General features: G+C 31.3%; 6 protein-coding genes across 7 annotated transcripts; 4 read left to right on the forward strand and 2 right to left on the reverse strand.

Moving 5' to 3' along the window:
• The first annotated feature begins 3,750 nt into the window (after positions 1-3,750).
• Positions 3,751-4,574, forward strand: LOC107949352 (pollen allergen Sal k 5.0101). The gene is made up of 2 exons (XM_016884050.2): positions 3,751-3,974; positions 4,099-4,574. Exons 1-2 carry the CDS (start codon positions 3,809-3,811, stop codon positions 4,494-4,496), a joined length of 564 nt encoding a protein of 187 aa, XP_016739539.1. The 5' UTR covers positions 3,751-3,808; the 3' UTR covers positions 4,497-4,574.
• Positions 4,575-14,761: 10,187 nt separating this feature from the next.
• LOC121227939 (anther-specific protein LAT52) lies at positions 14,762-16,972 on the forward strand. 2 transcript variants are annotated; one of them, XM_041110905.1, is made up of 3 exons: positions 15,080-15,350; positions 15,643-16,298; positions 16,420-16,972. In XM_041110905.1, exons 2-3 carry the CDS (start codon positions 16,127-16,129, stop codon positions 16,785-16,787), a joined length of 540 nt encoding a protein of 179 aa, XP_040966839.1. In that variant the 5' UTR covers positions 15,080-15,350; positions 15,643-16,126; the 3' UTR covers positions 16,788-16,972. The 2 variants fall into 2 exon arrangements, with proteins under 2 accessions (XP_040966838.1, XP_040966839.1); XM_041110904.1 differs by having other exon boundaries at positions 14,762-16,298.
• A 9,931-nt stretch (positions 16,973-26,903) lies between these two features.
• Positions 26,904-27,658, forward strand: LOC121227940 (anther-specific protein LAT52). The gene is made up of 2 exons (XM_041110906.1): positions 26,904-27,157; positions 27,266-27,658. Exons 1-2 carry the CDS (start codon positions 26,986-26,988, stop codon positions 27,619-27,621), a joined length of 528 nt encoding a protein of 175 aa, XP_040966840.1. The 5' UTR covers positions 26,904-26,985; the 3' UTR covers positions 27,622-27,658.
• Positions 27,659-37,075: 9,417 nt separating this feature from the next.
• Positions 37,076-37,879, forward strand: LOC121227941 (anther-specific protein LAT52). The gene is made up of 2 exons (XM_041110907.1): positions 37,076-37,283; positions 37,391-37,879. The coding sequence occupies exons 1-2, from the start codon at positions 37,112-37,114 to the stop codon at positions 37,744-37,746; spliced, it is 528 nt and encodes a 175-aa protein (XP_040966841.1). The 5' UTR covers positions 37,076-37,111; the 3' UTR covers positions 37,747-37,879.
• A 12,231-nt stretch (positions 37,880-50,110) lies between these two features.
• On the reverse strand, positions 50,111-50,917 carry LOC107898323 (anther-specific protein LAT52). Its single transcript, XM_016823838.2, has 2 exons — positions 50,707-50,917; positions 50,111-50,577 (listed from the first exon to the last, which is right to left on the reverse strand). Exons 1-2 carry the CDS (start codon positions 50,786-50,788, stop codon positions 50,183-50,185), a joined length of 477 nt encoding a protein of 158 aa, XP_016679327.1. The 5' UTR covers positions 50,789-50,917; the 3' UTR covers positions 50,111-50,182.
• A 15,200-nt stretch (positions 50,918-66,117) lies between these two features.
• LOC107898324 (anther-specific protein LAT52) lies at positions 66,118-66,871 on the reverse strand. The gene is made up of 2 exons (XM_016823840.2): positions 66,655-66,871; positions 66,118-66,569 (listed from the first exon to the last, which is right to left on the reverse strand). The coding sequence occupies exons 1-2, from the start codon at positions 66,821-66,823 to the stop codon at positions 66,196-66,198; spliced, it is 543 nt and encodes a 180-aa protein (XP_016679329.1). The 5' UTR covers positions 66,824-66,871; the 3' UTR covers positions 66,118-66,195.
• Between the last annotated feature and the right edge of the window lie 5,218 nt (positions 66,872-72,089).

The following is a 72,089-nucleotide window of genomic DNA, read 5'->3' on the forward strand; positions in this document are numbered from 1 at the left end:
AGTTACTTTACAACGTTTGGTACACACCAGAAAATATTGATTAAAATCGCCATAAAGTTATATTATTACATTTGGTTCACTAAGTAATTCCTAAGAATGCAATGATAATTTATGGATTTACCATTATTAAATAAATAATTATTCATGTATTTAAATTTTTTTTGAAAGAAAAAACATATTCATTATAAATCGAAAAGATTGAAAAGACAAAACGAAGTGAAAACAAACAAGGGCACAACTCTACCCACGTGGATAGAATTAATTTTTATAATAAATTTTATTCTTAACAAAAAAATTGATTAAATATTTAATAAAAAAAATTAATTGATTTTTAATTTTTTATTTATAGTTAATTGAAAGTAAAATAATTTCAAATTTATCTTACATATATTTTGTAAATAAAATAATACACATATAAAATCATGTATATATAAAACTTGTTTTTGAACAGTGGCGGAGCCACTAAGAGATCCAGGGGCCATGACCCTCCCAAAGTCTAATATTTTTTAATTTTCCCCTTTACATACATACTTTGGCCTTCCCAAATATAGAAGTAGGCCTCTCTAATATTTTTATAGTATTAAAAATAATATTAAAAAACTATTCTTAATAAAAATAAAGGAAAAATCTTCTTAGAGAAGCCAAATTTTGGGAGTAAAATTTGGAATATGAAAAGAATCGTCCCCACTCTTTGCACTCATACTACTTTCCTCGTCTCTTCTCCTTGTCCCACTTGCAAGACATGGAAATTATATATTTGGAAATATAACGTGAAACAAAATTTTGATCTAATTTTTTGTAGTATAATTAACATAGTAAATATATGTTATAGGAACAAAAACAATTTTACGTAGCATGTCCAATTTTAGGTTGACCTTCCAAAGGTTAACATATTGGCTCTGCCGTAGTTTTTGAATAAATTAAAAATAATATTATGCATATATAATACTTGTGAAGAATTTATTGAAATAATATAGAAAATCAAGTAGTAGCGCAAAGGAAGTAGGCAATAGCTTCTTCTTTGCTCTTTTTATTATTATTTATGTTTATTAATAGACTAATACATTAAACCAATATAAAATAAGGATAATTTTATCTTAATATATATTTTTTTAACTTTCCAACCTACATGGAAAAGTAATTTTCCCACTTTTTATTATGGGAATTACATTGTCATGTTCATAGAAAAATAACTTCGAATGGAAAGTTAGATTCCAAGAAAAATAAAAAATTTTGACATACCAAACATTAGCATCACTTTTTAACTGATTAAATTCTTAAAAAAGTGACTATTTTTTATCATACCAAACGTTACCTAATATTCAAAAGAGTCACATTCCAATAATTTAAGTAAGTAACTTCCAAAAGAAAGTTACATTTCAAGGAAAGTTGATAGACTTTGATATATCGAGTGCATGATTTATTTTCTCACCAATTAAATTGGTTTGAATATGTTAGAAGTCCCTATAATCTAGTGAAATTTAAAATTTAATTTTTATATTTTGGCTTTGAGTTATTTTATTTTTTTATCTGAAAATTTTGATGCTCTCACCCAATTTTGCAATTATAAAAAAGATAGAATAACATTTTTAGTCCTCAACATTGATAATTTTTGATAATTTAGTCATTACTTTTTAAAAATAAATAAAACTTTTAATTTTTAAATAATTTATATGTACTTTTAAAGAGTAAAGATCCAATTGATAAAAATTGCAAATGTTGAGCGTCAAAAATGTTATTCTATCTTTTTTATAATTACAAAATTAGACACAGGATCAAGATTTCTAAATAAAAAAAGTACATTGACTCGATGCCTTAAAATTAAATACATAGACTAAGATTTAAGTTTCAAAAGAGTATAGAGATTTCTGATCTATTTAAACCAATTAAAGTTTGCTTAGTAGAGTAAAAAGAAAATTGGAAAGATTCAAAGTTGAAACGGTAGAGTTGAAAATTAAAAATAAAAACAAAACATTTAAAAAATGTACAATACACTTATATTTCATTTTCTCTTTTCATATCATTCTAATTTAGCCGAATTGTTTTTTTATGCATTACAATAAAAAATAATTATCATTATCAAGAATACTTTTCTACTTTTCTACTCGACCAAATAACACTAAACTCATCTCTGCCAAACAAATTTTTTTTTTAAAGTTTCTAATAATAATTTTATTCATTCTTAATTTAGGTGCCTTCAAATTCACTGTAATTATGATGTGGTGGAATCTTTTATCTGATAACTACAGTAATTAATTTTACTGTCACCCAATAAATGCATCACATATCCAAACTAAGGCTTCCATATTCAGACAATTTCTTAACATTTTATTTGACTTAATTTTTATTAGTTATTGTTATATATTTATTTAATTTTCCTTCTTTACACACACTGCTACTTTAATCAAATCCATTTATCAGTGTTGTTTGCTTCATCCTCTTATCATTTCATTTCTGTTTTTCCATTCACTGGCTACAAAAACTAGGCTTCTATCGTATCTGTATTTCTTCTTATGTTTTTTTTTTTAACTCAATTTTTATGCTCAAATGTGCCTTGGCGGCTTATCTTCACTTTTCATTTTGTTTTGGCTTAATATAACGAAAACCACCTAAAAATAGTTCAATAATCAATTAAGTCTTTAATGGGAAACAACATACAATTTAACTCTTAATTGAATATAAGTACCTGACAGTACTTAATTGAATACAAGCTCCTGATGGCTTAGCTTCACTTCTTGCAATAATTCGGGCCATCAGCTGCTCCTCCAAGGAAGCATTGTTGTCTTGGGCACACCGAGGGTGTCAGCCGGTAGATCATCCGGCTGGCGCCGATCATTATATCTATGAAAGGTGAACCGAGTAGAGTCCTCTGGGTGGAGGGAATCGTTTCTTCTGGAGCTGAGCGGAGCTCTTCAACCAATTGCTGGTTTTGAGCATTTTTCAAGTCAAGCAGGCATTGGCACTCTTCTTGTTCCTGTAAACGGTGCTGTTGCTCAGAGAGTTGCTCCTCCATGTGCCTCATTTTCTCTTCCATCTCAGAAACTTTGATGCTAAGAGCCAGAGGGCTGCTGATGAGAAGCTTGGTCCAAAGGAGTAGCTATGGTAGTGGCTTTGAGACGGTGGAGCCAGCAAGTAAGAGGAGAAGGCATGCTGCAGGTACCATGCAAGGAACTCCCTAGGGTCAGAGGGAGATGCACCGGAGGCTGGCTGGAACTGGGAGGAGACAGGCTGAGCAGAATCGTGGGCTGATGGCAGTGGGAGTGATGCAAGTAGCTGAGAAAGTGATGGGATAGACTGGAAGAATAGTGTAGGAGTGATGGGATAAGTAACATATTAAGTAATATACAAACAATTTTTTAATTTTATATAAATTTAATACATACGTTATATTATATTTTTATATATAATTATGTTCACGTTCCATGGGTTTAAAACTAGTATAAAAAATGAATAAAAACTGGTGACTTTTTTAAGTTTCTACACGTATAAAAAATGTAAATTCTCCGGATAGGATTTGCTATAGGCTTTGGCTTTAATCTATGGAAAGGATTAAGTTTAGTATGAAAAGTTGTTATTATTTTTAGTGGTTTCTCCTTATTTTTAGATAATTAGTTGTGTTGTATTGCTTGAAATAGTTAGAAAAAGAGAATGATGAGTACGAGTCTCCCTCTCCCTCAACTAATCAAACCCTTAAAATAAATTACTTGAATCCCAAAATAATTCAACCCCTCTCTATAAATCTACCAATTGTTACCAGCTTTTATATTCAGGAAAGAGCAGTAAACAAATAAGAGTTAGAACGAAAGAAATGGCAAATATTCCCATAATCGCTATTTTCTGCTTCACCATTTTTGTTTCGTCCTCACTCAATTTCGTCTATGGGGCTGAAAATATGACCTACATTGTTGTAGGCCATGTTTACTGTGACACTTGTCGTGTTGAGTTTGAGACCAAACTCAGTGAACCCATCGGTGGTATATAATCAAATTACCACTTATTCACTCTTTCTTTTTTCTGTATTTTAAATATACGAACACGAAATAAAAATAATTGATACATAAAAGTTGGGTTGACAAATTAATGTTTTTGATATTGCAGGAGCAGTAGTGAAATTGGAATGCAGGAATCGTACAGACAATCAGCTTACCTTCCAGAGCCAAGAAATAGTGACTGACGAACATGGAGACTATCACATTGCAGTGGAAGGCGATTATGAGGAATCAGACTGCGACGTCGCCTTGGTGAGGAGTCCCAACCCGGATTGCAATGATCCCTCAGAAATATGGAGGATATCTAGGGTAGTTCTCACCACACTTGACGGCGTTAGCGGTGAGCTTCGGTTTGCCAACAATCTTGGGTTTAAGAAGAAGGTTGCTCTTCCTCAATGTACTCAAGTTCTTCAAGAGATAGGCTATTATGAGCTTAACCAAGAAGCTGGAGGCTATAATGAGCTTAGCCAAGAAGCTGAAGACATTTCCCCTTCGTCAGAACTATAATATGTATTTTCACTTCCAACTTTTTCTGAAAGCTCGGCATTAGCCTATATTAAAAATTGAATCATTATTATTCTACTATATGTTTATCATTTTAATTTCCTTGCCACTGAGTCAAAGTGTTAAATAAAACAACGTAAAACATAAACAACAATTACAATAACGTTAAACCCAACTTTTGGCGCACTAGCTATCGACTCATAGGAATTTAAAGAGAACTTTAAGCAGAAACCAAAAACAAACAAGAAAGCAGCAGTCGAGGATGTAACGAACTCAGGTAAAATTCATATACTACTCAATAGATCAAATAAGAAGAAAGAGTTTCTGTATTTAGACTATATCTTATATTCACGTACATTACAGATGTAGTATTTATAGAGTACATATGTGACTGCTATGAATGGCTTAACAATGTAACAAACTTAGTAACAAACTAACAACTCAACAGCTCAGAGAGCTAACAGCTCTAGTTACCAGAGTATTCTATACTCTTAACAGATCAGGAAATCATGGCTTTACCCCTAGTTGGCTTTTGTCTCTTGCATGATTTCATGCGTTGTAGAAAATAGTTTCTCTCATTCCTATTACAAAGGTCAATACTACTCCCCCAGCTGATGCACTGGATCAAAGACGTCCTCTAATAAGATGAAGTAAATTTAGGTGAAGTCTTATCAGTTGTTCCAAAGAATGTGCTGCATCAACCTTCAGTGTTTGTTGTGATTTGATCAGCTTCATCGGCTTTTGAATGGGGTTTTGCGTTGGGAATGAATGGCAAAAACATCTACCACTGAAACACAACTTTATTTCGGAGGTGTTTGGAATACCTCCGGGGGAGTGTTGTAAACGCATTGCCCAATTATTTTTTTAATGGAGTTTAGACCTCCAGTAAATGAACTGGAGTGAAATAATTACTACAACCTTTTTTTTATTCATTTATCATTTTTTGTTATTGTTGTTAAATTTATTTTTTAGTTTAAATATAATTTTAATATGTATTATCATTTAATTATATATCTAATATAATTTTTAATAATTTATTTCCAATATATAATCTTAATTATAACATAATTTTAATGTATATTATTATTTAAAACGAATGAAATTTTAATAAAATTTAAAATTAGAATCGACCCAATAAATTTTAATTATATTTTTTATTTAATTTAAAAATAAATTTTAATGACTTATTATATATACTTTAATTTAATATATCACTTCACTATATTTTAATGACCTCACTTCAGCTTCGTTTATTTGTTGAAATATGTTTTAGTTGTATTAAAATTGGTTACAATATTTTTAACATAACGATAATATTTTAGTTACAAATAATAATATATTGGTTACAAAATGAAATTTGTAACATTGTAAATTTATATCCTAAAACTTTTACATAATAGTATTATAATAGTTGTTAAACAGTGGCGAATTTAGGAGGGGGCTAGTATGGGTCCGGTTCCCCTAAAATAATTTTTTTTTTGTTTAGGCTCTCTAATTTTTTTTAAATTTTAAATTAGTAAAGAAAAAATTATACTTAGACCCCCTAAGATTATAAAAATTCAATTTAATCCTTTAAAAATTATAAAGATATATACTATAAAACTTAAAATTTCATTTGACCTCCCTAAGAAATTATTTTGGCTTCGCCCCTATTGCCAAATACTAGTTCAAGAGTATAAAGTTTCCAAGTTGCTTAGATTCATATACGACTGAAGCAAGTTTCCCATTATGGAACCAATGATTTGATCAAACAACCAAAACTTTTAGATTTGATCAAAATGTTGATGAATCTTGTGCTTATAATTGTATAACTAATAAAAATGTGGTCCTCCTCATTCTATATGTTGATAATATGTTACTCATTGAGAATGATGTAAGAAAACTATCATCGGCTAAACTATGGTTAACATAATAGTTTGACCTAAAGAACATAAGTGAAGCCAATTATGTTCTAGGCATTCGATCCATAGTGATTGAAAGAACAAAATGATAACTTTATCACAAGATTCATACATAAATAAATTCACATTCATAATATACATAAGAGAGAGAAAACTAGAGTAGTGTAAAATGTTGGAAAATTAGCTTTGGAAAACACAATGAAAAAAATAGGCTTAAGGAAAAACTATTTTTTTTCCAAAACAATAACTTGGGTGTGTTATCTAAATTCATATACACTTAATCAAAACTCCTACCATTTGATCCATCTAGGATAAACGCTTCGACCGAGTAGTCTTCTCCGCTATCCTTAAGCTCACGTCTGCTGAATTTGGACTCGCTTCGAATCAAAAAAATTCTTCTCAAAATTACTAGTGAGGAAACTTCGTAATTTCTCTAAACTCTAGGGGTCAAATTGTAAATATAAAAAAATCTCTAGAAATTTTTTTAGAATAATTTCTTCAGAGAATTTTCTCTATATGACCTTTTTTTGTATTCGAGTGCATGAAAATAATGATCCAGACTCTATTTATATAGAGAGAGTTTAATTCTCTCAAAAATTACTAAGATTTTCCAAATTAAATTTTCAAGAAAATTCTTTAATTAAATTCTCTAGTTGAACAATTCTCACGACCATCTAATTCAATTACACATCGAATAAACCAACTCAATTAAATATTTCCAAAGTCGTAGAATTTTCTTCTGATTCAATTACACATCGAATAAAATTCTTTTCTTCCAATTAATGTTTTAAATAATATGCCATAGCATGTATGTATGTTTAAATTTTTGGTTTTATGAATGTTTCGTGTATCGTATGTAAAAAAATGTTTTTTATCATTGAATGTTATTTTGATGATTTTGCTAGAAGAGCATGATTTTAAGGCTTGACTGTTTAATTTCATATATTTGTTGATGATTAAACATGCACCCATATAATGTGAATGGTGGCTTTTGTGATGTGTTTTGATGTCAATAAGAAGAGTCACGTAAGTGATTAATGTGACGTTCCAGATTCGGGTTGGACCCTCTCGACTAGGTTTGGGGTGCCACACAATGCAATAACTATCAGCCCATCAAAAGCCCAAAAAACTAAAGACTAGCTGGCGTAATAACAATGGAAACCCAGTCAAGCCCAACCCTACAACACAAAGACTTACGCACCAAAACTTCCATCGACAACCACCAGGCATTGCAGAGAGTTGTAGTTAGAAAGAAAGCAGCACCACATCTCGCCAAAAAGTCGACCCACCCCATGTTGCATAAACAATCGAAACATGACAACCAACAACATCCAAAAACAGAGATTCACTCACATTCGACAAAGTCAAAGCATGAATAGAGACCAAAGCCATAGAGCAACCTTCAGCCATCCATGAACAAACCAATGCATTTGATCCCCAAGAACCCACTTCCCGGTAGCCAGTCATGCAATCTAGAAAGGCAACCAGTCTACAACTACTAAAAAAATAAGGATTAAAAGAGACAGAGAGAATGGGAAAAGATAGGAAAACTATTAGACTTAAGGTGTTTAAAACTGGACGGGTAATATTATGCCAAAGAACTATTGATAATTTGACTTTAAATTGTTAATATTTTATAAACATTATATATGAAATACCAGAACATGAAGTATTAGCTCAGTTTAAAGATGAGGAACATTTTGGAAAAAGTTGTAGACCCACATCTGTCTTCATTGGAAATAATGTCCATGTTAATTGAACTAAAACTCAACCGATATGGCCGATGATGTTTTTAATTTTAACTATTTGCATGATTCTGAATGTACTGCAAAAGTAATTCAATTGCAAAAGTCATGAAGATTCAGTTCATCCAAATGCTCTTAATTCATCTAATGTGATTTTTGATTGGCTTACAAACATTTTTTATTGAATGAATTATAGGTGTCAAAAGCGAAGAGGTAAGCATAAATCGAGAGAATTGATATCTTAATGTAGTAATAAAAGGCGAGTGAAGCTGAGATGGTGTTACCAATCTTCCTATAGCTCTAAATTAATGTTGTTAGATTTTAAATTAATTGCATTTCATATAGATTGTATATTTAAGTTGCATTACAAGTTTACGTTTCTTGCATGTTTTTGTTTCAAGTCTTTTTATTTGTGTAGGACCGAGTAGCAGTAGTCAACGAAAGCTCCAAGGCTAAAATAGACAAGATGGAGGTCGGAAAGGCGAAAAACCCATGAGTCTCCAAAACCACGTCAGGGTACACCCATAGCCAAGTACCGCAACGTCCAGGCTTTCTGCTTTTCATGACATAAGTACTCCCTGATTTCTCTGGATTATTTTACGTCCAAAACTTGAGTTAAAAGGCTATTCTTTTTTAACTTACGATGATTATATTATGTTAATTTACCCTAGACCTATCCTATTAAGATTTTATAATTTTACTCCACTTACCATTCTCTAATCTTCTTTGAGTTTCAAAGTTTTAATAAGAAATCATGGGAGCAACTTTGGTGACTTCCTTCTAACTCATTCTTTATCTATTTTTCTCATTATTTTTTTGTGATTCTTGAACATGTCGAAAAACGTTCTGGTTACCAAACCTCCTTCTAAAAGAGACACCATTCTAGTCGTTTCTTTATTGCTAAACGATTTAGTGGTCTTATAGCAATTAATATAGGGGCAAAGTTAGAAATTCTTTTTAGAGGAATTGGAATTAAACTATATGTTTTTATGATAGTAAAAATACAATTTTGTTATTTTAATATATTATATTTTTATAATTTTTAAAGATTAAATTAAATTTTTATCATTTTTAAAGAATTAAAGTACAATTTTACTATTATTAATTTAAAATTTTATAAACTATAGAAAATAAAAATTCCATTTTAGGGATCTATACCTTACCAGTACCTAGATACACCCCTAAAGTAATAGTTCATGATTATTGCGCTTAAAAAAGAAACCACAACCCAAATATGAAATAACATTCTGCAAGAACTCCGTTGGTGTTATAGCAAAATAAAACTAAAAGATAGAAGAAAAGCTTAAAATTAAATGAAGGAATTAATGATAAAAAATCAATTCAAGCATATTATGTTCCCTTAATAAATAAAATATAAAATGAATCAACTTTATAATTTTTTATTTTATATAAAATTTAGTACTTATATTATATTATATTATATTTATTAAAATATTTATGTTTAGGGGCAGATCTAATGGCTAGTAGGGTTTGGTCTCCCTTTTAAATTTTCATTTAATCCTTTTAAAATTTTAAAATTTTAAATTAATAATAATAAAATTACAATTTGACCACTAAAAAATGATAAAAAAAATTTTTATTTAATCTTCTAAAAGTTATAAAGATATAAATTATTAAAATTGTAACACCCCAAACCTAGCCTAAACGTTATGGCCGAATCCGAAAGGATCACATGAAATGGGTTGATAAACCGTTATCGTTAAGATAAAACCTATTCAATTCATTAACCTTTATCGTTACTATTAATTTCAAAGCTCTCTTTCTTTCAATCATTTAGTGATAAAACGTATTTGTAGTAGAAGCTTAAAAACAAATTCGTTGTGTTCAGAAAATCGTCATAGTTATAAGTAAATAAAACCAAAAACCCAAAACCCAAAACCAAGCCAAACAGTTTAAAACAGTCCAAAGAGTCCTAGGAAATACAAACTCCCAAACCTTATCGCCAAACTTAAATAAAAACTAAAACAAACAAAACAATTTTAGAGAGTGGTAATCGTTGAGTCCTTCGCTGCACCAATCCGCCTAAGTTTGAGGGTTACCTGTACAGACAAACAGAAAAGGGGTGAGTTTACATAAACTCAGTGTGTAACCCAACAGAGTTAAGCATGTACACATACAGAATATCACAAATCAGACAGATTCACAATCGGGTCTGAGCCCGGGTCAGATACAGATACAGTTACAGATATGAAAATCAGATAACAGAATCCTACCCCCATCCTCTACACACCATCTCCAACCATCCCTACACACCATGTGGGGTTTAAAACACTCACCTAGCCCTACACGCCATGCTGTACCGATGCGGCACATATCAGATATAATGCAGCTGTGCTACCAGATATTAGGCATAATCTGCCTTTCAAAACACTTCTTCCAATATATATATCATCCCACCCCAATCACAGTAACAATACATGCTTACAGAATTAAAAAATAAAACATACTTTCGTAAACAGATAACAGATTAAAAACATAGGCACGCTCATAACTGTTCATCAGTCTAACAGAACACATAGTTTTAGGGTTTAGTAAGCCTTTACCGACCCCACGGTAGGCCCACAGTCTATTAGGATGACCCGTGTGACTCTACAAAAAATTTCAGTACAATGGGCCCACATACCCGTGCGGCCTGCTCGTATGGGCCCACACGCCCAGATTGGACTTGCCCGTGTGGATCACAAAGCCTGGCCCAAATATCACACGCCTGTGTGGGCCCACACACCCAATCTGGCGTAGCCCGTGTGGCCCATACGGCCACACCCTGGCCATTACACGGTCGTGTCCTGCGCACGGCTTGGCCTTCGTGGATCACACAGTCGTGTCATCGCACACGGCTTACCATACGAATGAGCAGCCCAGCACCTAAGATTGACCCACAAAGCATTTGATTAGTCGCTTAAAACCGAACTAAAATCAAACCTGAAATAGTGCAAGTAACTTACCGAAGAACGGACCGACCCTAGCACGATAAAGGCTATCCAAACATGACTTCACTGTTCACCACTTCCTCCTAATCCACAAAAATACAAAAATCAATCCCCCCATTACTCACCCAACGCCAAAACCAAAGAAAAATATATTCTCAATTCGCATAAAGACAACGCCCATCAGAAAATGTCATAGAGTCACTTACTAGAGTCGCATAACGAGTACCGAAATTTTGAGAAAAATGGTACAAAAGCAGTAAAGAAGAAAATAAAACTGAAGAAAAGAGGGGAAAGGGAAACAGCAGGGAAATAGAAGCTAACATCAGTTGATTGGAAGAAAGAATAAAAATTTGGAAAAAGAATGAAAATAAAATAAAATCCTGGATATACCACTCATCCCTTGATTTTCTCCCACTAATCCACTATCTCAACCTCTTCAGACTTACAGTACAACCGAAAATCTATCAGATAACCGAACAAAAATATAACACTAGCACGGATTCAAACATAGGACCTCCAACACACCAATTCCCTTACCACTTAAACCAGCAAATTCATTCTGATATGAATCTACAGACAATTAAATATAAGCCCGCTGAACAAAGATAGGGCTTTATTCCAAAAAAAACAAAATTTGCCCAAGGTAAGCCTTAAACCCAAAACCTCTCACACACTCCCAGAACACTTAACCATTGAAACAAATACATATTTGTGTCACATTTTCACAAAAGCAGAAATAAGAGACTTGAGGCATTACAAAAACGGTGGAATTATATTTTTACTATCGTAGAAATATACAATTTAATTTCGACCCCAAATTTTTTTCTTACTTTGACCCAGTTATGCTCATGTGCCACAAGTTTAAAACTAATACTTCATACCATCAAAATTTACCTAAGTAAATTTTTATTAATAAACAAATTAATTAAAGGACCACTATTTGGTATATTTGCAATATAATTTTTTTTAATTTCAAAAACAGTTTTAAAAAAGTATCATATTTTTCTTTTTTGAAAATATTTATTTTTTAATATTTTACTATATCCTATAAGATACTTGTCAACCACAGATTGCTTATAAAGTTTAAAAACTCCACTTACAATATATTATATATTTTTCTTTAATTAAATTCATGACAAATGGTGACTTTTTTTAGGTTCTACATGTATAAAAAATATAAATTGTCCACACATGAATTGGCTTTAATGTAGATTTATATCAATTTATGGAAAGAATTAACTTTAGTATGAAAAATTGTTATCGTTCTAAGATAAATATTTTTTTTGAATAATCTTATTTTTAGATAATTAGTGTCGAAACCACCCTTCGATTAAATTTTTTATTTTTATTTTTAAAGATCGACTTTTTGGGAAAATAGAAATATGGGAGTCGCCACCGATCTTTTTGTTTTGGGTTTGATCGGATCACCTAAGAATTTGGTTATTTTAATAAAACATTTGCGATTTACTAAAACAACGACTCTGGTCTACGAAAATTTTAGAAAACGGGCTCGGGAGTCGGTTACGTATGAGGAAGGATTAGCACCCTCACTACGCCCAAAATTGGTACCAAATCAATTAAATACTGTCCTTATGTCAAGAAAATGTTTTTGGAATGTGGCTCTTTTTAATAAAAGTTGAATAACCCGAGTTGATTGTCAAAAATCTTTTTGTTTCGACGTCCGAAAGTTTATAATTTGAAATTAACAAAAGGATGCCCAGTTATTTGGTCCAACGAAAAACCGAAACCCAGCACGGTAGGGCACGATTCCTCGAATTTCCGAACATCGAACATTGCCTCACCTTAGAAAATACGAGTGAAATTTCGAAGGGATCTTCGATTGTTTTGAGCAAATGAAAAAGTGCAACCCAGCACGATAGGGCTCGATTCTCAAACCGCCAAACATCGGACATCGCCTTCGTTTTGAAAGGTTTTTAATAAACATGAATGAAAACCTAAAGGAATATTCAATTGTTTTGAACAAACGAGAAATCACAACCCAGCACGATAGGGCATGATTCTCGAATTATCAAACACCGAGTATTGCCTTCGTTTTAAAGGATTTTTGGAAGACATGTGTGAAATTTTGAAGGGATATTTGATTATTTTAAGCAAACGGGAAATTGCAACCCAGCACGTTAGGGCACGATTCCGCGAATTACCAAATATCGCATATCGCTTTTGTTTAAGGGATTTTTAATAATTTTGAAACTAGCTTAAAACACATTAATTCGATTTGAAATAATACGGAATTGATCACAAAATTTGGGATTTATAAAACCACATTTCAGAAATCAAGTGGAGAACGATGAATGGGGTAATATGTGTATACATAAAAATACGACAATGGAAAAATGAAGATAATACAATCTTATTTAACCAATCTAATCAAACAAACAACTAATTTAAAACAACAAAGTTTACAAGCGTGGGTAAACCACGATTGATATACTAATACATAAGGAGGTGAACTAATGATGTGCAACGAATATACACGAAATAATATGAAACAATTTCCACATAATGTACCAAACAAAATAAAACCAATATGATACAAAACAATTGAAGAGATGATGAATCGATGAACGAATACTACATGCTCGAATTTGAAATAATTTACATGGATAAAAATACTATATCAATAATTATTAAAAATGATTTTGAATCAAATAGCATGCAAAATAATACATCTATTTTATATCGACAATATGCATACAAAATTAAGTTAGCTTATAAATCATATAAATACCATTGTACTTAAAAGACACTTAAAAGAAATACTAAATAATAATATAATATAGAGAAACTCTTAAAAATAATGATTTTATAAGAAAAAAAATGAAGTTCCCAAAATAGTGTCATATATATAAAAATGTTTAGTGAATCGTGAATCAAGAAATATTTTAAACAGAAAATCCTATTAAAATAATTTATGTATTAATATATAAAAATGTTTAAACAAAACTTTATAAAAGTATTAAAATGGTTTAATATAAAAAAGAGTTTTAAAATGATGATTTTATAAATGAGATAAAGTTTTTGAGAGAACTCAATGCATATGTACATATATGTAAAAATGTTAGGAACTTTTAAAAAGCAAATAACACAAGTCGAGAACTCAATTAAAATAACTCAATATAATGAAGCACTAATTTTATAAGTACAAAAATGAAGTTTTTGAATAATTCTACACATATATATATATAAACATTAGATGAATCTTAAAACAAGAAGTATTTTAATAATATAAAAAAATTCTATTAAAATAACATATGTACGAATATACACAAAAATATTTAAATGTGGCGTTATACAAAATGTGTAAATAGTATAATAAAAAGAATTTCAAAATAACTACACAAATGAAAACAAATTAAAATAGATTAACATTTATAAGAATATTAGATGAATTTTAAAATGGCAAATTGCACAAACAAAAAACTTGACTAAAATACTATATATGTACAAGTATATGAATAAAACGAAATAATATATAAATTTTTTTGTAAAACAATATGATAAAAGAAAACTATAAAATAGAGACTTTATAAAAACAGGGGGTAATATTATCATGTTAATTAAAAAAAGTATATATATACATGTATAGAAAGTATTAAGTTGATAAGAAAATGATAGACCATGTAAATCAAATGGACTCAATTAAAATAACATTAAAATGAATGGGCTAATTTATAAATAAAATAATCAAAAGAGGGCCAACGTGTGATGCACATCAATGTAAAAGGGCTAGAACTGGAAATAACCCAAGTTCTAAAACGCAGAGCAGAGACACGGACCAAAGCGCAAACACGCGCAAATTACAGGGCTAATTTTAAAACACAAGGTAGACAAATTGGACGCAAATTGAAGGCTGTGCGCAAGGGGAAGGATTTGTTGCATAAATAGACCATTTTAGGCACAAAAGGCTCCCCCACCCTTCTTACACGGTACCGTTTTGCTTAATATTTGAGACTAAAAGCCATTGAATGGCAGCTTACTATTCCCCTTTTTTCGCCAGAAGCAGCAGACCCAATTCTTAGGGTTTCAACACAACAAATTTTGGGGTTTTCCCATCCCCCCATTTGACCATTCGACTGCCCCATTCCACCATTGAAATTGATGGACGGTGGCTCCCCATGGAGTCGTTTCATTCTCCTATTCTAAGCCTCACCTCGAAAGGTAAGATTTTTAGCCCGAAAACCTCTCTCAAGCTTCGATCTCAACGAAGAAGAGATGGTCTCCAATGGCTCATATGCGCAGGTAGATCCTTTCCTCTTTACTTTATTCGCTTTCAAAGTAAAATAAAAAAAAGGGAATAATCGCAAAGAAAGAAGGCCCGGAGATTTAGATCGGAAAATCACCTTCTGATATTGTTTGCTTTTTGTATTGCTGGTATATCTTGCCTAAAAACGTGTAGGCATTCGTCCTCTTTCTTTTTTTTTTACAAGGATCAAAAGCTTGGCTTTTTATAGCCGAAAAGAAAGAAAAATAAATCAAAAATATACAAACGTTCTTTGTTTCTATTCGCTGCTGTTTTTGTTTCCTTTCGCAGGTATGGTGTCCACTGGCATGCGTTGGGCTTTGGCGCGAGGTGTACGGGGCTGTGCACGAGGGTACGGAGGCCAGGGGTTGCTGCGGCGCAAGGAAAGGGTGACCTAGGGTTCCCGAAAGTGTTGAAGTTTTTGGGCTTTTTGGGCTATTCGAGATTGGGCTTATTGGGCTAGGATATTAAATTTGGTTTTTTTGGGTCATGTATTGGGCTTTATATTTTTTTTTGTATTTTTTTGTTTTGTGTTTACACGGGCCCGGGCAGATTTGGCCCATTACAATTAGTTTTGTTTTATTATTACTTGATATTGTTGAAACAATAAAAAAGGGAGAACGATGAGCCGAGTCTTCCACTCCCTCAACAAATCAAACCCTCAGAAATAGCAACAGCATCCTAAAATAACTCAACCCCTCCCTATAAATCTACCATTTTCGCAAGCTTTCATACCCAGGGAAGAGCAATAAACATTAAAGTGACAACCAAAGATATGGCAAATATTTCCATAATCGCCCTTCTCTGCTTCATTATTTGTGTTTCCTCCTTACTTAACTACGCCTATGGGGCTGCTGAAGAAAATATGCAGTATATGGTTGTAGGTCATGTTTATTGTGACACTTGCCGTGTTGAATTCGAGACCAAACTCAGCGAACCCCTTGGTGGTATATAATCAAATTCTTGCTTGTTCTTCTTTTTTTTTCTTTTTTTTTAATTTCAAATATATGAAAAAGAATAAAAAATAAGTTGTGTAAAAGTTGTGTTGATATATGTTTCGTATTGCAGGAGTAGTAGTGAAATTGGAATGTAGGAACCGTACGAACGAAGTGATTACATTCCAGAGCCCAGAAATAGTGGCTAACAATCACGGAGACTACCACATTATAGTGGAAGGCGATTATGAGGAATCAGACTGCGATGTTGCTTTGGTGAGGAGTCCAAGGGTTGATTGCAGTGATCCCACCGAAGCGTGGAGAAAAACCAGGGTGGTTCTAACCACACTCGATGGTCTCAGCGGTAAACTCCGATTTGCCAACAATCTTGGGTTTAAGAAGGATGTAGCTCTTCCTCAGTGCACTCGAATTCTTCAAGAGATGGGCTATTATGAGCTTAGTCAAGAAGCTGGAGACTTTACCCTTTCATCAAAACTATAATATGTATTTTCACTTCAACTTTTTCTAAAAGCTCAGTTTAAAAATGAAATATTATTTTGAGTCCATCTTCTTGAAAAACATTTTGGACCTTCGAAAAACTTGCAAATGTATTACGGTGGTTTAGAAGGTTTTTTATTATCAATATTTAATTATAATGATACAGGCTTTCTAGCTACCTTTATTTACTTATTATCTTATACTTTTTCTTTTGTACTATAATATAAAGTTTGGTTGATTTTAGGTTGTTTGTGATGAGTACAGTGGTTATTTTATACATTGTGATTACTTTCCTTTCAAACAAAAAAATATTATTCATTTCCGACAATTTATCTTTCTTGATATATACTGTGGAAGATTGCATAGGAAAAATAAAAAAAAAGATTAATGCATTTCTTAGTAACTCGAAGGTGAAAGGATGGTTATTCCAACTTTTTGAAATTTGATAGAAATCATTGTTTTTTTTTTTCATTTTTTATGCATATGAGTTACTTTCGTAATTTGATCTATGTTTATTTTCTAATCAAAGAATAAATATTGATTAATTAAATATGAACCCTCAATTAAAAACGAGATCCAAATGATATTAAAAATGTTTTCAACCATTAATACTCTAAGATTTATAAAAGTGTTTGCATTTAAGAAATCGTCTAAGATTGATAAAAGTGGAAGAAGGGTAAAATTTAAGCATGATTGATAAGTGGATGGTTGAAAATTTATAACATAAAAAAAATAATTTATTAATTATAAATATAATCAGTAAAAAATTATTCAAGATATAAATTAGAATAAAAATAGTGTGATCCAATAAACTAAATAAAACATACAATTGAAATTAAAATAAGAGAATAAATCATATTAGTATCATATTAAAAAGTATAAATTTTAGAGACCAATAAAATAGTGCCACATCATTAAATTTTAAAGATAACAAAGTATTATTTTACATTCATCTATGTCTAATATCTTCTTCAACTTAATTTAATTTTAATTAAATTACTTAAAATAATTAATTTTTTAAATTATAAACAAACATCTTTTCTTCTTTCATAAATTTTAATCATTTTGTTTTTCATAAATTAATTTTTTTTATTTTTGTGCAACCAAATTTTTTAAAAAAAAGTAATTTTTGTGTAATTTTTTCCAAGTCATTGACACATAATTTTGATAATTATTTTATTATGAATCCTGAACCTAAAATCCCAAACCTTGAACTCGAACCCTAAAACTTAAACCTTAAACCTCGAACCTTGCGGTTCAAGGTTTGAATTCGGGATTTAAGGTTCAAGGTTCGGGTTTTGATTTTGGGTTTGGGGTTCAATGTTCAAGTTCAGTGTTCAAGGTTCGAGGTTCGAATTTAGGGTTCAATGTTTAGGTTTAGGGTTCAAGGGTTTGGAGTTTGGGGTTTAGGGTTCAAGGTTCAGGATCTAAGGTTCAAGTTTAATATTCAAGGGTTTGGGGTTATGTGTTACAAGTTTAGGGTGTAGGGTTTTGATTTATGGTTCAAGAGTTCGAGGTTGAGTTTCTGGTTTAATGTAAATAAATTACCAAAATTATGGATTAATCACATGAAAAAAAATTTGTTCAAATGTTATTAAATGATTTGAAAAGGACCATGAATAATGTGGTGAGAAAGGTCCATAAAATAATTTCTTTATAAATGATTGTATAATAAAAATTTTATATCTTTAAAATTTGATAATGTGGCAAAATTTTATTAATTCCCCAATACATTAATTTATAGGATCATTCTAATGTAAATTATTCCCACAAATTTATATATATATATATTAGATATTCCAAATAGACAAATATTTTATTGAAAAAGGCAGGTCAATAATAAATTACGTTAATGGTAGAAATAGTCAATGTGCATGTTAATGGTTTGTTCATCTATTGACACTTTAATTGAATAATAGTGTTGTTTTAATGATAATGGGTTCTGTATATGAACTTGTATTTTTTGTGTACATCACTGTGAGATTTAATAATAGGCTAATGCGAATACTATCTTGTAAGTTGGCATAGGCGAATCCGGGGGCCTAGCAGGTGTCCATCACCTAAAATAAAAATTTGTTGTTTTGGTTTTTTTAAAAATTTTAAAATTTTAAAGTAGTAAAAGTAAAATTGTATTTTAATTTTTTTTTAAAATTATAAAAATTTAATTTAATTCTTTAAAAATTATAAAAATATAGACTATTAAAAATTAAAATTTCATTTTAGCCTCCTTAAATTTTTTTTTGATTTTTGCCCTGTAAGTTGGTATGTATTGTAATATTAGGTATCGGAGTTATATTATAAGGATGCTAGAGATATGTCATTGAAGACACACCAATATGTACTGTCGAAACTATTTTTAAATTTTTGAAAAGGGGTCGACTTGGTGTTTGAAAATGAAAACGAACAATGGGAGTCAGCACCAATCTTTTTTTAATGAGGTGTGATCGGATCACCTCGTAATTTGGTCGTTTTAATAAAACGTTTTGATTTACTAAAAAAACAATTTTGGTCTACGAAATTTGAGAAAACAAGTTCGGGAGTCAGTTACGTACGAGGAAGGATTAACACCCTTGTAACCCCCAAAATTGGTACCTAATTGATTAATTAATATCTTAGTGTTGAGAATTGAGAATTTGAAAAGATTTTAAAAATACGGTCCTTTGTTAAAATATTATTTAATTGAAAATTTCGAGAAAGGGGCATATTATATGTTAGTCGAGAGAGAGAATCACGTCCTGTAAGTTTGGACACAATGTCTTAAATTCTCGATACGAGATTAAACCTCGAAAATTTTATTTATTTTAAAAGATATTCAATTATCTCAGTTTTATAAAGAAATCATACTCCTTAAGTTAGAACATGATCTTTTCTTAATTCCCGAGAATATTTAAAATTCCTGCTTTAAAAATGCTCGTTTATTCGGATTCATCGAGAAAATCGAAACCCGTAAGTTAGGGAACGACTTTTCAAATTCTAAAATACGAACAATTGCTTATTCTAAAAAACAAAATTTTATACATCGAGTAAGTATTAATATAACATGATTTTGTAGTAAAATGTAAAAAATGAATTACGGTGCTAAGATGCATAACAGACTAATAATGAATGCATTAATATAAATGACGATACGAATGACGAAAATAAACAAGCAAGCCCATCATAAATAAAAAGAAAATAATAAGTTAAGGAATTTAAAATTAAAAAAAACTAATAATAAACAAATAAAAATAACTATTACATAAAACAGCTTAAAAATAATAATATTAATGATAATGATAATAATTTTAATAATAGTACGAATAATAAACGATTCCGGAGTCTTAAAAGTATATTAAAATTATAAATAGATAATAAATACTAAACATATAATGAAATAACAATGAGGACAAACATAGAATAAAAATGAAATGAAAATAATAATAATAATAAAAGGAATAATAAATGAAATAACAAAATAATACTAGTAATAGTTTAATTAAAAATTGAAAATAAGCTAATAAACAAAGAAATAAAGAAATTTTAAATAAAATGTTTCAATAATAATAATAATATTAATAATACAAGTAAATATTGTGTAAAACGAAATAATAATACAAAATAATAAAGAACTCAAAGATTGGAAATATATAAAGGTATAAATAAATAAATAATAAAATGACAAAATAAAATCAGTGTATTTAAAAAATAACAATTAAATAAATACAAGAAAGAACTATAATAATAATAGTAATAATAACACTAAATGAATTAATAGCAAAAATAACAAGAAGGGACTAAATTGAACTTTAAAACAAAAATTTGGGGCAAATAAAAAATAAATAAAAAGAAAAAGGACCAAATTGAACGCGCGAATAACAAGGAGGGACCAAAATGAGAAATAATCCCTTCCCTCCAAAATGCACAGCTTCAAGGTGAATCAAAATGAAACAGATGCAAAAGTTACGGCGCAAAATTAAAAAGTAAAAAGAAAGGATGGGATTTAATTGAAACAAGGCAAAAAAGCGGAAGGGCCAATTGCACAATTAGCCCTTCCGCTTAAAAACACACGGATCCTAGCTTTGGGTCTGGTCAGCCGGACCGGGTATGCCAAAATGACACCGTTTTGGGTGTTTGAGGCCAGTCCCAAAATGACGTCGTTTTGGGGCCTATATAAGTCAAAAAGATTTGAAAAAAATTCATTCTTCCCAGCTTCAGAAAAAAAAAAAAACCAAGAAATCCTCTCTTTTCTCTCTGGGCATAGCCCAGAATCCGGTCAAAGGTCCAGCCATCGGCCACCGTGGCGGCCACCAGTCGCCGGCGATGGCGCCACAGTCCACGATGGCCGGAGAGAAAAAAATATATTTTTTTTCTTTTTAATCTCTAACCCCAAAAATACTATTTTTCATTGAAAATAGCGGCCTCATTCCCCCTCCCCCCGACGGTGTAAACGTAAAAGGTAATATTCAACCCCCTCTTTTTTATTTTTTGTGTTTATTTTTAAAAAGAAAAAAGATAGAATATGTAATATCCCGAATTAGGGCCTAATCGGAATAGTGGTTTCGGGACCACAAATCTGAGATAGAAATAATTATTTTATTATAATTTTAAGGTCTATGGCATGATTTCCTGATTGTTTGAAAATTCCGTTTAGAAATTTTATCGATAGAGGGTCCAATTTGATATTTAGGACTAAATTGCAAAAAAATTGTAAAATGTGTGTTCTAGTTCAGAAACGTACTAAGTACTTGTGAGTAATGGGTTTTTAAAGTGGAGGTCCTTGGATAGTAATTAGACCATTATACTAGTTTAGACAAAAATACCTAAAGGAAGATAAAACACCATAGTTTTTAATTAAGGATATTTTGGTCATTTTGTTATTAAAATGAATTAAAAACAAAATTAAAAGCCAATTTTTGTCCATCTTCAACCCCTTGTCTGAATTTCATATGAGGAAGACATAGCTAGGGTTTTTCAAGCTTCCAAGCTCGATTGTAAGTCCATTTTAGCCCCGTTTTTAATGTTCTTTACGTTTTTAGAGTCCAGGTAACTTGATTAAGCTTATTCTAGCAATAATTTAACCTAGGGTTTATATTTGGATAAATACCTATAGGTGAAATGTGTTTATTTTGATGTTTTATGATAGAATATGAAGCTTGAAATTGTGTTAAATAACTTTTGCTAAGCAATTTTACGTGAAAAGGAGTAAAATAACATAATCGGTAAAAATACCAAATATTCATAAGTACATGTTAGAGTGAGAATTTGATGTTTCCATAGAAGGGAAAAATGATCAGAATGTCATAAAACATAAGAAAATAGGATGAAATTTAATTTCCGAGCCTTGGGGAAAAAGTGTAAATATGTAAAAGTTTAGGGGCAAAAATGTAATTTTGTCAAAGTTTGAGTCAAGGACTGTTTTAATAAATTAAAGTATTAAATAAGCTAAAATTTTTATTTTAGATCAAGAGAAACAAGATTCGAGTCGTGATCGAGGGAAAAATAAAGTTTACGATGAATAGGCTTGATTTCTAACATTTTGAACCGATGTAAGTTCAGGTGTAAATGTAGTAACATAATTGTCATTTTAAGTAATTTAATGTTATTTATATGATATGATGATTATTATCATGAAATATTATGCTTTGTGGATTATTATTTAGTAATATGCAAATTATGTAAGCTACTTGATAAATATGAAATGCTATCAAGTATCGGTTTCGACATTCCGTGGAAGACAGCAAAGATGTGTGATTGAGGAAAATCCCGTTTGAACCTTGGGAATAGATTAGGATACAAGTGACATGTCACTAGGATAATTGAGTTCTGAGCTCGTTGAGTTGAGTTCGAGTTCGTGAGATGTAACTAAGCATCCGAACTCGTTGAGTTGAGTCCGAGTTCACTTATGGATGCGAACGCCCGAGCTCGTTGAGTTGAGTCCAAGTTCGCTTATGGGCGGGTTACATGGTAGCTTGGCTACATAATTTTCGCAGGCTATTGAGTTTGTCTAGCTGCGGGTATGGCACTTATGTGCATGCAATCCGTGTATCCAAATTATATTCCGATGTGTTCAACGGGTGAATCTTAAGTGAATAAGGAGAATACTTAAGACGAAGGTGACATGTTGGTAAGTGTGGTGAATGAGAAAATTTGGACAGGTATGCGCTTAAACCCTCGGGTTGAGAACTTGGTATGATGAAATCGTGGTATGATAGTAAATGCAAATGTAACATGAATGTCTTGGTGATATTTATACAAATGATGTTTTATGTTGGATTGCATGATTATGTTATTTGCTATTTACATGTGAACTTACTAAACATTTATGCTTACTCCCTCCTTTCCATTCTTTGTAGTTTTGACAAGCCAGCTCAGAAATTGGGAACGGTTGGAGGCTCGCTCACACTATCCGTGGACCATTTTGGTATAGTGGCTTGTATATTTTGAGTATGGCATGTATAGCATTATAATCATTTTGTGTATATGATCTTATGATATGGCTATTGGGTGGTAAGGAAATGTTTGGTAATGATTAGCCATTGGAATGGCTAATCAAGATCATATTTGGTGTTATGTATACTTAATGTGCTATCTAATCCATGGTAATTCATAAAAAGGTGAAATTTTCTATAAAACAATATCATACAACAACAATGATGTGAGTTTGAAAAATCACTAAAAATAGTAGAGATAGGATTAGATGATGAATAAAATATGAAAATGAAGCTTGTTGAGTCTATTTTCATATGGAAGAAACAAAACAAGTAAATGAATTGTATTTTATGAGAAATTTGAGTTTTGGTGGAACAGGGTCAGATCAATTTTTGAATCCCCTATTTTGACATTAGAAATTCACTAAACATTGGAAAACATAATTAGGAGTCATAATTTATATTTATAGATTTCTTATTGATTCTAATTTTAAGAGAAACAAATGGAATACTCATCTGAATTCTGTACAGAGAGAAAAATGATTCATAGTAAACAGAGGTCACAGCAGTTGAACACTAAAACAGGGGAAACTTTAACTAATAAATTGTACTAATTGGCCTGACCAAAAATTCTGGAAAAAAATTAGTAAATAGATATATGAGTCTAGTTTCAGAAAAAATTTACAGATTTTAATTTCGAGTTTCTTAACTCGATATATGATTTTTTAGCGACTGTAATGCAGATGGGCAGTTTATTACGAAAGGTGAAATAAATTGTTTGAAATTGTTTAGGTGATAATTTAAGTCTATTAACGCTTCGTGCTCGACTCCGGTGACAGTCTCGGGTAAGGGGGTGTTACAGAATAATCAAGATAAAAAGAAAAGAGAAAGCAAATCAAATAAGTACCTTTAAATACTTTAAATTCGTTTTTCTTTTTTTTATTGTTATTGTGTGTCTCCGTAAAGAAGGGAGCTTATGTCGTAGTTGTTCATGCCTTTATAGCAGAAAAAGAAAAATAAAAATACAATATTTTTGCTTTGTTGTTTCTTTTTCTCTGTCTGTCCTCTTTTGTTTGGTTTGCAGGTACGAAGGTCAACTGTGTACGGAGGTGCTGATGTGGAGGAGCGGTGGCGGCTGGTCCTAGGGTTTCTTTGTTCTTTTTGCTGAAGATAGGGTTTATTTTCTGTTTTGGGCTTGGGCTGTTAGAGTTTGGTTAATTTGGGCTTGGGTTTTGAATTGTAAAATGGGTTAGATGTAATTTGGGCTATTTGTAGTTGAGTTGAGGGTTTTGTAATGGACAGGACTTGGACATTTTATTTGGCTTTATTTTTTTGGGCCCAGGCCAAAATTGGCCTATTGCATGTTGTAAGTTGATGAAGATTGTCATATCGGCTAAAAGTAAGAAAATATAGAAGCATTTACGAATTCTGGAGCATGGTGTTCAGTTACTTCAGTACCAAACCAATACCATTAAATTAAGATATGAAAATATAGAAGCATTTACGAATTCTGGAGCATGGTGTTCAGTTACTTCAGTACCAAACCAATACCATTAAATTAAGATATGAAAATATAGAAGCATTTACGAATTCTGGAGCATGGTGTTCAGTTACTTCAGTACCAAACCAATACCATTAAATTAAGATATCTACCTTAATTTTTTTAAAATTTATATATTAAAAAAATTATTTATATATTAATATTTTTTATCAATAAAGTACAAATTAAACTATAAGTATGTATTAAAAATAACTAAAAATTAAGCATAATAACTTATTTGGCCCTCCAATTTTATAAAAAAATTATTTTAGCCCTCCATTTAATTGTTCACATTTTTTAGTCCTTAAACTTGTGTGTTTTTTTATCAAATCACGCATGTGGTAATCTATATGTATATCACGTCAACAAAGTTAAAGAATGTTAACTTTTTCATCCATTTTGGATTGATTTGACAAAAAAATGTAAGTTTAAGGGCTAAAAGAGACAAATATATAAATTAATACGGTAATTATGTATTTGTATCACTTTCATTTGTGTCATGTATTAATTATGTACTTTTCTCTTGTAGTATTCATTATTATCAAGTGTACAATTTAGTATAAATTTGATTGGAGCTAAATCAATAATGTTATTGTTCATGTTATGATGTAGGCCACTGATGCTTTTTGTCAAATTGCTTAAGGTACTGAGATCTGATAAATTTCTAAATACATACATTGATCACTGTTCATTTGACTCTGAAATAGTAGTAAGAAACTTTATTTTGCCAAAAAAACTATTGGTATTTTGAATTGAAATTGTTAATATTTTATAAACATTTTATTTAATCAGAGAGGGTTGATGTCTCCGGTTTAGGAGCACTTTGTTAAGTTTGAAGTTTGAGCTTGAAAAAATCCGAGCTTGAAGTAAGTTAGATCTAAACCCGCCCAAGCCCACCCGTTGGCTAGCTATAATATAATTTAATATATCACATTTAATATCTTATTTACATTTAGCCTAAGACTATAATTTATTAATTTTAATATTTTTTGTATAGAAATATTATTTATAAATTTATTTACCATATTATTAATAAAATTTATAATATATTTTAATTAATAAATATAATTAATTTATATATCGTACCGGTAAGAAAAAGGTAATTTTATCTTAAACTAAATTCAAAAGTTAAAAAAGTTGGATAGTTGAACTTTGAAAGAAGTGGAAACCATTCACTCATTTATGTAATATCTCTAAGAGTTTGTGCATTAGAGAACTCATTTAGGTATGGGCAAATTTACTTTTCTAAGCCTCTAATTTCAATAAATCCACAACTGTTGTGAATTTCATTATGTTAAATTCTATTACTAGTCCTTGTACTTTGTAACAGTTTTGGATTTAATTCCTATATTTTTATTTGGTCATTTTTAGTGATTTACTTTTCTAAATTTAAAATTTTAGTCCTCTTTAAGCAATAACTATTAAATTCATTAAGTTCTGTCGTTTCCAAAATTTGATGCATCAAACATATTATCATATATGTAATGTCAAGTCTGCTTATTATTTCCATATATTACTCACTAAATATTCAGTTAATAGATTAACGACTGCGTCAAATATGAAGTTTTAAAATTCGAAAAAGTATAGAGATTTAAAATGATCCAATTGGAGAATATGGATTAAATCTACAACTACATGCATAGTACAAGATTAGCAATTGAATTTAAATAAACAAATTTAACTGCTACGTTTTGGGTCAAGACTACAATTTCGAATTTTAAAAGTTACAGGGACTAAAATTGACCAAATAAAAATATAAGAACTAATAACAGAATTTAAACTTTAATTTATTATTTATTATTTTCCTCTTTTAACTGCTTAATTATTAAAAAAATTAAATTTTTTTGAACTGATTGTAAGTTGTGACAATGATATTTTTGTTTGGAATTCTAATTAATTTATAAATACAAATATTAGACATACTTTTATTTTATTTTATAACTAAGGCTTCACTTGTCATTTTATTAGTTATATCAGTATCTCATAATTAAAAAAATAAAAATAAAAATGGGAATGATTAAATTTAAAAAGAAAATTTCTTACTATTTTTAAATTTTTCTTGTTTTATAAATTTTTTTAAAGAGAAATTGTTGAAAAAATTAAGAAAGAGAAAGAAGCAGGAGTCTCCCTCCCCTAGCTTAAACAAACCAAATCCCTAAAAATAGATATGTTGAATAACAACCCTATCCCAAAATAAGTAAATACCTCTTTATAAATTTACCCTTTTTAGCAAGTTTGATAATTCAAGAAAGAAATGGCAAAAGCTTCTCTGATCATTCTTGTTTCTTTGGCTATTTGCATTTCGTCTTCACTCAACCTTGTTTATGGAGAAGCATCCGATCGAAACAAGTTCACCGTCATAGGTCGTGTTTATTGTGATACTTGTCGTGTTGAATTTGAGACTAGCTTAAGTGAACCTATCCCTGGTAAATAATCTAATTAATGTATTTTTTTAACAACCTCTTCTTCTTCTTTTTTGTTATAAATAATTCAAATAAGGTTAATAAAAAGTTTTAAATATTTATAACTGGCAGGTGCAGTAGTGAAATTGGAATGTAAGAATCGCACCGATGAAAAAGCTACTTTTCAAAGCCCAGAAATAACAACTGATAATATAGGAGACTACAAAATTGAAGTCACAGGGGATTATGAGGACTCAGACTGTGATGTCACCTTGGTGAAGAGTCCCCGAGCAGATTGTAATGATCCCACAGAAGCGTGGAGGAAAGCCAGGGTGGTTCTCACCGCGTTGGATGGTGTTACCGGCCAAATTCGCTTTGCCAACAATCTTGGGTTTAAAAGGAAAGATGCTCTTCCAGGTTGTAAAAAAGTTCTTACAGACATGGGTTATTTTGAGCTTAAGAATGAACTTGGAAACGAATTCGTGTGACAACTTATGGAAATTTATAGTACGTATTTATTCTAAATTTAAGACTGATTGATAAGTGGATGGTTGAAAATTTATAACTTGAAAATTTTAATGTATCAAGTATAAATATAATCAATAAAAAATACAAGATATAAATGAGAATAAAAATATTGTGATCCAATAAAAAACATAATTGGAATTGAAATAAGAGAATAAATTATATTAAAATCTTCCTAAAAAAATATAGATTTTAGATAAAAATAAAATAGTATCACATCATTAAATTTTAAATATAACAAATTATTATTATACATTCATCTATATTTAATACCTTCTCCAATTTAATTTAACTTTAATTAAATTATTTAAAATAATTAATTTTTAAAATTATAAACAAACATATTTTCTTCTTTACAAATTTTAATCATTTCATTTTTTTCCATAAGTTAATATTTTTTATTTTTGTGCAAATCAATTTTTTTAAAAAAAGTATTTTTTGTGCAATTTTTTCCATGTCATTGACATATAATTTTGGTACTTTTTTTACCATGAACCCTGAACCTTAAACTCAAACCCTGAACCTTAAACTTTGAACCTCAATTAATGAGTTTTAGGATTTGGATTCGAGGTTTAAGGTTTAGGGTTTGAATTTAAGGTTTAGGTTTATGTTTAGGTTCAAGATTTAATTATGTCAAGGTTTGGGGTTTGGGTTCAAGGTTCAAGAAATCAATGTTATGAGTTATGAGTTTGGGGTTTTAAGTTTTGGGTTTAGGGTTCGAGATTCTAAATTTAGGGTTTTGGTTTTGGTTCAAGGTAAAAAAAAACCAAAATTATGTGTTAATCACATGAAAAAAATTGTTGAAATGTTACTAAATAATTGGAAAGGGACCATAAATAATATGGTGGGAAAAGTTCATAAAATAATTTCTCTATGGATGAGTGTATAATAATTTTACATCTTTAAAATTTGATGATCAGATAAAATTTTATTGGTGCCTAAAAACCTTAATTTTTAGGGTCATCCTAATGTATGTTGTTCCCTTCAAATAATTAAAATATCAAACTTTTATTTAATTAATTAATGAAATATATAATAATATTATAAATAAAAAATACTGGTGATTCTATAATTGTTCTAGAATACTCAAATTACTTTTGTTTTTTTACTTTTGTTAATATAATAATATTAAGTATGTTTAAAATTAATTAAGGATAGAAATGTTGTATAAATTAAGTATGTTTTTCTTTTATCTTATATTTAATAAATAGAATTTTGATATATGTTTTGAATAATTTTATTTAAATATTACACGTTACCTAATTATTTTATTTAAAATTTAAGTCTCAATCAATAAATTATAGGGATTTGGATGTGAAAATGCAACAGCCAAGAACCATGAGCTTCCTTTCGAGTTGGTGATCTCTAGAAACGGGTTGAATTAAGCTTAATTCAGATGGGGTGGTGTCAATTATTAGGCAAAGTGCTTCTATTGGCGGAGTATTAAGGGATTCAAAAACAAACTGGTTATGAGGTTATGGGATGAGTTTCGATCGACAAAAAAAAATCAACTTTTAAAGTTGAAACAAGAGCGATGTTGGAAAGCCTTTTTATAACTTGGGAGAAGGGGTTCAGAAAAGTTGAAGTTGAGTGTGATAATACTTTATTGATTGAACTAATATTGTCTAGTGGAGGAACTAATGGTAGTTTAGTGGAATTAAGATTATTACATCAGTTGTTGCGTCAAAGATGAGAGGTTCGCGTTTGATATATTCCGAGAAATCAGAATGGAGTTGCGGATCACATGGCTGAATGTGTTGACACAGAAGATTCTTTGTTACGTTTATTTGTAGTTCTGCCGGATTTGGTTAAAAATTTATTGGGTGAAGATCGTAATAGGTCTAAATCCTTTTAATTATGATTTAATTATTGTGATCACCATGTCTATTTTCTAAAAAAATTACTCTTCAAAATTACAAATCATTTAAAATATAATTTTTTTTCTTCCAAAACTTCGACCGACAATCACCACGCATTGCGGCGAGCTGTAATTAGAGAGAAAGCAACACCACATCTAGTCACCAATCGACCTACCCCATGTTGCATAAGTAATCGAAACATGACAACCAGCAACATCCAAAAACAGAGATTCACTCACATTCAGCAAATTCAAAGCATGAATAGAGACCAAAACCATAGGGCAACCATCAGCCATCGATGAACAAACCAATGCATTGATCCCAGCAACCCACTTCTTGGTAGCCAGTCATGCAATTTAGAAGGACAACCAAAATAAAAGCAGTCTACAACTATTGAAAAAAATAGGGATTAGTAAAAGAGAGAGAGAATGAGAAAAGATAGGAAAATTATTAGACTTAAAGGTATTCAGAATTGAACCGGATGTTAAACTAATTACACCACTAATTTTAATCGATTTGATCAATTCAATAGAATAAATTATTAAAAATTATAAAAATTAAAAATATATATTAAAAAAACCGGTTTAATAAATTCAATTACGATAATAAATTACATTCAATTACAACAAATATCATAATAGGAAAAATTTAAATCGAAAATATCTAACATTATTTAAATCCCTTGTCATAAATAACAATAATGGGTGTAATTTTTTTTTGTGTGTGTGATTAGAGTTGTTTTTACTATTGCACTTCTTATTAAATTGAGATCTTTTCTATGTTGATACCAAAGAAACAGAAATACGACTGGATTCGGATCCATTTTCCCGAATGCTATCTTACATAATCTAAGACTAAGCGAATTAATTCCTTGAGCATGTTTGATTGTAATCGGTTGACTTGAATTTGGGGAAAATAAAATAAAATAAAAACTTAAAAAATAAAATTAAAATTTGGGAAAAATAAAGAAAGTAATAACTGAAATTTTGGGAAAAATCAATGAGATAAAACTTCTAGTGAAAGTAAATTATCCGTTTGATTTAAAAGTTTAATCATTAATATAAAGATAAATTTTAATTTTTTTAATAAATTAGTTATAGTTATTGACGATCGCCTAGTAACCTAATCTCTTCTTACCTTCTTGATAATAAAGATAATCATCATTAATTACTTCCCTTGTTGACAAAGAATCCTATATATATCGCTTAGAAATTTAATTATCAATAGCTTTAAGTATGAAAGAGACTCTATTCTAACCAACAAACGCACTATCGAGGTTTATTTAAGTTAGATTGCATGCCCACACTACATAAATTATAATGTAGTCGTCACAATTAGAGGTGCTCATGGGTCGGGCCAGGCCGGATTTGGGCCGGGATCAACTAAAAATTTAGGCCTATTCATTGGGCTCGGGCCGGGTCGGGCCCAAAAAATGGGCCTAAAATTTTGCCCAAACTCGACCCAAATAAAAATACTAAAACTTGGGGCCGGCCCGGCCCGCCGGTATTTATTTTTATATAATTTTTAAATATATATAATACATCAAAAATATTAAAAAAATCAAAATAAATATTTTCCAACAAATTGAAAATAAATTTTAAAAAATATGTAGACTTAAATAGCACTAAGATAGATGCAACTTAACAAGCAAATACCTCTAAAATAATAACAAAATTAACAAATGCCTTTAAAATAATAACAAAATTAATAATAAAATAAGTTTTATACAATATCCAAACAATAACAACAAAATAGTAGCAACTAATAGTAATATAGTAGCAAAATAGGGAGAAAGCAACAAGAAAATAACATTAAAAAACAAACAAAAAAAAACAGATTTTTTTTGTCATTTAGTGAATTCGGGCTGGGCCAGGCCGAACCCGGGCCAAAAATACATTACCCGAGGCCATGCCTATTTTTTAAACGGGCCTTATTTTTTTGTCCAAACTCATTTTTCGGGCCTATATTTTTGTCCAAACCCTCTCACATTTCGGGCAGGCCTTTGGGCCGGGCCGGGTAATCTGACCCATGAGCAAGTCTAGTCACAATTATTAGAAACCAACTGATTGACTAATTATTTAACACACAAAGCAATTATTGTAAGCTATCAAATACTGGCCACATATTTAACAAACCTGAATAATTGTAATAAAACCAAAAGACTTATAAATACCAAAGAACATAAAAAAATTAAAAGCAATTAGAGATCACAATCTTGTAAAATCAAACTTTAAATATTACTTAAACTTGAAAAGAGGAGTTTAACATTTTTTTTCATTTTCTTTTGTACTATAATGTAAAGCTTGATTAATTGTGAGGTATTTGTGATGAAATATGGTGATTGTGTCACACATGATGATTTCTTCTATTTCACACAAAAAGACAGTACATTTTTGACATCGTATTTTTCTTGATTTATACCGTGAAAGATTACCCGATAAAAAATAAACAAGTTTGGCTCTTTCAAATTCCATGAAAAATTTGGGGTTTTTTTAAAGGTGAAAAAACAATGTACTTAAATATACAACTCAATAAGAAAAATAAGATATTGTGAATTTTAAAATTGAGTCATCATCTTCCACGAATTTTAAAATGGCAACAACGACCCTGATGATCGACAGAAACACAATTGCAAACCATAAGTTTGTGTAATTATAATAAAATATAAATTTGTTTTTACTTTGGGATAAAGTATCCTTTAATCTTTAAATTTGATTATTTTTCTTAATTTATTTTTTAAATTTTATTGGTTCACATTAATTTTAAAATTTGATAACTTTTCTCAATTTCGGTCTACATGATGACATGACATTATGATATTGTGTCAAGTCATTTCTTAAAATATATATTTTTTGTAAAAATAAAAAAAACAATGACATGACACAATTTTAGAATACAACATCATTATATGGACCAAAGCTAGGAAAATTTGTCAAGTTCAAGTATTGATGTAGACAAAAAAAAAATCAAAGAATAAGTTGAGAAAATTTGTCAAGTTGAATAATTAAATGTTGTCTTACTTTTTTGCTTTTGCCATTATCATCAACACACAAGGGCATAGATAAGTGGCCTTGGTCCCACAAATGATAAATATGCTTTTTAGTCCTTTAACCCCTAAAAATAATTCTCAAACATCACTCTTGATGTAGATTTTCTATATTGAGGTAAAGTAATGTAAGCCTACGTTGTCTTGTAATCACTCGGTTGATATAATTTGTCATAATGGCACTACAGTCAATATCTGCAAGGATTTGATCATATCAATTAATTCGTCATTGTCGGATACACTGCAAACTGTATGATCAACATATTTGATACTCGATATCCTTATGCATCATACGTTGGGTATGTTAATGTTGAGGTCAGTTTGTGACAATTAATATGGTGTTAATGTTTCAATTGTTTTGCAAAAGGAGAAAATGAGTTAGAGGGATCTGAGTTTGTACTTTGAGGCACCCTACAATGCTAAAATTAGTGATAGTTTAGGGGGAGAGAAAAATAAAGCAGAGTGATTCTAAAGATATTAGAGTTTAAAATTTAAGGTCCTTGACTTTTAGGGTCATTGTGTAGAATTGTTTGATATATTCTCACTGTGTTTCCTTCGAATTAAGTGTTATAGACATTAAGCTACTTTGCAACTCTCGAAATGGACTCTGAAGTTCCCAGGAGAGCAAATTTTGCCACGAGTGAGCAAATTGTGTGGGGAAGATATGGCACAATGTTGGGTCAAAGACATTCGTGAGTTTATGGAAGAATCTAAAACGATTCAAGTGTTAGTTGAGTTTGTGGAACTGTGATATCAATGTCAAGCCGCTCGAAATCATTCTTGTTTGGTTGCTTTAAACTCTTCAACTCTCGCTTCGACATGGCTATTTGCTTAGCAAGATCGACTAATTTTGAGGTCTAACAGTCACTGATCATAATCATATTTTCCGCTCACTTTTTGGCTGCTATATTCAATGGCGTAGAGTAAGGGTCGCAAATATAAACAAGATCCAGATAGGTTATTTCTTGCAACTGTGATACAGGATGAAGCTAAAAATTTGCTTTAAAGGGATAAAAATTAAATTATAATTCTTTTGAAGTCAAAGTGTAATTATATTAACATATAAGTTTACAAAATTTTGAAGGGTCAATTCAATATAACAATTTTACTATTTTGAGAGGCCAAAGCCATTGCCACTATCTACCCCTCATGATCATACATATGTTCGAGACTTGGAGTAACTGTTGAACTTGGAGTAAAAATACGAATGGCAGCAAATTAAACTTTAATTCTTTGGAAACCAAAAGAAAAGAAAAAACAATTAATTATATTAAACCTTAATTAAACTCAAAACTTTTCTTAATAATGCATAAATAATTTTTAAATAATTTAATGATTATTTTATAATTTTTTAAAATTAAATAATTAAAATATAAATTTAATAATAATAAATGTAATTTACTCAAAAATTAAATCTGGGACTTTAAGTTACACTTAGGTTATCCTTTTTTGTTTTTTCTCTATAGAAAACAAAATAATGAATAAGAAAAAGAAATATTTACCATTTAATTTTTAAGAAAAACTCAAAGCTGAAATAGTGAATGTGAGTAATGTGGTTTGGATGAGCAGTGTATTTATCTACAGTTAGTATAAAAACAGTGATGGCAATGAAATTAGATATTATAAACGATACTGTAGCATGAAACAAAAAGTAAACTAAACGCACCGTCTATCCAAAACTATACTAAATCAATAACATGCCATTATTGCTATTGCCTTCACTTTTCTATTTTCTTTGATAATCATATTTAATATTAATTAAATTCCACAAAATTTTTTTTGATGATGCTTTTTCTTTTTTAATCTAAAAAATCTCAAATTCTACACATCCAACATTTTATTCTTATATCTATTTTGCTTTTCCTTTTTCAGTTAGTAATTTATTTTGAGAGGGTTAAAATTAAATTATAATTTTATTATTTTAAAATTTTTAAAAAGATTAAATTGAAATTTTATTATTTTAATGGAATTAAAATTTATTTTATTATTAAATTAATATAAAATTTTTAAAAATATAAAAATAAATTTAGTCCTTAAAGTTTATTCATTTTATCATTTTGATTTTTTTTAAAATTATTTTGACCTTCAATCTTTAAAATTTAGTATTGATATGGTAGCTCATGTGATACCAACTCAGTAAAACACTTAATAAATAGTATAAATACTATATACTATATGATATGGTATAACATTATATAATATAGTAGGAGACGAAAAGAATAGGGACTTGAGGATATTTCAACCAGTATAGTAATAAACAATAATTTATGATATTAATTAATATATAATGTCCTACTATTATATTATAAGTTATAATAAAAAATATATAACATTACATGGTATCATAATGTTTAATCATTGATGCGTATATATAAACTATTAATATCTGATATGATATGACTTTATATAATACAAGTAAGAGGTTTAACTTTCAAATGTACTAAAAAATAAGAACTTAGAGCATATTTCAACTAGTATAATAATAAACAATAATATACGTTAATAATTAATATATAATGTACTAATCTATTATTATAGTACGTAATATAATATTATATAATGGAATTATATATTTTATAAGTATAAATATATATATATCTATTATTATATTATAGATTATAATAAAAGATATAACATCATAATTATGTTTAATTTAGCATACTAAAATATATGTTTACAATTATAACTAGCAATACATAAAATATTATTAAAAATTTAATATCTTAATAATATATTATTTTTAATAAATTAGATTTTAAATTGAACTTCAACTTTTACAAATTATATTTGGGTATTGGATTTAATTTCTTTTTATTTTGGACTTGAAATTTGAGTTATAATTAGTTTATTATGAGTTTGGGTAATAATGAGTGTATTATTTGAGTTTTGGTTTATGGTTTAATATAATAAATTTGGATTTTGAAATAAATATTTTAGAAAATAGTATTAGGTTTATAAATTTAATAAGAAAAATAAAAATTTATTCAATTGTCAATATAATATAATAATGAACAATAAAAGATATTTCGTTAATTCATATAATATCATGCAATAAGCAGCTGCAATTATTTTATATAGAAGAATTTTATTAAATATATATCATTTATGTTTTTTTATAAGAAAATTTTGAATTGTACTATTATTGTATAAGAGTAAATGAATTATTACATTTGAAATTGAAATATTTATAATTTATAAAATTAAAAATTATTGGAATTTTTCAGAGCCCGTCTGACTCGATCCAGAATCTAAAAAAAATTTAGCTCAAAAAATTTGAGTTCAAAAAGGCCGAGCTTAAGAAAATTTGAGCCTATAATAGATTTGAGCTCGAAAAAGCCTAAACTCGAGAAAATTCGAGTTCGAGCTGATCTAAGCTCGAAAAAATTTGAACTTGAAAAAAACTGTGTTTGAAGTAAGCCAAATTCGAATCGAAGGGGGAGAAAAAGGTAAATTTATCTTAAACTAAATTCAAAAGTTAAAAAAAAAGTTGGATAATTGAACCTTGAAAGAAGTGGAAACCGTTCAGTACTCATTTATGTAATATCTCTAAGAGTTTGTGCATTAGAGAATTCATTTAGTTCGAGGCAAATTTACATATCTAAGCCTATAATTTCAATAAATCACAACTGTATGAGTCCTTGTACTTTGCTACAGTTGTGGATTTAATCCCTACATTTTTATTTGGTCATTTTTAATCATGTACTTTTCTAAAATTAAAATTTTAGTCCTCTTCAAGCAATAACTATTAAATTTATTAAGTTCTGTTGTTTCCAAAATTTGATGCACCAAACATATTACCATATGTGTAATGTCAAGTTTGCTTATTATTTCCACATATTACTCATTAGATATTCAGTTAATGGATTAACGACTGTCATTTGCGTCAAATATGAAGTTTTAAAATTCAAAAAGTATAGAGATTTAGAATGACCCAAGTGGAGAATATAGATTAAATCAACAACTGTATGCATAGTACAAGACCAAGAATTGAATTTAAATAAATGAATTTAACTGCTACATTCTAGGCCAGGACTACAATTTCAAATTTTGAAAAGTATAAAAACTAAAATTGATCAAATAAAAACATAAGTAGAATTTAAGCTTTCATTTATTATTTATTATTTTCCTTTGTTTACTGCAATTTATGAACGGATTGTAAGTTGTGGCAATGATATTTTTATTTGGAATTCTAATTAATCTATATACAATTATTAGACATGCTTTTTTATTATTATATAAATTAGGCTTCACTTGTGATTTTATTATTTATATCAATATATCTTAATTAAAAAAATGGGAACGATTAAATTTAAAATGAAAATTTCTTATTATTTTTAAAATCTTCTTGTTTTATAATTTTTTTAAGAAAAAATGTTATATATTTGAAACAATTAAGGAGGAGAAAGCAGCTACCAAATCTCTAATAATAGAAATGTTGAATAACAACCCTGGCCCAAAATAAGTAAATACCTCCTTATAAAATTATCCTTCTTAGCAAGCTTTGATAATTGAAGAAAGAAAAAAAAAAAAAAACATAAAAAGAAAGAAATGACAAAAGCTTATCTGATCATCCTTGTTTCTTTGGCTGTTTGCATTTTGTCTTCTCTCAATTTTTCTTATGGAGCAGCATCCGATCAAAACAAGTTCACCGTTGTAGGTCTTGTTTATTGTGATACTTGTCGTGTTGAATTTCAGACTAGTATAAGTGAACCTATTTCTGGTATATAATCTAGTTAATACAATTTTTTTAACCTCTTCTTTTATTATTATTATTATAAATAATTTGAATAAGGTTGACAAAAAATTTTAAATATTTATAACTGACAGGTGCAACAGTAAAATTGGAATGTAAGAATCGAACCACTGAAAAAATTACTTTTCAAAGCCCAGAAATAACAACTGATAAGGCGGGAAGCTACAAAATTGAAGTGATAGGGGATTATGAAGACTCAGACTGTGATGTCAACTTGGTGAAGAGTCCACGAGCAGATTGTAATGATCCCACAGAAGCATGGAGGAAAGCCAGGGTGGAACTCACCGCGTTGGATGGTGTTACTGGCCAATTTCGCTTTGCCAACAATCTTGGGTTTAAAAAGAAAGAAGCTCTTCCAGGTTGTAAAAAAGTTCTTACAGACATGGGTTATTATGAGCTTAAGGATGAACTTGGAAGCGAAGCCGCATGACATATTTGTTTTGACTTGTTCTCGTGTAATAAGAATTGAGTAATTATGAGTATCTCACTGTATATTCATAATTTATTCAATTTTTTACTAAGAAAGTCATGAAAAAAGAGAGATGATTTTAGCATTGATCAAATCAATTCCACCAAAAAAACCCCCACTTTATTAGCTTTATAGCAATGCAAGAATCTGTTGATGCTAACAACCTTCGTTTAAAGCCATAAACCATAAAAAAGACCCCAGACTCTAATTAGCGTTAGAACGAATCTCCAAGATTTTTCTCTTCCAACGATTTGTATGATTAGATTCCCAAGCTCGAGGGAAGCTGATCCATTACTATTTATATTTAAATAAACTAATTCATTTGTTTTACTTAAAACTCATATTTTAATTTATTAAAAAAATCCTGATTAAAACAAGAAATAGGGGATCATACGATACCCAAACTGACGGACTTACTCCACGTACCCAGTCCTAAATGTTTCACCCCACTTGAAGAAGCAACATGAGCATCAATAATAAGAGATAAAGTATCTATTACTTCCACAAACTCGTGAAAAGGTGAGTACGATAAAGTCATCCTTGGTAGGTGATCAACAGATTTTTTAGGCTCCTTTTTTGTCCAAGGAAAATATAAATCAGTGAAGGAGGATTGAAGATACAGGCGGTCTTGAACTAGCAAACTCGGACATATCACTTCGCTTCTCCCTTAGAGCATAAATTTTGGCCAAACGAGGGTCCCAAACTGTTGCGCAGAAGCGTGTAAAAGAGTAAAATTATTGTACTGAAAAATCACACTAAGTTCAATTCCCAGAAAAGAGAGGTGGATCACGAGGACCACTCACACTCACAAAATATGCAAAAATAAATAATAAAGAACACCAGAATTTTAACGAGGTTCGGCAAATTTTGCCTATGTCCTTGGGCACTACCAAATATATTTCACTCTAAAAATACAAGTGAAATTTACAAAATAGGGAGAGAGAATAATGCTTTAAGTAGAGAATAACAAATATGGGATGAAGAAAATAAGAAATGGTTAGGCTTATTTATAGTTGAGGTTCAAGGATCAACTTGCAAAAATCCCTATACAATTAGGACCAAAATTGAATTATCCCATGCCAAATTTCAAACCAAATTTCGGTGCCTTAAATGTTTTGATTTTCGGTGCCAAATTTTCTGACACTCATATCTTTGACTTTTCAAAGATATGAGTAGTTTCTAATAATCTCTACCTTGAAGATTTGATTAGGATAATCTTATCTTCACACAATTCTTTCTGCCTTTGACAATAATACTTGATAGTGCCTTCTTCAACTGTTAAACTTGCAGGATATTGATCAAGTTCAAACAATGTTCGAACTTGGTTGCTGTTACCGCCTTGGTCATCATATCTGCGGGATTATCTGCAGTCTTAATCTTCTGAAGATGAATTTTCCCTTCATCAATAATTTCCTGCACAAAATGGAATCGTACGTCGACATGCTTTGTACGTGCATGATAGACTTGATTCTTTGCTAAATGAATAGCACTTTGGCTATCACAATACACGTTAATATGCTCCTGAACCAATCCCAAGGTTTTAACCATACCTTGTAACCAAATAGCTTCCTTTACAGCCTCTGTTACAGCTATGTATTCAGCTTCTGTGGTTGACAATGCAACTGTAGACTGTAGTGCAGACTTCCAACTTATTGGTCCTCCAGCCAATGTAAACACATAACCGGTGGTTGATCTTCGTTTGTCCAAATCACCAGCATAGTCAGAATCAACGTACCCAATAACACCTTTACCAAGTGTATTATCCTGCTTGAATAGTAAGCCAACATCCACGGTCTTTTGAATATATCGTAGAATCCATTTCACAGCTTGCCAATGTCCTTTTCCAGGATTATGCATAAACCTGCTCACTATACTAACTGTCTGTGAAATGTCGAGTCTTGTACACACCATTGCATACATCAAGCTACCCACTGCATTAGAATACGAAACTTGCAACATGTATTCTCGTTCCGTATTCGTCGAAGGAGATAGTTGTGCAGAAAGCTTGAAATGAGATGCCAACGGGGTACTTACAGGTTTTGTCTGCTCGTTCATGTCAAACTGCTGTAGTACCTTCTTCAAATACTTCTTTTGGGACAAGCTAACTTTGCCATGAGCTTTATCTCTACATATTTCCATGCTAAGAATCTTCTTAGCTTTACCTAGATCTTTCATCTCAAACTTAAGATTGAGTTGAGTCTTCAATCTCTCAATTTCAACTTTGCTCTTAGATGCTATCAGCATATCATCAACATAAGAGCAAGTATATGAAAATTTCTTATTGTAGCTTCTGAAAATACACGCAATGTTCAAATTTACTTCTTGTGTACCTTCGCCCTTTCATGATTTGATCAAATCGCTTGTACCATTGCCTCAGAGATTGCTTCAATCCATAAAGCGACTTTGTCAGTTTGCAAACCCAATTTTCTTTACCAGCAACCTTAAATCCATCTGGCTGAGCATATAGATTTCCTCTTCCAAATCACAGTATAAAAACGTGGTCTTCACATCAAGTTGAACTAGTTCAAGATCATATTGCGCAACCAAGGCTAGCAAAATCTGAATAGACGAATGCTTCACAACTGGAGAAAACACTTCATTGTAGTCTATTCCTTCTTTCTGAGCATAACCTTTTGCTACTAGTCTAGCCTTGTATCGAATTTCATTTTTACCTAGAAATCTTTCCTTCTTTGCATATACCCATTTGCATCCAATTGCCTTCTTTCCCTTGGGCAGTGTCACCAACTCCCAGGTCCTATTTTTATGAAGAGACTGTATTTCTTCATTCATGGCTTGCTTCCACTTTACACCATCAGGGTTACTTATTGCTTCTGTGTAAGTAGACGGAACATCTTCATCTGCAAGTGGAAGTGCATAGGCCACTATATCATCAAAGCGAGCAGGCTTACTAATCTCTCTTCTTGGCCTCCTATATGCAATTGAATCTTATTGCTGTAGAGGTTCTTGGGTCGGAACTTCTTCATCATTTGTCCCTCCAATATTAGCTGGATCATCATTAACCTTTTCAAGCTCCACCTGATGTAAAGTACTGCTGGTTTTGCCATCCTTTTGTGAATCATTGTACTTTAACATGGTTGATTCATCAAAAGTCACAACTCTACTGAAAATAATCTTCCTTGTATCAGAACACCAGAGACGGTATCCTTTTACTCCATCAGTTATACCCAAGAATAGTGCTTTCTTTGCTCTTGGGTCTAACTTAGATTCTTTTACATGATAATATGCAGTGGAACCAAAAATATGTAAAGAATCATAATCAGTAGTAGATTTACCAGTCCACATCTCAATAGGATTTTTTCCATTTATTGTAGTTGATGGCAAACGGTTAATTAGATGGCATGCATATTAACTGCCTCAGCCCAAAATTCCTTGCGCAATCCAGCATTGGACAACATACATCGAACTTTCTCCAGTATAGTCAGATTCATGCGTTCTGCCACCCATTCTGCTGTGGTGTATCCCGAACAGTAAAGTGTAGCACAATGCTCTCATCTTGACATACTTGTAGAAATGGATCATTTTTGTATTCAGTACCATTATCTGATCGAAGTCGTTTGACCTTTCGACCAGTCTGAGTCTCCACCATCTTCTTCCAATTGAGAAATGCATCCAAAACTTCACTTTTTCTTTTCATTAGATACACCCATACTTTTCTTGAATAATCATCAACAAAAGTAACAAAATAGTGCATACCTCCCAAAGAAGCCACTTTGGTAGGTCCCCATACATCACTGTGAACGTAATCCAGAATTCCTTTCATATTGTGAATTGCTGGACCAAATTTTACCCTCGTCTGCTTGCCCAAAATACAATGTTCACAGAATTCCAATTTGCAAGAATTTGCACCTTTCAATAAGCCTTGCTTCACCAAGGTCTGCAAAGCTTTTTCACCAGCATGTCCCAATCGCATATGCCATAACCTGGTAACCTCTGAATCTACATCTTTCTTAGAAATTGTTGATGTTGACCAAATAACTGTACTTCCATTTAAAAAGTACAAGTTATTTCTTCTTGTGCCTTTCATCACCGTCAATTTCCTGGCTACTACCTTCAGTAATCCATCTCTCAAAGTGATTATGAGCCCTTTAGATTCTAGGGCCCCTAATGAGATGAGATTTTTCTTCAAGCTAGGTACATAGCAAACATCTGTCAAGACATGGATTGAGCCGACGTGATTCTTCAATTGGATTGTACCCACTCCCATTGTCTTACAAGCACTATCATTGCCCATAAGAACTGTAGCACCCCCAAACCCGGCCCAGACGTTAAGGCCGAATCCGACGTGCCATATTGAAGTCAAAAATCCGTGTTCCCTTTTTAGTGTTTTAAAAGCCGACTTTTGTTAAACTAACCAAGTGAATGGAAGCTGGGCACCAGGTAGGTATCCATAACAGAGGAGGTGAGCCATGAAGGCTGCTTAAGTACCAAGCTCTCCGATTGGATCCAATCCTAGACATGTCCACATCCATTGCCACACTTGGTTATAACAAGTTGAAATTTCTTTGAGTGGTTATCTTTGGTAAATCGAGTATTCGTGATGTCGTGTTATTTAAAAAAAAAACAAGTATCGTTTTGAAATCACGCCCTAAGTCTAGCCCATTTGAATTATTATCCATCAATTTAAAGTTGTTTAAAATAATATAATCCCAGAAAATCAAAGAAGAAAATAAAGTTAAAATGGCCTTATTACAACCCAAAAATTAAATAGTAGTTAAAAATAACTTAAGAAAACCAGTCTCTTTTTCAAACCCAAAAGTATTCACCATGGCCACTCTGAATCCCCTCCGGCTCCAAGTCACCCACATCAAGACTCACCTGCAAGGTTAAAGAAGGGGTGAGTTTGGGGAAACTCAGTGTGTAAGGAAAACCCATTCAAAGCCCAAGTCAGCTCAAGCCCATTGGGCCTAAGCCCATTCAGGTAACAGTGATACTGGGCCAGAGCCCTTTCCAGATTACAATAAACTGGGCCTTAGCCCCTTATTCAGATAACAGTATGGCCCATAGGCCCATTTCAAAATACATGCAACATCAATAACATATACAAGCCCATTTGGGGAGACTACTCAACCCACCAACCACTACACTCCACCCGTACCAGCCATACACTCCATGTGGGGAATAGCTCAACCCACCCAGCCCAACACTCCCCAGTTGCAGCCTTGCTACTCAGTTAACAGTAAATTAAGGCAAAGCCTCCAGTACGTGGACAAGCCACTTTCAGTACTTCCTCCGTCAATATCCCAGTCCCATGCATCAGATAATAACAACATGGCATGCAGTAAATAACAACAGTCAAACATGCATTTAGGTCAATTTAACCCTAGGGGTATTTCGGTAATTTATCTCCTAGGGGTAAAATTGTAAATTTTCCACTTTTAAAGGTATTTCAGTAATTTATCCATTTTAGGGTTTTTCATGCATATTCCTTCCTTTCATGTACTAACAGAATCACTACCGAGGGTTCTTACCAAATTGGGCCCGTTGGCCCATCATTCCAATTTTGGCCCTTTAAGCCCAAAAATATCCAGGGCACAGAAATCATGCACTTTGCAGTCCAAACATTGCAGGTTACCAAAAACATTAATCGATTTATCTCACGAGCATTCGCACACTCACAAATCTACAAAATACCGGTTTTCGGCATTTCGACTTTTCGGCTTTTGCCGATCTAGACTAAGAAAGAGGGTGTTAGTTACACACCTGTTTGCGACGATATGCTGACGAGATCCACACATGAACCGCCTACAATTGGATTACTAACACGTTAATCTAACTATTCAAATACAAACTACGTATTAACCCCTTACAATATTCGGCCAACCACACCTACAGGTCATAGTAAGCTTATAAGAAATCAATAAGCAACTCATTAACAAATTTTTGTCAATGTTTACCACATAATAATAATTTCACTGCAAGTTGTCTTCCTGAGCAATAGTCACTAAATCATTTATAACTGGAGCTACGAAACTCCAAATCAAGTGCCGTTAATTGTCCCTGAAAATAGACTCATATATCTTCTATCCATAAAATTTTCAGAATTTTTGGTTTAGCCAATCAATACCAGATGTTTCTCAAAGTTTCCCATGTTTCACTGTTTGACTAATCTGACCACTCTTCATTACGAATCAAATTTCTCATTGTACAGAATTTAAAATATGTTCTCATTTATTTCATTTTCAACTAGACTCATTAAACTTTAATTACATAATTTATTCAGCTTCTAATTCATCTCCCACAATTTATGGTGATTTTCCAAAGTCACGTTACTGCTGCTGTCCCAAGCAGATTTATTACCAAATCACTCTTTCACACACCTATCTTGCATGCATGTTATTTAAACATGTATATCACCAATCAATCATCACATATCTATGATTTTTACTTAAGCATAATCTCCATTTCATCATTTTAAAGCACAACATGTTAGCCGATTTTTTTTTTAGCATCTAAGGCACATGCATGATCATTTGTTTGGCTCAACTTCACCTATCTTCCATTTTTCATCAAAAGAACATGAAACAACAACCATTTCCTTCATTTTAATTCATGACCAAATGCTCACAACACACCCAAAAACCAAAATATGCTTCAAGAGTTAAGGCAGAATTAAGAAGAACTCATGAACATCAATATAGAAGCAAACTACCATGAACTTACCTTCAATTTTCTTCCCCAAGTGACTGAACATTCAAGACCTTTCTCCTCTCCTTTCTCTTCTCTAACTTTCGGCTATGATGAAAAAAGATGGACAAAACTTTGTTCTTTTCACCCCTTTTCTTTTAATAAAATTTCATATTTCATCCATTTAATTCTTTAATACAAAAGACATGAAATGCCCATCATGGAACATTTACCTAACCCAATATCATGGAACATTTACCTAACCCATTATCAATTTTTATCAATTTGTACCATAAATTATGGATATCAAGTGCACATATTGTCTTCAACAACATGATGGCCGGCCACTTCATGTAAAATGGGAGGTTTGTCATGCAAATCCTCCTATTTTGCACTCCTATTTGTTTGGCCACTTCAATTTAGCATGTAACATTTTCAAACATTTTCACATAGGTCCTATTTCATAATTTCACCCCATTTTTCTTATGGAACAAAAATTAACTAAAATTGTCGGGTTCTATCTTAAGCTTGGGCCTTTTAGAGGCCCACTAACATAATTAAACCTATGCCAACATTCACAGAATTCCCGAAAATTGGGGCGTTACAAGAACAACTCCACCTTCTAGCTCTTTAAGACTAGAAAACCAGTCCTTATTAGGACACATATGGTAAGTACATCCTGAATCCAAAATCTACTCATCCGTATGACATGCCATTTCCATGCCAACCAAGCTAAAGTCTGACTCCTCATCATGCTCTGCTACACATGCATTAGAAATACCCTTGCCCTTTTGTAACTTAGGACAATTCTTCTTCCAATGCCCTTTCCCACGACAAAAGGCACATTCATCTTTAGCGGGTCTCCCTTTGGACTTCCCTTCTACCAGATTTGTTGCTGTGTGAATGACCTCTTACTGCTAAGACTTCTGCAGTTGTATCTCTGTGATCTCTTTTATCTTTCTTTCGAGTCTCAGATCTATAGAACGCACTACAGACTGCATCAAATGTGATAGTGTCCTTCCCATGAAGCAATGTGGTGGTAAGATGATCATATTCATCAGGAAGGGAATTCAACAACAATAATGCCTTGTCTTCATCTTCAAATTTCTCATCCAAATTTACCAAGTCTGCTAAAAATTTATTGAATGAGTTCACATGGTCATTCATCGACATACCGGGAGCATACGTGAATCGAAAAAGTTTCTTTTTCATATAAACCCTATTTTTAAGACTTTTCGTAAGAAACTTTTCTTCCAGTGTATCCCATAACTTCTTCGCTGATGTCTCCCTCATGACAGAGTGATTCTACTCTTTGGCCAAACATAGGCGGATTGTACCACACGCCTGTCTATTAATCTTGGCCCACTCCTTGTCATCCATCTTGTCAGGTTTTTCTTCAAGGGCTATATCCAACTCTTGCTGACATAAAACATCTAGGATCTCACATTGCCACATACCAAAATTATTGGTACCATCAAATTTCTCTACTTCAAATTTTGCATTGGTTACAGTAGTCCTTGCTGATGACGATGCCTCTATCATTTTTTTCTCCTCAATCCCAACTACTGTATACGTGAATAGTGCCGTATACATGAATAGTGCTATAAATGGTCGTATTCCCTGAGTATGAATCTAGCTTTGATACCAATTGTTGCGCGGAAGCGTGTAAAAGAGTAAAATTATTGTACTGAAAAATCACACTAAGTTCAATTCCCAGGAAAGAGAGGTGGATCACGAGGATCACTTAAGTACCAGGTCTTTCCTAGCCAGAATATCCCTCTATCGTAATTTAATAGCACAATAAATTACTACAATCACACTCATAAAATATGCAAAAATAAATAATAAAGAATACCAGAATTTTAACGAGGTTCGGTAAATTTTGCCTACGTCCTCGGGCACTACCAAATATATTTCACTCCAAAAATACAAGTGAAATTTACAAATAGGGAGAGAGAATAATGCTTTTAGTAGAGAATAACAAATATGTGATGAAGAAAATAAGAAATGGTTAGGCTTATTTATAGTTGAGGTTCAAGGATCAACTTGCAAAAATCCCTATACAATTGGGACCAAAATTGTAATTATCCCATGCCAAATTTCAAACCAAATTTCGGTGCCTTAAATGTTTTTATTTTCGGTGCCAAATTTTCTGACACTCATATCTTTGACTTTTCAAAGATATGGGTAGTTTCTAATACAAACAACTGCTACATAACCCGACAAGCCACGTATCAATTGAAGTCATAGCCAATTGAGAATGTTCAAAAACAATCTGCGCCTCCTCCCACTATTGCAAATAATTATCCACAACCATAATAACGCAATTAGCAGAAGAGGAATCAAATTTCCATATAAACAAATTACGGTGTAGCCAAACACATCAAAAAATAGAAAGATGACGAGCAATAGACGTATCATTCAAACTAATCAAAGAAGAGATGATCTGTTTCACTGACAGGGACGGATCCAGGATTATCTAAGAGGGGTAAAACTTCTAAATCCGAATGATTTTTTTTCATCTCGAATACTTTTTTTTTCTTATTAAACAAATCAATTTAATATTTTTTTTAAAAAGCATGAATGATTTAACTGAAAAAAATTAAAAGAAAAAATTCACACTTTATAAAATTAAATATTTCTTTCTAGTATGCAAAAAGAAATAACTTATATGTACTTATATTTTATTTTGCTCAGCAGCGGTGTCAGCCTCCGGGCTGGCTATCGCCTCTTTTTCCTCTCCCATCAACCATTTCTTTCTTTCTTTCTTTCTTCTTCTCAATCACTATACACATCTTCCCTCTTTCCAGTTTGTAGATCTATTTTGTGGGTATCTTTATTGTCTTCACAAGTTGTGATGGGCAAACAATAGTGCCTGTCCTTTGCTAAAACCCCACCGGCCATCCGTAGTTTTTCTTGGAAAGTGGGTGGCTCTTTGTCAACTTCTTAATTTGTTTCTGTTTTGAGAGTATTTCATAATAATAAATGATTTCACGGGTCAATTTGGACCCGTGTTGTCTTAAGATTTATATTTTTTTGTTTGTTTTTCCATTGTTTAATAAGTCTTCAGTTTTAAAAGTTTTTTCTTCTTTTGTAGCACATTTTTTAGTCTTACTTATGCATGTAATCTTAGTTTTACAAGTGATTTAGAGATGATTTTGTTGTCATCCTCTCTAGTTTGGTGAATGCTCGATTCTTTTGTCGATTTTTGCTCGCTGCTTTGGACCATCCGAGGTTAATTTCCTTATCATATTAAGTGCTTGCAATCACTCCAGATATGTTGTGCTTGAGTTGTAACAAAGTCAATTGTCAACGTGTCATAATTTTTTATTGCTGCTGAGGCTAAAACCTTTGTCATGTTGATGGAGCTTGTCATTCACCATTTATGCATGACGAGTGTTTGCTATTATTTTTTCTTTGAATTGTATGGTTCTATTCATTAAATGAATTAATAAATTTACGTTTCAAAAAAAAAAGAATAACTAATATGTATTGGCATGAACCAAATTAATTAATTCTAGAATTTGACTTTAAAGTTCATATTGAGCCTCTAATAAGGTCCATCATACATTAATATTTGATTATTATTAAAGTTATATAATTAAAAACTGAAAAAATATTTTGTTAATATAAAGTATAATCTTATGAATTAAGGGACAAATTATATCAAATACAATTTGGTCAAAGCAGAAAAATGTTATACAATGTAGATACTAAATTTAAAATACATGATAATTTATAAATAAAATTAAAAATTTTGAAAATTTGAAGGGGGAGGACCGCACTCTGCGCCCTACCTAGATCCATCCGTGTGCAGAGATGCTCCCATATGCAAGCCATTCGTTTGTTGCCAAACCGCCTGGACTATGGGACACAATAAAAGGGTATGATCCAGTGACTTAACACCCCCACAATGAGGACTAGCATCACTGACATTAATATGTTTATCAATAAGCCTCACCTTAGTTGGAACATAATTCTTCATGCATCTCCAAGCAAACTCCTTGACCTTGGGCAGAACATGGCCACTCCAAAGCCACAACCAAGGACTATCCTCTCGAAAATGACTTGAATTAGTATAAAGATCAGTAGCCAAATGATACCCCGATTTCATCGAATAACATCCATCTGGAATTGGTCTAAAAAAACATCCATCTGGAGACCACTGCTAAATTAAACTATCCGGTCTATGAACTAGCCCAATAAGAGCTCTATACACTCTCTTAGAGTCATGAGGCGAAAGAAGTCCATCAACTAAGGAATTTCCCGAGCTTTACCATCATCACTCAACAAATTTCGAACCTTCAAATAATCCATACCCGGTAATGGAGCCGATTTGTCAAAGAACTTATGGTCACCCGCATGCCACGAATCTTGAAATCCGAATGATTTCACCATCCCCTAACCTCCATCGAAAGCCTTTTGAAATAAGATGCTTCGCAACAATAAACACTTCTCAAAACAAAATAGGGACTATTACCAATATCCCCATCCAAAAAACCATATTGTAAAAAATATTTAGCTTGGAAAATACGATTAGTATGTGTCTCTCCGGCTGAGTAATAAATCTTGCAGCATGTTTACCAAGCATGACCAAATTAAAACATGGAGATTAAACCCCAAAATTTCTTACAAACACAGAGTTCGTCTGTTACGATCCAATTTTAAGTGGTATCAAAAAATGTGGTTTTGAAATTTTATTTCCGTAAATTGGGTCCGTAAAAGTAAAATGGGGATATTTATGGAGTTAGTATGAAAATATATTAAAGATTGGTTAAGTAATATAATCTAAAAATAGTTAATTAAATCTCAGGGATTAAATTATAAAAATCAATCACTATTAAATTTTAATTTAGAAAATATTTGAGGATCTAATTAACAATTATCAAAAAGACCAAAATTATTATTAACCATTTTATGATAGTGGAATATGATGATTATTTCCACTTAACAAGATTTACAATTAAATTAAACATAAATATGCCTTTATTATTAATTAAGCATACTTACTTAAACTAATTAAGTTACTAATTATATTATATGTATTAAGTTGGATGGAAGATGAAAGCATTATCATCTTCCTCCCGAGCCGCACAAACCATTGAAGAAAAGAAAGAAAATATCAAACCTTTCAACCAAACTTTCAGCTATCAATTTATTAAGTTAATCAAGCAATTTCTTTAAAAAAATTTGTAGATTTTTTATCATGAGAGTTGAATTAGCTAGTACATGTATCAATTTATTCAATCAATTGATATTTAGCAAGTTTCCATTCTAGTGAAATTGATGATTTTGAGCTTAATTTTTATAGTTTATCATCGTTCCTTAGTGTTTCATCATACGGTGCATGGGACTTAACATCTCAAACACTGAAGGTTGATGCAGCACATTCTTTGGAACAACTGATAAGACTCTACCTACCTAAACTACATCTTATTAGAGAACGACGTCTTGATCCAGTGCATCAGCTGGGGGAGTAGTATTGACCTTTGTAATATGAATGAGAAACTATTCCTACAACGACTGAAAGCTATCAGGAAATCATGCAAGGAACAAAACCCAACCAGGGGTAAAGCCATGATCTCCTCGACTGCTGCTTTAATTTTATTTATTTTTTCTTTTTTGTTTTATTGAACGCTTAGCTCAGTTCCCAGAAAAGAAAAATTATTGACATATACTATAATAATAATGACTCAATTCTTATTATGGGCTAATGCCGAGCTTTTAAAGAAAGTTGAAGTGAAAATACATATTATAGTTCTGACGAATGGGTAAAGTCTCCATCTTCTTGACTAAGCTCAAAGTCTCCATCTTCTTGACTAAGCTCATAATAGCCCATCTCTTTAAGAATTCGAGTGCACTGAGGAAGAGCTATGTCCTTCTTAAACCCAAGATTGTTGGCAAAACGCAGTTTATTGCTGAGACCATCAAATGTGGTGAGAACCACCCTGGATTTTCTCCACGCTTCGGTGGGATCACTGCAATCAGCCCTTGGACTCCTCACCAAAGCAATGTCGCAGTCTGATTCCTCATAATCGCCTTCCACTATGATGTGGTAGTCTCCGTGACTGTCAGCCACTATTTCTGGGCTCTGGAATGTAATCGCTTCGTTGGTACGGTTCCTACATTCCAATTTCACTACTGCTCCTGCAATACCAAACATATAAACACATTTGTCAACCCAACTTTTACACAACTTATTTTTTATTCTTTTTCATATATTTGAAATAAAAAAAAAGAAAAAAAAGAAGAAGAAGCAAGAATTTGATTATATACCACTAATGGGTTCGCTAAGTTTAGTCTCGAATTCAACACGGCAAGTGTCGCAATAAACATGTCCTACAACCATATAATGCATATTTTCTTCAGCAGCCCCATAGGAGTAGTTGAGTGAGGAGGAAACACAAATGGTGAAGCAGAGAAGGCGATTATAGAAATATTTGCCATATCTTTGATTGTCACTTTAATGTTTATTGCTCTTTCCTGAGTATGAAAACTTGCGAAAATGGTATATTTATAGGGAGAGTTGAGGTTATTTTAGGATATGGTTGCTATTTCTGAGGGTTTGATTTGTTGAGGGAGTGGATGACTCGGCCTCATCATTCCCCCTTTTTAATTGTTTCAACAATGTAAAGTAACAAAACAAAACAAATTATCTAAAATTAATATTATTCAAAAAAAATTATCCAAAAATAATAAAAAAAATTTCATACTAAAGTTAATCCTTTCCATAGTTTTATATAAATCTACATTAAAGCCAATTACTGTGTGGACAATTTATAATTTTTTTACATGTACAACATTAAAAAAGTCACCATTAAGAAAATATGATAATTTATTAAAACTGCTTCTAAAATAAAAGAAAGTATATGAAATGCAATTAATTTAAAATCTAACAACATTAATTTAGAGCTATAGGAAGATTGGTAACACCATCTAAAATGTACTTAGTGGTGGTTCCAATCAGCTTCACTGGCCTTTTATTACTAAATTAAGATATCAATTCTTTCGATTTATGCTTACCTCTTCCCTTTTGACACATATAATTCATTCAATAAAAAATGTTAGTTAGCCAATAAAAAATCACATTAAGAGCATTGAGATGAACTGAATCGTCATATGACTTTTGCACTACATTCATAATCATGCAAACACTTAAAATTAAAATTAAAAGCATCATTACACATGTCGATTGAGTCTTAGCTCAACTGGCAAAAGCAGTGTTGACAATGTAGGAGGACGTGAGTTTGATTACGCTTAAGTGTATTATCCTTCTATTTATGGGTTAGGAAAAGGCTATGGGTAGTGTTGGAAAATATGGACATCACATATATAATAAGGGTAATTACATGTTATTATTTACTATCATGATAGGTTAGCCCAAATTAAAAGTGATCTAATTTGATTAGAATTTTATTGGGCTTTAATTATTAAATAAAATATGGGTCAAATATGTGTAGATACTTTAGTAATTGAGTTTTAATAAAATTCTAATTAATGATGGGCTAATTAGAATTTGATTAGAACTAATCTGCCAAGGTTACATATATTAGGGTTATGGTCCCCAAATTACACAACAAGATATCGTTTCTAATATCCCATCATTAGGAAAGAAAGAGCAGATATTCTCTAAATTTCTTATGTGCTAATTTAGAAGATCAAATCCCCAAAATTCCGTAAAACTTCAAGGAATTCATGGATCCAGGTGCGCTTCTGCATTTAGTTTTATTCTTGATTTATTCTTGATGGTTTGACATGATAGATCCTAGTTTACGGTTCTAATTTTATATTAGATATTATCTAAAATTCTAATAAGTGATATCAGAGTCTCGTCATATCGAATCATTGGGAATTGATTAAGGTTCTTCATTTGAATGATTGATTATGAATTCCATGGGTTTCATAGTTCGGATATATATATTGATCTTTGAAGATTTATATTAAAGTATTTTTTTAGATCTTGATTATCATGAATCCATATTAAAAATTTTAGGGTTTTGTTTGAATTTTTTTATCTATAAAAAAATTTAGAGTATAGAAATTGATTCATATATATATATGTGTTTCGTTTATATATAAATATATAATATATGCATGCTTTAATTGGTTTAATGCATGTTGTTTTGGAAATTTATATAAATATATATAATTATCTTTTAATTTGATTGAAAGATGAAATTAAGGTAAATGTTTTGAAACAAATAAATTCGGATTTTGGCTTTTAATTAAGGATGTCTAATATTTTAAATAGATTCGTTGAAACAAAATGTCGCCAAAGTGACCTCTTTTGTGTAGATTAGTTTATTTGAAATATCAAGATGATTATATGTTTTTGTGATTCATGCGTTTATTAATTGACCCAAAGGTAAGTTAATATTTGACAGAATTTCAACGACATTGTGGTGATAAATTTGTGATAATTATAAGTATTCTATGTGAGCAATAAGTTAGTCCAAAGATTAATTCATTGTTTGACATAATTTATTGTCAATATTTGATTGCTACAACAAGAGTACCGCTTACTGTTAATATTATTGTCCAAAGACTTGATATTAATGTTGTTTTTGGTATCTTGAGATGGGATTAGCCATTATCTTAAATTTATTGTTTACTTATGAATATTAATTTAAGCTTATTTTTGTTTTATATTCAGCTAATTCATCTTCTACTGCCACAATATCTGCTAATATAAATTCTATACCCATGCTTAATGGGACTAATTTTAAGGAATGGAAAAGGCACTTACTTATAGTGCTTGACTGTATGGACATAGACCTTGCACTAAGGGAAGAACAAACTACACCTTTGTAACACCCCTAACCCGTATTCGTCACAGGAATAGGGTTACGAGGCATTATCGAACTTATACACTAGCATTTATACAAAACTGAGTCATAAATTTGCATTTCAAATCAAATCTTTTGAAATTTCACCATAAACTCCCTAATATAGGCCTACGGGGCCCATTACATGCTTTAGAAATGATTTGGAACTAAACCGGTAACTTTGGAAAACTTTGAAAATTTTTTCTTAAAGTTAGGGGCACATGCCCGTGTGGCCAGCCCATATGGCTCCCATGGCCGTGTGGCCAGCCCGTGGGCAATTCTAACTTGCAAATTTCTTAAACATCAAAGGGGCACACGGCCTAGGCACACACCCATGTGGCTAGGATGTGTGGTAACATGTGGCTAGGATGTGTGGTAAACTAAATTTTCACCCTTTTTAAGCCATTTTCACACGAATTTGACATACGACCATGCTTGAAACCTGTGTCCTTCACACGACCAAGACACACGGTCGTGTCTTTTGCCCGTGCACCATCCTGACTTCACATTTAATGATGCATAGGACACACGGTCTATCAATATGCCCATGTGCAAGCCGTGTGTCTCACACGGTTTGATCACACGCCTGTGTGACAAGCTGTGTGGACTCAAAATGAACCTTTTAGTTCAAATTTACCAACCCTGCAAACCTTAAATAACAAGCAATTTAAGATTCAATCCTTCAACCAATCCAGAACATGATAAAACAAATCTAATACTCATTAAAACCATCAGTACAACAATCTAACACATGTATTCAATAACCATTAAACAAAGCAACTTCAAAATTTGTACTTAGGTACCATTCAAATCAATTCAAAATGGACTACATTATAACATACACTTTACATTTATTAACTAGCTTTTAACATTCTTCACTAATATCACTTATAAACAAAATAACATAAAAAAAAAACAACCTAGGCACATGTCATTCCTCAAGATAAGATATATCACCAAGTATTTGAGTTCGGGAGTTGGCTTGGATGCTGAGACGTTATTTACTTTGTACCTAACCTGCGCACCGAAACAAACCGTATGCTAAGTATACACTCAGTAGTATTTCTATAAACCAATACTTAATTTATGCATTTATACTTAAACCATAAAATCCAATAAATAAACACATCATGAACATTCAATTAATTGTCTTCATTTCAAAAATAACATTTATCATTAGAATCGAAACCAGCAAGATATTCAATTCAGTCAATATCGTTCAGTCTTCAGTGCAGTAATTTACCCCTATTAACATAACTCGGACCTGGACGGATAAATGGATCTAACCCACACACCGGGATAGTATACAGTGTTTCATCAAGTCGGAGCCAGAATACACCATAACAGTAACAGTAACAGTAAAAGTAGCGGTAGCGGTACACAGAGTACATCATCGGAACGAATCCGGAACAGTAACAGTAAGACGACACTTATAGTGCCTCATCGGCACAAAGTCGGAATATCCCTGAACACTTCCAATCTTATGGCATGCCAACTATATCTGACTAGCCCGACGCTGTTAATAGGGTTTTCATTTCACTTTCAATTCATCATCAACAATCAATATACATTTCAATTCAAATATTCATAAGTCAACACAATACCATAATATCAATACTTACATTATCAATAGCCATACATAATATCAATAATATGTATCAAAATAACTATTAAGTTTGGTTATAGAAATACAAACTATGGTTCTCGAGTTTATTCGTTATCTACGCTTACTTTCTCTTTTCCCTTCTTTAATGACTTTCTGGTGCTACGTTATCTATGGAAAAATTAACATTTAAAATCATCACTACATATCATTTAATAACACACTCTTATATTTTCCATGTAACTTTTGTAAAAATTCGAATTTAGTCCTTAAGCCATAGCTAATTTTTTTTCTTCAAAACCAATCTCATATTTTCATTTTAACCCAACTTTAACAAGTTTTAACATTTAATTTCCTTCATAAAACACTAATTCTACAATTTAGTCAATTTAGTCCCTACTATAACAAAACTTATATCTATTTTTACATATCAATCCTTCTCCCACTTCTAACTTGAATTTCTATCATTTTATCTCATAATTCATCTATTTGTTCAATCTAGTTAACATCTAAAAATTCATTAAGTTTCTAAATTTCAACATAATTCAAGTAGGGCTTTATTCTAAGATTCCAAAAACATCAAAATTACAAGAAAAAGGGACTAAATTGACTTACCAATTAAGCTTTAAACCTCAAAACCCTATTTTTCCTTTCTTTTTCTTTCCCTTTTTCTTTCCTTTCTATTTCGTCTTCATTCTCTGTTATTTCTTTTCTTTATTTCTTTATTTTATGCTTTATTATATTATTAAATTATTATAATAATATATTATATATATTATATATCTTATACTTAAAATATAAGTAAATACATATATAATTTACATTTGTATAAATACAATTATTACAAATGTATTAATTTATACCAAACATTTGTCCCCTTTTTGGTTTATTCACTAATTTAGTCCCTTCACTTTTCTTTAGTCTATAATTAAGCTTTTACACTATATTCAATCTAGTTCTTTCACTAAATTAACCTTAATTCAAGCTAATTCACCTAGCTAAAATCTAATTAATCTCTCAACTAATATTCGTAAATATTTCTAATAAATATTCACGAACCCAATGTTCTGAAATAGTAAACCAGAAACTCAATTTTCGATACCTGAAAATTTCAAGTCATTACAACCTTTCACTGCAGAAAGCACCCCTGATGTTAAGAGGGATTTTGAGAGGTGGGATCGTTCAAATCACATGAGTCTAATGATTATAAAACATAGCATTCCAGAAGCCTTTAGGGGCACAGAATCTGAAGAGATTACTCAGGCCAAGGGTTTTCTTAATGAAATTGAGAAATGTTTGCTAAAAATGATAAGGTTGAGATGACATCACTTCTGACTTCTTTGATGTCTATGAAGTATAAGGGTCAAGGAAACGTAAGGGAATACATTATGGAGATGTTCCATACTGCTTCAAGACTTAAAGCACTTAAGATCAAGCTTTCTGAGGAATTGCTTATTCTTATGGTTTTGGTATCGCTTCTTGCATAGCTTAGTCAATTTAAAATTAGCTATAACTGTCAAAAGGAGAAATGGACCCTAAATGAACTCATTTCTCATTGTGTGCAAAAGGAAAAAAGATTGAAGCGTGATAAATCTGAAAGTGCTCATTTGGCCAATGCCCTTAAAGATAAGGGAAAGAAAAGAAAATATCAGAATGAAGCTGTTAAGGGTCCAGCTCAAAAGAAATAACAGCAAGCTACAGAGAGTTATTTTTTTTTGTAACAAGTATGGACACGTAAAGAAAGATTGTACCAAATATCATGCTTGGCGTGTAACGAATGGTATAATTATTAATTTCGTCTGTTCTGAGATTAATTTAGCTTTAGTACCTAGAAACACTTGGTGGATAGATTCTGGTGCTACTACTCACATAAGTGTTTCTATACAGGGTTGCCTGAGCTACCGAAAGCCAAGTGATGGTGAAAGACACATCTTTGTGGGAAATGGAAAATCAGTAGAAGTGGAAGCGATTGGGCATTTTAGGTTGTTATTAGGAACTGGTTTTTATTTGGATTTAAAAGACACTTTTGTTGTACCGTCATTTAGACAAAATTTAGTTTCTGTTTCTTCGTTGGACAAATTTGGATATTATTGTTCATTCGGAAACAATCAATTTAATTTGTCTTTAAATTCAAATGTTATTGGAACTGGTTATTTAAATACTTATGACAACCTTTATTTGCTAGAAACATTTCCATCCTATAATGAAACATTGCATGTGGAATCACGTGGTATTAAACGCAAATTGAATAAGGAAAATTCAGCATCATTATGGCATAGGCGCTTGGGTCATATCTCAACAATTAGAGTTGAACGCCTTGTGTCTGATGGTATTTTAGAGTCCATTGACTTCACAAACTTGGATGTCTGTGTCGATTGCATTAAGGGAAAATAGATCAAAACGACGAGATTGGGTGCCAACAGATCTTTAGACGTCTTAGAATTAATTCATACAAATACTGGTGGGTCATTCCCTACGGCATCCTGGAATGGTCAACAATATTTCATAACATTCATAGACGATTACTTACGTTATGGGTAGCTATATCTCATTCATGAGAAATCTCAATCTTTGGACGTGTTCAAAGCTTATAAAGCTGAAGTTGAGAATCAACTCAACACAAAGATTAAAAACATTAGATCTGATCATGGTGGTGAGTACTACGGTAGATATGATGGCTCAGGTGAACAATGTCCATGACCATTTGCAAAATTCCTAGAGGAATACGGTATTGTCCCACATTACACCATGCCAAGATCACCTAGTATGAATGGTGTAGCCGAAAGACGAAACAAAACTCTTAAGGATATGGTAAGGAGCATGATTGCTCATTCTACCTTACCTAAATCCCTCTGGGAGAAACATTAAAGGCAACAACTTACATTCTGAATAGAGTACCCAATAAAGTAGTTGCAAAAACACCTTCTGAGCTTTGGATAGATCAAAAGCCTAGTCTAAAGCACTTTCACATTTGGGGATGTCTAGTTGAGGCAAGGCCTTATAGGCCACATGAAAAGAAATTGGACTCCAAAACAGTAAGCAACTACTTTATTAGTTATTCTGAGAGATCTAGGGGATATAAATTTTATGATCCCATAATAAGGAATATTTTTGAGACGGGAACTGTAACATTTTTTGAAGATGTTGAGTTTGGGGGGAGAAATAAGGTTAGAAACATTGCTTTTGAGGAGGAATTGATTCTACCTCAGTTCATACTATCACTTTTGACGATGTTTAGGTTCTTACACTTATCATTGATCAAGAAGTGAATCTAGAACCTCTACAAGACAATGTTGAACAACTCCCCATTCAAAATGAGGTAATTGTTCCAGAAGAACAAACTCAACAACCTCAAGAACAAGTGACATTAAGTAGGTCCACAAGAGAAAGGAGAAATGCTATTCCAGATGATTATATTGTATTTCTCCAAGAACATGAGGATGATAATAGAATGATGGAAGATGATCCAATCAACTTTCATCAGGCCATGAAAAGCTCTAATTCTAAAAAGTGGATTGATTCCATGAAAGATAAGTATAAATCTATGCAAGATAATAAAGTTTGAGAACTTGTCCTATTACTTGAAGGTACAAAACCAATTAGTTGTAAATAGATATTTAAAACTAAGAGTGATGCAAATGGTAATGTGGAGAGGTATAAGGTACGTCTTGCAGCTAAGGGATATACTCAGAAATAAGGTACTAATTTTACAGAGACTTTCTCTCTAGTTTCATCGAAAGACTCTTTCAGGATAATCATGGCGCTTGTTGCTCATTTTGATCTTGAGTTACATCAGATGGATGTTAAGACTGTGTTTCTTAATGGCGACATTGAATAAACAATTTATATGTTGTAACTAAAAAATTTTGAGTCAAAAGACTCAAAGAATATGGTTTGCAAATTGACAAAATCCATCTACGGACTCAAACAAGCTTCTCGTTAATGGTATAACCAGTTTAATCAAATAATTGTTTCGTTCAGTTTTAAGATGAATATTGTTGATGATTGTGTGTATCACAAATTCAATGGGAGTAAGTACATATTTCTAGTTCTATATGTTGATGACATTTTGCTTACAGCAAATGATATAGGCTTATTGCACGAAACCAAGAGGTTTTTATCTAAGCATTTTGAGATGAAAGATCTTGGGGACACCTCTTTTGTTTTAGGAATTTCGATACATTAAGATCGATCTCGAGGTATTCTTGGATTATCACAAAAGAGCTATATTGATAAAGTACTCAAAAGGTTTGGCATGCAGAGTTGTAGGCTAGGTGACACCCCTGTCACTAAAGGAGACAAATTCAGTCTTATTCAATGCCCTAAAAGTAACCTTGAAATTCAGGAAATGCAAAAGATTCCCCATGAATCAGCTGTTGGGAGTTTAATGTATGCTCAAGTATGTACGTGTCCGGACATTGTGTACATTGTTAGGATGTTAGGCTGATATTTAAGCAACCCTGGTATAGACCATTGGATAGAAGCCAAAAGGGTTATAAGATATCTTCAGAGAACAAAATATTACATGCTTACTTATAAGAGATCAGATCTTTTGGAAGTCGTAAGGTATTCTGATTCTGATTTCGCTGGGTGCCAAGATAGTAGGAAATCTACATCAGGTTATATTTATTTGTTAGCTGGAGCAGCTATATATTGGAAAAGTGTCAAACAGACACTTGTAGCTTCGTCCACTATGGCAGCAGAGTTTGTAGCATGCTATGAGGCATCAAACCATGGAATATGGTTGCGAAACTTTGTCACAGGGCTGCGCATTTTGGAAAATGTAAAAAGACCACTCAAATTATTTTGTGAGAATAAGTCAGTAGTGTTGTATTCTAATAACAATGGGAGTTCATTTAAGTCAAAGTATATTGACATAAAGTTCCTAATTGTAAAAAGAAACAGTACAAAATGGTCAAATATCCATAGAGTACATTGGGACAAACTCCATGATAGCGGATCCGCTCACAAAAGGTTTACCACCCAAGGTCTTTCATGAGCACATTGCTCACATTGGTATTACATTGTTTGAGGATATCATGATTTAGTGGGAGTTTATATTTTATTTGTTTTATGTTTGTTTTCAGACATTTATGTATTTGGTTATTTTCTGATTAGAAATGAAGTATTCAGTTTATTCACTCTGTTTATTATTTTGGTACTGACCTCACTTAAGTTTAAAGAGGATCAGTTGGAAATAGACATGTTTAGATCATATTGCATGTAATTTTCATGCTACACGTCCATACTTGATCTATGTCATTTGGTTGTGTTAATATACATGATCAGGGATGGATTTAGTTACGATATATGTAACGAAAGTCAACTTGGTTCTATGTTATCATAATTAATGGATGAGATTGTTCGGAATACCTTTTGGATGTGATAGTAAAATTTTGAGCTCGTAAGGTTATATAATGACATGTAATTATAGAATAATTAGTATATATATGCGGTCCAAGTGGGAGATTGTTGGAAAATATGGACATTACTGATAATGCTCTAGAATAACGTATTTTTATGTATTAATCATGTGTTTATTCTGAGCATGATCCTACTAATTTGAGCTATTTATGTCTTTTTATCGATTAGGGATTGATTTGGAGGCAAAAGCAAAATTAAGGGACAAAAGTGTGAATTTGGAGACACAATGGGCTGACATGCGACACAGGAAAAAGATTGTGCCAAAAGCGCAAGCATGGAAGACACAAGGACTAAAAACGCAAAAAAGAAGAGATTTTATTTTATAAGACTTCATTTTATTTATATTAGGATAATTAATATTAAGATAATTATTAGGATGATTTAATTTTAGGATTTAATTTTAATTATCTTTAATTATCTTTAGTTAAATGTATTTATCTTTTTAGAATTTAAGTTCAATTAGACTATCTCCCTAGCACTATAAATAGGGGGTGAAGTGACTCTATTTGTGTTCATCTTTTTCTGTAAACACTCTCCCCTTGAAAGTCTAGGCTTTTGTTTCTTCATATTTCCTTTCAATAAAATTCTCTTTTCTATTTTTATATTTATTTTCTTTTCCACCATTATCATGAGCCACTAAAACCTATCTAGCTGAAAGTTGTCAATATTCCCCAAAAAGGGTTCTTGAGGCCTAGAATCCGTACTTAGCCTTCTCGCCAAGTATTCATCATTTCTCCGCACTACGGGCTGACACTTCTGTCCATGGCCATTAAGAAGTAAGCTTTTCAGCATATGCAAAGGCGGCCGCTTTGTATGTCTTGGAAGGATTGTACAGTCGGTTCGTTAATTTACTACGTCAGAGGTTGGCGAGCCAAATAGACAAAATGGCGTGGGATTCGCCATTGAGAAGCGTTGATCTAACATAGATTACTAGCTGGTGGTCGTAAGCATCCTCTTCCACTATAACTGGCTTACTTGAGTTGAGAAGGATTACTTAAAAGCCAAGGATTGAACCCAAGGCGGAACGCGACAACCGGAGGCTGGAATGTCGCCACATAAAAAACTTTCTCTTTTTCTAACTCTATTTATTTTTCCTCATTTCAATTTCTGCAATTTATTTAATTTCGCAAATTCAAATCACTTTAAATTCTGTTTTTATTTTTCCAGATTCTTAATTTTATTTTTTATTTTTTAGGAACGTAGGTTTTCTTGGCCAAGAAATTGTCCATGATTTCAAGAACGAGCATTCGTACAATCCGATCCTTGAGGATTCAACCCTACTTCCCCTTTACTATTATTTTTACTATTTTACAGGGAATAGGATATTTTTGGTGCTCTCAACGACGTATCAATTACATATATAATAAGGGTAATTACATGTTATTATTTACTATCATGATAGGTTAGCTCAAATTAAAAGTGATCTAATTTGGTTAGAATTTTATTGGGCTTTAATTATTAAATAAAATATGGGTCAAATATGTGTAGATACTCTAGTAATTGAGTTGTAATAAAATTCTAATTAATGATGGGCTAATTAGAATTTGATTCGAGCTAATCTGCCGAGGTTACAAATATTAGGGTTATGGTCCCCAAATTACACAACAAGATATTTTTTCAAATATCCCATCATTAGGGAAGAAAGAGCAGATATTCTCTAAATTTCTTGTGTGTTAATTTGGAAGATCAAATCCCCAAAATTCAATAAAACTTCAAGGAATTCATGGATCCAAGTACGCTTTCGCATTTACTTTTATTCTTGATTTATTCTTGATGATTTGACATGATAGATCTTGGTTTACGATTCTAATTTTACATTAGATATTATTTAAATTCTAATAGGTAGTTCTAGGTATTGTGTCAAAAAAAGCAAATATGATAAGAACCTGTGACGAAATTATTCAAAAAAATAAAAAAATCTACCCCAAAAAATAAATTTTCCAACTTTTACAAGCACATCGTGAAAAGAACCTCCCTTGTTTCGTTATTTTAACTTCAATGCTTGGATTTCTCGAGACAAGAGGTCCTTGTAAACAATTCTTAGAGTCTCAAATAACAAAATTTAAGTCAAATTATTTCGAAACCTATTAGGCTATGCTTGTGAACAGGCCTAAAATTGTGTCTCAAATAACAAAATTGATTCTTAGAGTCTCGAGACATGTTGTTAATGTTTAAAGACTAAATGTTGAATAACAAAAAATGCACCATTTTCAAACTTACAAACGATCCCTAATTGTACCTAAAATACACTCAAACATTTCACCAATACAAATACATCAATTTAACACTTGTAAACAATTCCAAGCTACCTCAAATCATAGCAATCAATACATCAAATTACATTTCACTAATTTTTTATATTCTAACCTATAATAACAAATATAATTAACTAATAGTTTAGATGATAAAGTTTAACTTTGACAACATTATAGGCAAACCATAAAGTATATCAAAATATCAAAACTAGCACAAAGCCAACAACCTAAGTTCATATTTTAACCATTCAACTAACATAATTACAAATTAAAATATCAAATTTTAAAATACTTCTTAATAGCTTAGGTACATGCCACACATATTTAGCATAGTACAAACATGTCAATAGATGTATGAGCTGAGTATTCATCGTTTGGATGTTGATGATTCATGATCACTCTAAAACCTATAAGATCTTCACACAAAAACAATTAAATTCATACATTGAATATTGATTACTCAATGATACTAACATATTAACATATTATAAGGTTACACATGAAAGAAAAACAAAACAATAATATATATAATTATCACATTTAAATAAATCATTTCTAGAATAATTTGTTATAATTAAAATCATAATAATGATCGTTTATCATAATAAAAAAAGATATTTATTCACAAATCAAAATAACATATCATTTTCAAAATCAAGAAGACATAATAAACATTTATTTATAACTCCTATTAACTAGATGCAAACATGAGTACGGGTACATAAATTTAACCCCTAACACTTAACAATAAACACCAAAGTGTTGATCAGACATAAATGCGCTGATCCCCCTAACACCGCATAGAATGTAATGCACCGAAGTGCTAGAATGAATTACACCGTAGTGCCAGAATGCTCCCACCAATACATATATGAATCATATGGTATAACCAACTATACCTTGACTATGTCTAAGATCGTTTAATAGAATCTTATACTTTGCAATATCGATATGTATATATTAACATGTACTTGTCAATATAATAACCATGTAACTAATCATTTTAATACCATAAACATAAGCATACATATCCACTTACCAATTAATACAATACAATCTAATACAACTTGTATTCATGTTTCACTGGCAATTCAATAAGATTAGTTACTTAATTGAATTCAAGAAAGAAAAACAAATTACTTTAGTACAAATCAAAATAGCTAGTTCTCAATGGCTTTCGCCTTTCCTTTATCTCTCGATGGTCAGATTTTTTTTTAGTTACACTCAATAAATTAAAATAAAAATAAAAAAAATTAAAACCACACATTCAATTTAAGCATATTATGAATTTATTCAATTTAGTCTCTATAAACCCTTATTATCCGAAATGCTCGTATATTTTGATATTCATCATTGAATTAAAATTCGACTTTGAATTTAACCACTAGGATCTCATACTTTTAATCTACAGTAAAATTTTCTAACAACTTTCAATCTATTCAATTTAGTCCTTAAAGTCAAAATTAACTAATAAACCTAATTGAAATTTCTAATAAAATTCAATACTTCTCTCTACTTTCTAACTTAGTCCAAACATAATCCAAGCTCATTAATAATGAATCTATCTCTACCTAGCTTAATTTCATCAAAATTCATTAATGATAAAGTTGATTAGAACATAATAATTATAAAATCAAACACATTGGCATGAATTGTTAAGCTTGGATTATCAAAATTCTATAAAAAAAAACTAATAGAAGAAACCTTTCTCACCTCAATCAATTGGAACCGAAATGAAAGTTGAAAACTTTCTTCTTCTACTTAATTTGCTACGGTTTGGAGAGAAGAGAATAAAAGATGATGTTTGTTTTTCTCTTTCCCACTTAATTTACTATATATACTTATAATTAGTGAATCATAATTATGCTTAATTAACTAATGTATGGTGATGATTTATGATTAATAAACTTAGTAGAAAGGAATAACTTAGATCATTCCTCCACTATATTATATGATACTAATGGTTAATTAGCCATTAGGTCCCTTAATAATTACTAACCAAGCCCTCATATATTTCCTAAATTAAGACTCAATAATATTGTTACTTTACAAATTAGTCTTTTTACTATTATAAAACAACTTAATTTAGTTAATTACTATTATGTTCTATTTATTAATCCCACTTTCGACTTACTAGCCTCTCGATTTAAATTTTGAATGATTCGATTTAAAGAATTTGACCTTAAACCGAGTTTTTTAACATCGACAAAAATCGGATCGTTACAAAATGTAGCATTGCAAACTCACGCAAAGTTGGGGATTTAGCATCCGCTAAACCTTGCTAAATGAATTTTATATTTTATTACCCAAAAGATGGTATTTTTCCTGAAGACAAAGGTGAAGCTAATGCATTATTAAAAAGCCTACATTGTACATACTCTCAGACTATATAGAAAATCCTTCAACTCCCCTTACCTAAAATGTGCACGCAATTAACCGGCAATTCATTATCTTTCCTTGGCAACCTCCACATGAGCTTCGACCCATTACCAATACTCGGCCTTTAGTCCGATAGAGCTTAGACATTTTGGGACCATTGTTTCAGCATCCATACAAAGAAAGTTCATAATAATTGGAGTTTATTGCAACATCAGTGATTACTTGACTATACGAAAGTAACAAGAAATCAGTTGTCTTATGCAAGTACTTGTAAGCCAACCACAACTATCATTTTGAGTGATTTATACGTATAAGTATAATAAAAAGTATCGCTAATGAATTAGGATGGAGATTATATTTATACTTGGAGAGATGCTCCAAAAGTTGGGCATGCCATTTGACAACATTTGCAATTGAAAAGCATTACAAAATTAAACTCACATGGTAACATAATTTTTTTATTATTATTTTTGGATTTTTATAATTTTTTTTAAAAAAGTATGTCTTTTTAAAATTTATTATATATATTTTTTATTTTCTAAATTTTTTTATGTATTAAGATCAAATTAACACAATGTATAAGCATTAAGGGCTAATTTGTTTAGAATTAAGACCAAATTAACATAGTGTGCAAAAAAAGAGTACTAAACTTGTTATTATATCAATTAAAAAGACGAAATCATCCTTTTCGTTATTCATTTAATGGTTAGGTGACCAAAACACATAATCTCAAATAGTTGGGTGACCAAATTGTAACCTTTCATAGTTAAATGACCAAAATAACAACTTATATTAGTTGAGTGACTAATGGTAAAATTTATCTAATTTTTTAAAAGGTTGAAATTACTAAAATTGAAGTAGAAAAATATTGGTAAAATTTGATTAGTTCTTTATAAGAGATTTCTTTGTGTGTGTTTGTTTTGTATAAGAGAAGAAAAATATATATTTTTGTATTTTTAAGGTTACTTTTTTTTTTGTTTTTATAAGATAAAATATAAAAGCATAAATTTAATTTTCAATCTTTATATTTTTTTATTAATTTGATCATTATTTTATTTAATTAAATTTGATCATTAATCTTTTAAAAAAGTCAAATAATTTTTAAAAATAAAGGTTAAGATTGTTGTTTTTATATGTATTATATTTTTGTTGTATTAGTTGTTGAGAAGATCAAATGGATATCATCAAGTAACAATCAAAGTTGGATAATTTAAAGATTTAATATTACTATAGATGCAATTAATTTTTATTACATAGGCAAAGGTTTTAAGAAGTGAGATCATGGGGCAGTAGAATGACCTTCAACTTCCTCCCCAATTTCATCTTGAAGTTCAAAATATCCCATTTCTGTGAGAACTTTTTTGCATTCAGGAAGAGCTTCCTTCTTCATGTACCCAAGATTGTTGGCGAATCGATAAGTCCCACTGACACCATCTGCCTTTGTCAAGACCACCCTGGCTTTCCTCCATACTTCAGTAGGTTCATTGCAATCAGCTCTTGGACTCTTCACTAGGCTCACTTCACAGATCTCATCTTCGTGATCACCTTTCACCTCGATCTTGTATCCTCCGGCTTCGTCGGTAACCACGTCTTGGCTGTGCGACGCGATTTTCTCGTTGGTAATGTTCCGGCATTCTAATTTCACTGATGCGCCTGCAAAATAAATGCAACCCAAAAGGCTTCCATTAACATAAAAAGATTGTTAGAAAAAAAAAATAGATTTTGATTGCAAATGCACCCTTAATTGGTTGGCTGATTTTGGTCTCAAATTCAACGCGGCAAGTGTCGCAGTAAACTCGGCCTTCAACGATGAACTTCTCTTCAGGGTTGGCGGCCGCGGCGAAGCCGAGGAGGGTTGAAAGGCAGATCGCCAAGGAAACAAGAGTGATCTGTTGAACTTTTGCCATTTCTGTACTTGCTTAACTATTTACCTCTGTTTTCCTTGGATGATTAAACCTTGTAAAACTATAAGGTAAATTTATAAGGGCTGATTTTGCTATTTTGGGCTATAGTAGTTATTCAAGTTTTCTATTTTTAAAGAGTTTCCGATTATTTTTCATTGTTTGAATTATCTAGGTAAAACAATTAATTATTTAAAAATAGAGATAAACTTAAAGCTTTGATTATTGTTTATTTCGATTTATAATTATAAAAAATATATAGAAATAAAAGTTAAAAATATTATGAGAATTTGTCTCCTAAAATTTATCGTTCCAATAAGTATCACGAAGAAGAGAATTATGAAATGTATCAAAGTATTGATATAAACGTTTATATTTACAATAATTATCATTTCTAATTGTTTGAATTATGAAATGTTAACTCCAATATATAGAGAGAGATATCAAAGTCTCAAGCTATGAAGTATAAACAGAGAGATTTGCAAATGAACATATCAATATTCCAAATAAAATTGCAATGGGGGAACTTAATTTTAATCGGTAAACAAAAAATGAATATATACCCATATAATTTTGGACTTTCATTTTTTTCATAATTTTTGAATTTTTATGCATAAGGTTTATGCTTTAATTTTATATCTCTTGATTTTGGAAGTCTCATGTTCATATTCTTCAAATATCTTAGGCAAATATTTGTTCTTTTTAAAGCTTAAGTTATTAATGTTAAAATTCGGTAAAAGTATCATAAAGGTCTATATACGATACCACTTTAGGTGGCCTCAATCCTCTTCATTTCAATATTGATAGGAGTATCATGACTTCCATGCTTCGATATCGTGATACACCCCTTCTAGATGCTATTTTCGCCATACAACACTTAATCGACTGTTAGGGTCCCTATGGCGCATTTGACCAATTCGGGTCAAAAAATTACCATAAAAAGCAACAAATCACTTATTAAATCAAAAAGCTAAAACCAAGTAAAAATAAGTAAAAGACATTCAAATTGCTTTAGAATAAGCTCATTAAGTGTAATGGGAAGCCAAATTGGACATATCAAATTACGACAGATCAACTACATGAAGCTTAACGATGCAACACAAAAATATCAAATCCCCTTGTCTTTTATTGATCAGATGTTAAATAGACTAGTAGGGAAGGAGTTTTACTACTTTCTGGATGGGTATTCGGGGTATCATCAAATCTCGATTTTGTGACAACCTACTCCTGACCTGGTCACCAGATCTGAAATGTGAGAAGCCACAGTTTTTTTCGAGGCAACTATGATTTCATTTAAATATCTAATTGACGATTCATTCAAGCAAATAGGTTTCCAAAACTTAATTAAAATACATTATTTATTCAATTTTTTGGGCTTAAACAAGCTTACGAAAGCTCTCATACTAATACGGTGATGAATGAGGGATTAAAATGTAAATTTACATAGTACAGGGGTAATGTCTCAACATTCAGGGATTCTTGCCATGACAATGAGGACAAAAGCATAATGTCACGACTTCAATCTAGGTGAGTTGCGACATTGAATACAGGAAGCTGACATTGCGACTTCAGCAAGGGAACGTTGCAACAATGAGGATATGGGAATTTGATGTTGCAACCTCAACATGGGAGAATCATGACTATAGAAATACAAGATTGATGTCACAACACCAATAGGGGAGTGTTGAGACTTTAAAGGCAATTTCCGCTCAATTTTGCATAAAAAATCTGTTGTTTTCCAACTACAAGTATCAAATGGTTTATGTGACCCCAAAATTCAACAACAATGCGATTTAGGCATTAGTTCAAATGTCATTATACTATCCTTGACATATCAAGCACTTTTTAATATATAATCTCAAGTACTTAACTTATTCATTTACTTGTCAAGCAAGAAACAACTCAAGAATAAGTATAACATGGCTTATTGGCAAGTAAATGTTAATATATTAGATATTCATACATGTCATCCAACACATATGGTTATATTAAAAAATGTAACTCTTTAGCATCATAATATACCTAATGACAAATTGAACTTAAAATCTAACACAAAACCTTCAGTACATGCCACATACCAATAACATAACAAAATTATATGAACTTGATGAGTCGAAAGGATTGAATTTGGATGTTGTCGATCACTTTGCGACTTCAAAATTTACGGTACCTACACACAAAAATAAACAAACAATATGCCAAGCAATAGAGCTCGGTGGTACTAACATGATTTGAATCAACAATTAAAATATAAATAAGTTATCAAACACAACCAATATGTGATCTAATTATCCTTTAGTATCCAGTATACATTTCATGTCTCATATGCATAATCTCATATCAGATTTCATTTGGCATGTCATATATGAACATATAATCACATTATTCATCATATCACACTACGTGTATGCCGTAACATATCATCAAGTACATTTCTTTTCTCATTTTCATCTCGAATCCATTAATCCATTTTATATCCGTATAAACCCTCAGGGCCCATGTTAACTAGTTTACATGATCTTTCACATGTCATAGTTTGTCACTTTAACATTTATACACAAAATATACCATTTTTTTATTAGCATTTCATATCGATGGTCATTTATCAAGGCATATGTTTTATAATCCCTATTAACCGAACAATGACTCAAGGCGGATATATGGATCATCCAACCATAACACAAATATATCTAGCATCCAATGCTTCACCAGAATGTCCAAAGTATAATTTGCGTTCCTCGCCTCATTGGTATAAACCGAAGTAATGTGTGCTCCGCACCTCATCGGAACGTTTGAAGTATAATTTGCATTCTGCACCTTATCGATATAAACCAAAGTAAAATCTCGTGTACTAATCCAATCTTATGGCATGCCAACTATACCTGACTCTGCCTGAGACAGTTAATAGGGTAACCAATGTTTCAAACACACGCACACACATATAATACAAATTATATAGTGCTTAATTCCATTCAATCCATATAATTTCATATCACCATATATTTCACAAGTTACCAATCATGTAATACTCACCAAATTATGAGACAAGTAGGGATATTACCTTAATCAATATAGTTTGTAACAAATCATATGATATAAGTATATCTATTAAATTCAAATCATGGAAGCACAAATTGTAATAGTTACTCAATTTATTACTTTAGCAAGGTATTGCAGAACGGAGAGCAAAGGTATTCAAAAATAGAAAAACTTATTTTTGCTCTAATTGTTGCAGCTCACAAGTTGCATCCCTACTTTTAGGCTCATCCTATTATTTCCATGATGAATCAACCTATTAAGGATATATTTTCAAAAGCTGACATTTCAGGAAGAATAACAAAATGGGGAATTGAGTTAGTCGAGTTTGGTGTAGAGTACGATCCAAGAAATGCAATAAATGGTTAGATTCTAGCTGACTTCATGGTGGAATGTTCTTTTGAGACGTCAACTAATCTTACAGGTAACTTATAGTTTGAAATATTAATTCATGAAAAGTTATCAGAATAATATTTGATAGATGTTTATTATTTCCTATGATGACATATTATGAATGCATGTTTAGTTGATTGTCTCCTACGATGACTTATGATAAATACATGTTTCATTCTAAGATTTCCCTTTTTCTATTTATCACGCAAGATATAATATTTAGTTTGCCACAAGGAGATGTAAGTTCGACTGATAGGTCAGAGAGTTGGATAATTTATGTTGATGGCTATACAACAAAGATAGGGTTAGGGGCAAGAGTTCTTCTAATTGATCTTGATAAAAATAAGTGGCAATATGGACTCTCTTTTGGTTTTCAAACATCTAATAATGTTACAAAGTATGATACCCTAATATTAGGATTACAGTTAGCTCAACAACTTGGGGCAAATGAGCTGATCATACATACAGATTCATAACTAGTCGCAAAGCAGAGGAAAGGCAAGTATGAAATGAAGGAACTAATCTTGAAAAAAATCATTCTATAGTAGCTCAGCTACTCATAGGGTTTGATAAAGTGCAAGTCAAATAGCTATCCAGAAAAGGTAATACTCGAACAGACGATTTATCAAAGTTGGCATCATCTGTTGTTATTGAACAAAGAGGGGAAATTTTGTTGTAATACAAAGAAAACCCGAGCTATGACATGCCAAAAATCTTTAATTTGAAACAAGAAGAAACATGGATGACCCCTATGATCCAAACATTGTAAGACAAAGAAAGCCACCGTGACAAGAAAGAGCTTGCCAAGTTACAACGTAAGGCCGCGAGGTACGGCGTTATTGCTTATATCTCGAATGTCTATTAAGTAATAAACTATTCCATTTTTGGTTGATGAAGATAAATTGTTTCATTATACAATTGTTAAGTATACCCTTTTATAGGGTATACTCTATAAAAAGGGATATTCTCAACCATTGCTACAATGTTTAACACCATCAGAAGCTGAGTATGTGATGAGAGAGATTCATGAAGAAATATATGGTGACCACTTGGGTGTTAGGCTCCACACACAAAAATTTTTCAAATAAGGATACTATTAGCGAACAGTGTAAAAGGATGGATACAATATGGTTGCACTTGTGACTCTTGTTCTGAGAAACACTAAAGCTAATCTTCCTACCTTGTAGCAGGGCAATAGGCCTTTAATTTGGGAATAACTGTAACACCTTAGATTTTGGGTTAGAAGATTTGAGGTTTGAAGTAAGGGTTTGTGAATAGGTCAAACAGTTGGGTTAGTTTATGCATTATAGTGTTAGAATGGGCCTACTGGTCTAGTGTTGGGTTGAGTGTTAGTATACCTTTGGGTCTCGGGTTCGAGTCCTCATGATTGTTTTAGATGAGTCAATTTTATTTTGATTAAAGTTTCAATACTTTAATTTTTTTCATGTTCCTCATTCCTTTCTCTTTCACATGTTTTGTTTTTCTCTTCTTTCTCTCTCAATTCTTTTTGGCACGATCAATTTTCTTTTATTTCTTTTTTGGATTTTTCTTACCGCTTCTGTTTTTGGTATTCTTATTTTTTTCTGTCAAGGGAGTTCGTATTCGTACGCTTCGATTAATCACATTCTGAATCGGGTAGGTTTGTCTTTTGGGTTGGTAAAAGATTTGCTTTAATTTCTTTTTGTTTCATAATTATAACTCTAATAGTTTGATTTGTATGTTAATTGAAGATTTTAAATCAGTTTGGAGAAGCGAATCGAACGATTTTGATGTTTGCTATTGCGTCTAATGTGTGTGTTTGGAAAATCTTCAATTTTGTTAACGAATTTCTGACTTGATTCCG

The sequence above is a fragment of the Gossypium hirsutum genome, chromosome A04 (assembly GCF_007990345.1).
Source record: "Gossypium hirsutum isolate 1008001.06 chromosome A04, Gossypium_hirsutum_v2.1, whole genome shotgun sequence".
Classification (NCBI taxonomy): domain Eukaryota; kingdom Viridiplantae; phylum Streptophyta; class Magnoliopsida; order Malvales; family Malvaceae; genus Gossypium; species Gossypium hirsutum.

Coding starts and splice junctions, on each gene's coding strand:
- LOC107898324 (XM_016823840.2), bottom strand. CDS start 66,823: ATGGCAAAAGTTCAACAGATCACTCTTGTTTCCTTGGCGATCTGCCTT. Junction 66,570..66,654: donor AATCAGCCAACCAATTAAGG/GTGCATTTGCAA, acceptor TTTATTTTGCAG/GCGCATCAGTGAAATTAGAA.
- LOC121227939 (XM_041110904.1), top strand. CDS start 16,127: ATGGCAAATATTTCCATAATCGCCCTTCTCTGCTTCATTATTTGTGTT. Junction 16,299..16,419: donor ACTCAGCGAACCCCTTGGTG/GTATATAATCAA, acceptor TTCGTATTGCAG/GAGTAGTAGTGAAATTGGAA.
- LOC107898323 (XM_016823838.2), bottom strand. CDS start 50,788: ATGCATTATATGGTTGTAGGACATGTTTATTGCGACACTTGCCGTGTT. Junction 50,578..50,706: donor ACTTAGCGAACCCATTAGTG/GTATATAATCAA, acceptor TTGGTATTGCAG/GAGCAGTAGTGAAATTGGAA.
- LOC121227940 (XM_041110906.1), top strand. CDS start 26,986: ATGGCAAAAGCTTCTCTGATCATTCTTGTTTCTTTGGCTATTTGCATT. Junction 27,158..27,265: donor CTTAAGTGAACCTATCCCTG/GTAAATAATCTA, acceptor TATAACTGGCAG/GTGCAGTAGTGAAATTGGAA.
- LOC107949352 (XM_016884050.2), top strand. CDS start 3,809: ATGGCAAATATTCCCATAATCGCTATTTTCTGCTTCACCATTTTTGTT. Junction 3,975..4,098: donor ACTCAGTGAACCCATCGGTG/GTATATAATCAA, acceptor TTGATATTGCAG/GAGCAGTAGTGAAATTGGAA.
- LOC121227941 (XM_041110907.1), top strand. CDS start 37,112: ATGACAAAAGCTTATCTGATCATCCTTGTTTCTTTGGCTGTTTGCATT. Junction 37,284..37,390: donor TATAAGTGAACCTATTTCTG/GTATATAATCTA, acceptor TATAACTGACAG/GTGCAACAGTAAAATTGGAA.